Source organism: Rattus rattus, chromosome 3, assembly GCF_011064425.1.
Source record: "Rattus rattus isolate New Zealand chromosome 3, Rrattus_CSIRO_v1, whole genome shotgun sequence".
Classification (NCBI taxonomy): Eukaryota; Metazoa; Chordata; class Mammalia; order Rodentia; family Muridae; genus Rattus; species Rattus rattus.
In genome coordinates this window covers 193,567,441-193,639,529 of record NC_046156.1, presented here as the reverse complement: position 1 = coordinate 193,639,529, position 72,089 = coordinate 193,567,441, and the positions used below count along the sequence as shown (strand labels likewise).

Below are 72,089 nucleotides of genomic sequence, written 5' to 3'. Positions count from 1 at the left end.
TAGACCCACGTAAACAAAACCAGAAGCTGTTTGGGAAGTGGAACTTCAGGAGATTAGGTTGGTGTCCTTATGTCCAATACCCTGTAAACCAGCCAAGGCTCCAGTTAAATCCTAACCCAAACAGATGGAGGGTTCTGCATGTTTTCATAGGTCACGGTCAGAACAACTTCCCTACCTACAGCACTTAACCTACAGCCCTCCTGCCTCCTGATTTGATGCCCTGAATGCCCTCCCCTATAATCCTGACAGGCTGGTTCTGAGCAGGCTGCATGCCCAGCCTCTCTAATGCCTCAGCTCATCTCAAAGACCCTGGAGTCTAGTGTGAGCATCCCAGCTGAGGGACGCACAGTCCGTCTATCAACTGTGTATGTGAGGGGTGTAGTTCGTACACTGTATCCGTAAGGGCTGCAGTATGGCCTGAAGCCTAGACTTAGCAGGTTTGATTAAAGAGGCTTTTTTGGTTTTCTTCTTTTAGTGCAAGAGCTGGGCATGGAAAGAAAACAGGGAAAGAAGTGGGAAAAGGAAAGTCAGTAGGCGAATGTCTAAGGAATCCAACCTCATCTGCCTTTTCACGTTGTGAAGTCCCAACAGCCTATGGGTTATGAGCGGCAAATGGGGGCTGGCGGGGGGAGGGGGAATGTGGGGCCAGCTGGACAGCAAAGCAAGACCCTTCTCCAAAAGCAAAACCAAACAAAAAGAAGAGGTCATTGCATCTGAGCGTGCAAGTGCTGTGGCTGGGGTAAAAAGAGAGGTCATTGCATCGACCATGAAGTGACAGATTCCGACTCCTGGAACTTGCAAATATTCCCTTAGGAGGCACCATTAAATGGAAGACCTTGACATGGGGAGATCATCTCGGCCCCTATGTCCAGGCACAATTGTCCATATAGGGCTGAGCTAGAGGAAGCTGTTTTAACATATGTGTGCAGTGTGCATGCATATGTCCATTCATGTTGGCATGTGTGTGCAGGTACACATGTGTGCATGTGCAATCAGAGGCTGATGTTGGGTGCGTTCCCAGTGTCTTTCCGGGGGCAGGGAGTCTTGCTGGACCCAGTGCTTGCTTATTAAATTCTTCTAGCTCACCACCTTGTCCAGGGGAATGGCTTACCTCTGCCTTCTGCTCCCCACTGTGTGCATGCATTAAAACAGGGATGTATACGCTTGCTCTTATGCACGCACAGCAAGTACATAGGAGCCATCTCCCGGCATCAAAGGGAGATAACACAGAGAAAAGCATTGAGCCAGAGACTGGAATGACACAGCCACAAGCCAGGAAATGCTGAAAGTTCAGGCTGTGACCCCCTCCAGAACCTGTGGTGACCACACCCTGCAGGCTGCTGGGTTTCAGTCCCTGGTCTCAGAACTGTGACAGAATAAAGACGTGCTGTTTAGGCCCCTGAGATTTGAGTGCTTTGAAATGACAGCCACTGGACAGGACTGTTCCAGAGGCAGTCACAGAATTTCCAGGGAGAGAGAGAGAGAGAGAGAGACAGAGACAGACAGACAGAGAGACAGAGACAGAGAGACAGAGACTGAGGAAGGAAAAAGCCATCGAGGAAGAAATGTAAGAAGACTGGAGGGGAGCTGGCTCAGTCAGTAAAATGCTTTCCTTGCAAGCACAAAGACCTGAGTTCAATTCCCAGAACCAACCCACATTAAAACAAAAAAAGCCAGGAGTGGGTAGACACACTTATAATGCCAGTGCCGGGGAGGCTGAGACATATGGGTCCCTAAAGCTTGCTAGTCAGTCAGTCTAACCCAGTAGGTGGGTTCTAGGCCAGTAAGAGGTACTGTCTCAACAAAAATATGGTTGATTCATGAGGAACAACACCCAAGGTAGACCTTTAGCCTCTACACGCATTCTCACCCACAAGCGTGCACACTCTATACAAATACACACACACACACACACACACACACACACACACACACAAAATACACACACACAAAAAATGCAAAGAGTGAGAAGTGAGACTCATGGAATTCAATGCAGTTCTGTTGGTTTTCATTCGCGGTGGAACAGGGTACCAGGCCCACATGCAGACACGTACACACAGGCAAAGTATTCATGCTCATAAAAGAAGAGTAAATAAATTATTTTTAAGTCATTTGACATATATTTATCAAGGTACTATTGTGTCCAGGTATATTCAAATGTCAAATCACAGAAAGTTTAGAGTTTTAGAGAAATAAGATATGTAGCAAAGAGTTTCTTGTCCTACAAGGTGTTTATTAAGTAGCCATAACAAAAATCTTCATAGGAATGCAGCAAACTGTGGCCGGGAGGAGGAATAGCTTTGTTGGCAAAGCGGTTGCCGTGTAAGCACCAGGAGCCAGGTAAAAAGCCAGACATGGTGGTCCATGCCTACAACACCAGCACAGGGAGGCAGAGACACAAGGATGTCTCTCTGGCCAGCCAGCAAGTCCCACTTCCCAGTGTCTCAAAGCCATCTGAGGAACAGTACCTGGGATTGACCTCTGAGTTCCACATGCTTTGCACCTACACACGTGCGCGCACACACATACACTAACATGTACACACACCTACAAACAAACACGAAAATTATAGCGATAGAGTGACAGAAGACGTTGATGTTGACCTGTGGCTACACAGGTAAGTACAGGTGAGCCTTCTGTGCACACATACAGAAAAGGTCACAGCAAACTATAGAGCTGTCCTCAACCTCCCTAATGGTTTGACCCTTTAACACAGTTCCTCAGGGTGTGTTAACGCCCAGTGATAAATATATTTTGTGGCTACATCATAACTGTAATTTTGCTACTGTTACGAATCATAATGTAAATATCTGATATGCAGGATATCTGATATATAACCAATGTGAAGAGGTCATTTGACCCTCCAGAGGGGTTATGACCCACAGATTGAGGGTCTATAGACCATAATGAAGTAGGAATTTAAGCAACATTTCTCAGAAGCAATTTGGCAACGAATACCAATAACCTTTTCAAAAAAGTTCAACATCCAGCCTGAGCCAAGGAAGGAAAAGTGCATGGATGACTCGGTGTAAAGGTCATTACAGCAGCTGTGGGGGTGCACACCTCCAGTCTCAGTGTGTGGGAGGCAGAGCAGAGGCAGGTGGGTTTCTGTGAGTTAGAAGAGCTCTACAGCTTCTGCGAGCTGTCTACAGAGCTAGTTCTAGGACGTCCAGGGCTACACAAGGAAATCCCGTCTAGGAAAACAATAAGCAAAACCAAACAAACAGAGCTACACAGGCCAGACAATTGATTCCCAAGAGAACCGACTTCCAAAAGATTTCCTCAGAGTACAATTGGCATGTGGCATGCAGACACATGAACACACACACACACACACACACTAATAAATAATAATAATAATAATAATAATAATAATAATAATAATAATAATAATAATAATAATAAAGCATAGGAAAGTAACTAAAAAATGGATCAAAGTGTTAACAAGACTGAATCACTCAGTGCACTTCTGTAAGGTAACCAGATAGAGTTTCAGTGCCCTAATTCCTGTAGCAGGGTAACCCAGTGTTTCTGGCCAGCAGACGGCTCCCTCCAACTCTAGGACTAAGAACCAGACTCTCACAGCTGCAGTTCCTCAAATCCCCTAGAGCCTCATTAACAACTGCATCCTTCTAGCAGAAGAGAGGAAAGATCCGCGAAGAAAACGCACCTTTAACTTCAAAGTCTTAGGCTTGAAAGGGAACTGTTCACGCCACCTTTGGTCGTGCCTTGTTGCAGGTATGGGCTGGCAAATATTATTCCCAGACTAATTATGGACAAAAGGAGCAAGATTTTTGGTGGACAGGAAGCCTTCTTTGCCACGGAGAGATTTCATCTTTATTTTATAAATGTTCTGGAGTGAAGAGAGTATGTTTTAATAATCAGGGAAGGGGCAGTTAACAATGTGTGTAGAAAGTGAGTAGCAGTGTGTGAAGTAACACTCTAGAGAAAAAAACAGCGCTCCACTGCATGGATGATGTTCCGGGGCAGACAGTGAAACCGCACAAGGCAGTGAAACGCCACAAGGGGGACATGTAACAATGTAACAATACTCACTCCACTCTGGGACCTAGCTTCCATCAATCACCCACTACTATTTTCAGTAGTTATGCATGAGACAATAACCAAATGGAACGTTTAAATTACCAATTTAGTCTGTCAGATTAGAGCATAGATTTTAATAGGTGATAGACAATTTGATAAAAAGGCAGGAGTATTTTGATCTTAAGGATATATACTCTTGCTTAGGGATGAGCTGTCAGGAAGTTCAAAATGCCTTTGTCCCCACAACTAGATGCTTGTATTTGTACCCAGCTTGAATTTGTACTAAAGCTGGGTACAAATACTAGCGAGCCACTTTTATGTCTCTAAGAAGCTAGGAATGATGGTTGGTCTTTTCCTGGTAAAGAAAAGAATTAGGAACAACACAATTTTGTAGTTTCTGCTTATTGAAGTATATTCCAACACAAGTATGTAATAGAATACAATTCAGTTACTGGGCAAGGCCCCAGGTTCAACCTCCAGAACCAACAAAAGAAAAAAAAAGAATACAGTGTGATCTTTTAGAATGTACTATAGAGTGTAACTCAATGGTATGGAAAATGCACATTTTTTAATGTTTGTATTATAAAAACATGTATAAGTGTTCTGCCTGCATGCATTTCTGTGCACCACATGTGTGCCTATACCCTCGGAGGCCAGAAAAGAGTATTGTAATTCCTGGAAATGGAGTCAGAGATAGTTGTGAGCAACCCTGTAGGTGCTGGAAACCAAACCTGGGGCCTCTGGAAGAGCAGCCAGTGCTCCTAACCGCTGAGCCATCTCTCTAGCCCCATGTGTTAATTTTTTAAAACAAATTCCCAAGCATTATGCACAGTCATTAAAACATACATAATATTAGACGTCAGGAAGAACATACACTAATATCATGGTTATCTCTGGGTGGGGGCGAGGGATACATCTCTTTTTTTTTGTTGTTTGAAAATTGTTCTATTGTTGGAAGATTCTCTTTTATAACAGATCAACAATAAATGTGTAATACTTTGAAATCAGATTTAAAATAATTTACTTACCTCTTAATAATATTTGGGAAATTCTGATAATATAGAAAAACAATCTATGAAACTGTGCATAGATTCCAGATGTGTATGTGTACAGCTGCATGAGCTTTCCCTAGGGAGAGATAAACAAACATCCAGTCACCCCAGACCAAACAGCAATAACAGACCAAAGTGACAGCTCCCCACACGTCTAGCTTCGGAAACAAGTACATTTATTGAACTGTCATAGAGAACATGGATAAGGGGTTAAGGACAGGAGTCCAAAGGTCATTCCAAAAAATCTCACCCCAGCATGGACAAGGACTTCCAGAGCTGCATAGACAGAGTTCCCCTCTTAAGGGAGCTTCTGAAACTGTGTCTAAAAGGGGAGCTATGTGCATGAGGTGACCCTATGGCTTTGCTCTCCCTGCCTTTGAAACTTTGGCCCTGAATGTAGACAACAGTGTGACAGGAGGGTGGGGGGCATAAACACAGCTCCAGCTTTCTGGTGGGAAAGTCCAGAGGTCATCCTTCGGGGAACTAGAAAGACCAAAGGAAATCAATCCAGAAAGCTGCTGAATTCCCGGCCTGCCTCCAGCTGTGGCGCTCACGCCGGCCCTCGCTAGGGTAGCAATGAGTATTGGACTAAACTAAGAGGCAAACCACTGCCCCAGTGTCAGGCTGGACAACAGGGGACCTAACTGAACAGCGCTGCAGTCTCAGAAAGCAATCATTACCGAGACTCCAATGGGCTCTCGCACTCGCAGTATGAACACAGTGCTCAACTACCTTCTCATGAAGAAAATACCAACGTGTGCACAGAGTTAAAGTTTCTCTTAAACGCCTCAACAGCCAAGTGGCCTAGTGAGATGGCTCAGGGGTTAAGAACACTGGCTGCTCTTCCAAAGGTCCTGAGTTCAATTCCCAGCAACCACATGGTGGTTTACAACCATCTATAAAGGAATCTAATGCCCTCTTCTGGTATGCAGGTGTACGTGCAGCCAGAGCACTACTACCTTTAAAAGGGGAGTTGGGGGAGGAGAGGATTGGTGAATAGAGAGACTTAAAACCCGTTTAAAAAGACATTCAAGTTAGGTTTCAAACCTGGAACAAATAGCTGAGGTTCCTATTGAACATATTGAAGTGAACTTGGCCTCCAGCTTCTCCCTGCATCCCTCAGTCCCTACCTGTTACAGGGCCATCCTGGCTAGCATACCCTACCCCCTACCTTGAACTCCCCAGCCCAGGGGTCCCAAGTGCTCTTCCCTATATAATCCAGTCATTTTGGTTACCTTCTCTCTTTGTACCTTTGGACCTCCTGGCTGCTGCCCCTAGTTCCCCTCTCTCCTCCCACCCTTCCCCTTCCCCATTTCCCCACATGTCGCAGGGTCATATCTACTCTGGACTTTCCCAGATGTCCCTGCCTCTGACTATGTGCTCCCAAATATCTCCAATAAACGTTTCCTCCCCACATCTAGGGGCAGTCATCTTTGCTCTCCTCTCCTTTTTTTTCCTTTGTTTCATTCATCTTTTGCTAAAATCGAGTTTGTTCCCTTTTTATTCTTTTCTATTTTTCTCATTCACTTAGCAGTTGAATAAAGGTGACTGTAGCAGAAGCAGGGGGCGGGAGGGACTGGTCTGGAGATGCTGCAATGAGGACATCACATCAGTGCAACACAAGCAGATAACAGACTCGATGCTGGCTGGTTATAAAAGCATATGACCCACCCCAGAATCCACTTCTTCCAGCAGGGTTCTACCTTCCAAAGGTTCCACAACATCACAAAACAGCATCCCAAACAGGAGACCAAGTCCTTTCTGTTTTCTCTTTTGTCTGCTCTGTGTGTGTGTGTGTGTGTGTGTGTGTGTGTTATACATTTTTGCACATTTGTGTGTCATGAACACCTGTGTACATGTATGTGGATGGAGAGCTGAGGTTGATACTGGATGTCTTCCTCAATCACTCTGTCTTAAGGTTTCTATTGCTGCAGTGAAACACCATGAGGAAAAAAATCAAGTTGGGGAGGAAAGGATTTCTTTGACTTACATTTCTATATTGCTGTTTCTCACCAAAGGAAGTCAGGACAGGAACTCAAACAGGAGCTGACAGAGAGGTCTTGGAGGGTGCTGCATACTGACTTGCTTCAGGTGGCTTGCTCAGCCTGCTTTCTTATAGAGCCCAGGATCACCAGCCCAGGGACAGCTTCATTCACAATAGGCTGGGCCCTTCCCCATCAGTCACTAACTAAGAAAATGCCCTATAGCTGGATGTTATAAAGGCTTTTTTTCCCAATTGTTCCCCCCCCTTTCAAATAAGCTTAGTTTATGTGACAAGTTAACATAAGACTAACCAGCACCCACTCTCTGCCTTATTTTTTCAAGACAGGGTTTCTTTAAGGAATCAGAAGGTCATCATTTCAACCAGACTAGGTGACTAGCAAGACCTAGGATCCTTCCCTCTCTTCAGCACTAGAATTACAGATGTGTTCTATTATGTGGAGCTTTTAAGTCTGTGCTGGGATCTGAACTCAGGTCCTCATGATTGTGAAGCAAGCACTTTACCAATTGAGCCACTGTCCCAGTGCAGGTCCAAGTGTTTAAATGTCTATGTCTATGGGGGACAGTCATCTTCAAACTACTCCATATGAGAAAGACATTCGTGCTATTAGTATGAGCTAGAGCAAGGAGAACATTCTTCAAAAAGTCCCATGACCAAAAGGCTTACCTGTAGTCTCTCCTCTGGGACCCAACTTTATCCTTCCTTTCTTACAAACCCACAAAGCCTTCCTACCTGTTTTTATGGTTACCCCCCTCAGCCATTCATTGATAGCTATCGTGATTTTTTTTAATTAAAAGGATAATAATCAGTAACAACAAGAAGAACCATCTAATAAGTATTTTTCTTCTACATATTGTGCTGAGTTCTTTACAAGTATTATCTTAACTCTAACTGAGAAGTAAACAATATTGTCCCCACTTAACAAAAGATGAAAACAATTAAGTGAGCTATAATTATTGTTACATTGCTCTAATTACATTAAATGGATTCAACTGAGTTCCACAAGGTTGTACATACCCCGGAGCATCTTCTAGGTCCAAAGAATCTAAGCTGGAATGACCTTAGCAGTATGCATGTACTAGAATCCTCAATTCTACAACTGATAGACTCTGGCTGGTCGAGATTATTTTGAAATTGAGTTCAGCCCATCAACCTGAGAGAAGCATAGGCCAAACAAAATGTTTGTGAATGCACAGGTCCCGGCCACGGCTCTCAAGCTGCCTCTTGGCTCCCAAATCTCATTCAAGGAAAGACTGAGAGGGTCGAAGGCATTTTGTGCACCTGCAAAGCCAGTCTCGCTCCTCGCTGGGACTGAGATGAAGCAATTTCTGTTTCAGACCATTGCTGCCTTTGACCGACCTTGCTGCTAAACACTGGCTGTGATTTTTGTGCAGCAAAACATTCCAAGTCCAAAGCAAGATGGATATATCTTAGCAACACATGGTGGAGGGAAATCGATTTCTATGATAAATACTGAGGATCCTGTCCTGTCCTAGGGCACTGTTGGCAGCCCCATTGGAGCACAACATATTCATTCCTGAAAGCCAGTGCTCCCTGCACCCAAGTGCCTGGTACCCTGGGATGTTTGAGGCTATCCTGCAATGTGCAGGAAGGCCAGCACAACTATCCACATGGCTACAACATCCCGGGGATAGGAAGAGCACTGTGCTGGGCTGTGAAGGAGAAATGAAGTTGGAGGGAATGGGCATTCTGGGTGTTAATGACATGGAAGGAAAGGGGACAAGTGGGCCAGAGTTTGGAGCACAAGTGACAGGACTAAAGTGGCACAGGGAACAGGGTTGTGTCCTGAAGTGCACATGCCTGTTCTGTGGAGATAAGCACAACATCATTCAAATTCGGTGGGTCAAAGAAAAGGTGCAGAATTCACTTCTCATTCAACTAGACGTCAGGGGATGCTGCGGGCCACCTGCACTTTGCAAGCTTTTGTTAGACATCCCCTTCTTTTCTTTCTTTCCTCCCTGGCCTCCGCTCTGCTGCCTAAGAGGAACTAGCCTCAAGTAGACTTCCTTGTAGGTAACCTGACCAAAGGACTTTTAGGTCAAATGACCGAAGTTCAGGGGATGTTTTCAGTCATGTCCCTAGACATGCCATCTCTTGGGGACTTTGTTCTGCAGGCATAGAAAAGCTATGTGATTTTTATGCATGGTGAGTGGCCTTGGGTTTAGAAAGGCCACTGAGCAAATAAGAGAGAAGCAGATGGGAGAAAGAAGACTTGTCCACACCGCCTGGACCGCAGAAATAGCCCAGAGCAAAGAGAAGTCTGAGAGAATTAGAAGCATTCACCGTCAGCAGGAGGTGGAAAGTGGAGCAGAATGGGACACAGAGTGGTTCTTGTTGGTTTTCATCCACTGCTGTTTGGTGACACCACTCACTGAGGGGTAGGAAGAAATGTTTTCTGAGTCACATCTAAAGTTCTAGCTCTTCACCACAAAAGATGCTGATTCCCCCCTTCTTATTTACCCCATGTCTGCCACTGTGTGATTCTATCTCTCTCACTGATGTGGAAAAACCCACTCAGTGGCAGCTGAGCTCTTGTCGGTCCCAGACTCCAGCTGTCCCTGAGCTCCCGGGAATTGTCCATCCGCTCCTCGCCAGCACATCCTGGTTCCCCGGTGAAAGCTTTCTGGACTCACCAAATAAATCCATCCCCACGCTGCCAGTGCCCTTAACTTCCTTCCTTGGTCCTCAGCTCAGAGCAGTCGATGTCAACCTCCAAAGCATCCAGGCTCTTCCTGTGTGCATGTCTCAGAGGGCAGCCCAGCAGCCTGCTAGTCTGCCCAGGGTATCGGCTGGGAGAGCTTCTGGGTCAGTTGTTCCCTTCCTATGTCTACTTCTGCCTCCACCTCTGCACCATCTCCAGACCCTCCAACCACACTCAGCCTCTCGCCAGCCAAGGTTTGCTGACCCGTCCTGTTAACATCTTGCAGTCTTTTTTCTACATGGAGTATTTCATACCTGCACAGGACTGAATTTCAACCAACCTCAGTTTAGGTCTGTAGACAAATCGAGGAGGAAATAGATGCCATCTTGTGAGGCTGTGTCTTTGGGTTTTGTTTGGTTTGTTGGTTTTGGCTTTTCTGAGACAGGGTTTCTCTGTGTAGCCCTGACTGTCCTGGAACTTGCTGTGTAGACCAGACTGGTCTTAAACTCAGAGATCTCACTGCCTCTGCCTTCCAAGTGCAGAGACCTATGTCACCACTCCCCAGGGAGACTGCATTTATAAGAGTGATGGGGTCCCCCTCAGATAACCCAAGGTCCAAACCTGAGCTAGAGCAAAACTCTCTGCTACTAAAGTAATCTGTTTGGCGTTTCCTGACTTTGGTTCGGTCTTCGATTGCTAGGGGTGCTGGGATGTTGCCAGTGTTTATCGTTATCTCGAGTCTCTCTCTGCTGTTGCACCAGCTTAGAGCAGGAACCCCTACCCCCACCCCACCCCCAGCTCCCTCCCTCCCACCGAGAGTCCGGTTTAGAACACACTATGCTGGACGCTGGGCTCTGTGAGGCCAGAGAGCAGACTCAGCCACTTTCAAATTTGTTATTTTTGAGGCCCAGAGCTCCAGAAATGAATTCAGAAAGAAAATGAAAACTGTAACAAGACAGCTAGCCGTAGCACAGTCGCGGCTAACAAAGGCCGTCAGCTGAAACCAATTTGGACAGCTCACCTCCGTCTCGGCTCATGAACCTCACTTTGCCTTAGAAAAACCTTTCAGCACAGACAGTGTGCACACATGGTGCGTGTGCGTGTGCGTGTGCGTGTGCACATTCAACAGTAAACTGGGTTTCAGGGCTACTCCACATGAAAGCAGCAGAGGAAGCTTGCTTCCTTTTATTGGAATAATGTTATCTGTGGGTTCAACCTGTAACTGATAACACGATCAATAATAAGAACGATGTCTTTCCATAGTCTGCCAAGGCGGCTCAGTGGGGTCCAAGGGGCTTGCTACCAAGCCTGATGACCTGAGTTCAATCCTTGGGTACCATATTGTGGAAGGCGAGGACTGACTCCTCTAATTGTCCTCTGACACAGGTGCTGTGACAAGTCTTCCTCCCATCCCCCCACAAAAATAAATAAATAAATGTAACTTTAAAATGTTAAAGAAATATATCTCCTGGGTCTTTGTCCAGTCTTGTGGCACAGGCTTCTAAGACTTTTGGAATCTCTTGAGTACTGTTCTGGTTTGCTTCTCTCTCTCTCTCTCTCTCTCTCTCTCTCTCTCTCTCTCTCTCTCTCTCTCTCTCTGTCTCTCTCTCTCTCTCTCTCTCTCTCTCTCTCTCTCTCTTCTCTCTTCCTTCCTTCCTTCTTCCTTCTTCCTTCCTTCCTTCCTTCCTATAATAAGTACTATGGCCAAAAACAACTTGGGAAGGAAAGGGTTTTTTTTTTTTTTATCTTACACTTCCAAGTTATATAGCCTATTATGAGGTAAATCAGGGAAGAACCTCAAGCAGGAACTGAAGCAGACGCCATAGAGGTAGTCTGTTTAATAGCTTGCTCGGAGACCCACGCTCAGTTACATTTTGCATACATTTTAGTTTACTTACCTAGGGATGGTACCGCTCAGGGTGGGCTAGGCCTTCCTACATCAATTAGAAATTCAGAAAATGCTCACAAATGTGCCCCCAGTCCAGTGGAACGGATGCATTTCCTCTGTTGAGATTCCCTCTTCCCAGGTGTGTCAAGTTGACAACCAAGATTAGTCATCACAAGTACTTTTGGATGCAGAGAGAGAGGCTAGAGCTCCCCAATAGTACAAGGATGCTCAGGGAAACAACAGTGCAATAAAAAGGTAGGAACTCCCATCCCTTATCCCCCTCAGAGAAAAAAGCCACTGAAGTTGAGTTGATTGTCATCAGTCAACTCGCTGTCACTATGACAACATGTGCCAGATACCTTTATAAGGAGCTTCCTTTCTTTTCACTCACAGTTTCTCAGGCTTCCATCTCTGGTAGCAACCATCGGAGCCTATGTCAAGGCAGTTCAGGCAGCAGAGAGTGCATGGTAAAAGCTCTTTCACCTTATAGGGGCCAAAAAAAAACAAAACAAAACAAAACAAACAAAAAAAACAAAAAAACAGAAACAGAGAAAGGGGTGGGTTCCGTCTTAGTTCGGGTTTTACTGCTGTGAACAGACACCAGGACCAAGGCAACATTTAACTGGGGCTGGCTTACAGGTTCAGAGGTTCAATCCAGTATCATCAGGTCAGGAGCATGGCAGCTTCCTGGCAGGCATAGTGCAGGAGGAACTGAAAGTTCAAAATCTTGTTCCAAAGGCAAACAGAAGACTTGCTTCTTGGCAGCTAGGACAAGGGTCTTAAAGCCCACGCCCAGAGTGACACACCTACTCCAACAAGGCCACACCTCCTAAGAGCCCCACTCCCTGGGCCAAGTCGCCCTAAAATTCTTCCACTTTCCCATATATAAGCAAGCCATTTTGGTGTCCTGACAAGTCACCTTGAAAAGTGACCAAAATTCACCATCTTCATTTCTACCATCTACTGAATATATTGGCAGTGGATTAAGAGGTGTTATGACGCTATTTTGTGTACAGTACTCAAAAATGTCTGGAAGCCATTCATTGTCCCTCAGGTTAAAGCTGGAGCCCTTGGGAGTGATCGGTCTTGAGGGCAGAAGCCTTACAAATGTGATCAGTGCCCTTATGAATGGGGCCTGCGGAAGTGGATTAAGAGGTTTTATGAAGCTGTGTGGAAGTGGGCTCTCAACACACATCAGATCTGCTGGGGCTCTAATCTTGGGCTTCCCAGCTTCTACAACTTCAAGCAACAGATTTCGTTGTTTACAGGTAACCTAACCTAAGGTATTTCGTTACATTGGGTGTACAGAGGTGGCAAGGTTGCATACTGCAATGGGGATCAAGAAATTCTGAGTCCTAGTCACTGTTAACGACTGGGGCCTCATTGGAAACAGAGGCATTGCTGATGTGCCCGTGCAATCAGTTAAGATGTGATCAGTCTACAGTAGCATGGTCCCTGAATCTAGTAAGATTGCTGTCCACAGAAGAAGTAGAGGGACATGCAGGGGTGGAACTAGAAAGACAGTGTTTAATGTCTGCTGAACAAGCATAAGTACCTGGGTTCAGATCCCAGAACTCACAAAAAAGTCATGTGTGCACCCCTGCAATCCCAGCACTGCAAAGTGGAGGCAAGAGGACTCCAGGGACTCGCCAGTCAGTCAGTCAGTCAGTCAGTCAGTCAGTCTAGCCAACTGCCAAGCTCCAGATTCACTCAACGAGGTAGAGTGATAGAGGAAGGCACTGGGAGTTGACTTCTACACATGAATCCACAGGACACTGAACACTCGTACACGGTGCACGTGCACATCTCACAGACAAACTACAAAGAGAAGAGAGGCCAGGAGAAGGCTACCTGGAGGCAAGTGTTGGAGTCCTGCAGTTATGAACCAAGCAATGCTGGAAGTCTACAGAGAGGGCAGGGCCCTCGTGAACCTTGACTTCTGACCCCTAACTTGGGACTAGGGGAAAGGAATTTCTGTTATTCGAAGCCCTCTTTTCCACAGTGCTTCCTTCCCTATTGTCCGCTGCTTGGGTAACAGGAGATGAACGTGTCTCAGGTGAAATCTACCTCTAGGGTTTGTAGTGTCTGAATTGTAGGAGAGCGCAGAGTGCAAGGCAGCAAAGGAGTCAGGGAACGAGAACACAACTAAAGTAGGTCTCAGTCTGTGAAGGCGAAAAAGCCAAGTAAGCCTCCCTGGTTCCATCTGAGCTAGCCTGACCCCAACCCTAGAGCAAACACCAGGCCTACTTGCCCCATCGAGTAATGAAATTGCTCATTAAACTTTTGGTACCTCATTTGGGATTAGGAAAAAAAAAATCACATTTCAGCAATGTCAGAGTGTGTTCTCATTGTTATTTTAGTGACTGTAATGTTTCTAAAACCCAAGTGCTGGTGATGAAGTTACATCAGCCTTTCAGGACATCTTTAAACTGCATTAACTCCGACATCTCCATTGGTTCACCAAGATTAATGGAATTGCCACTACCAGAGGCCCCAGCTTCCTGAGAATAAAGATTGTCTTTTTCCAAATGCTATCAATGAGGATGCTTGCAGGCCCTGTAATGTGGCACCAGAGAATTTACATTTTTATGAGTAATTTTTACATGGGTTTTAAGTTAAGAAGCATCACTTTGAAAGAAAATTCATCTGGATTTTAATTTACTAGAGAGGTGACTAGCGGGTCGTGGATGGAACACAGCCTGGGGTTGAATCTTACTCAGACTCTGCTCCTTAGCTGGGAATGAGACACTGGGCTACACTTCCTCCTAACACTGAGGAACTGCTCATCTGTAAAGTAAGAGTAGGAAGTGAAGAATGAGGGCCATTTCCACGATCCTCTCATACCTTAAAATACTCTGCCCATCCACAGTTCACTCTTATTCCTCTGCAGTACATTTTTATGGTCTCGGTCTCAGTCTCATACTTGGTTTGTTTCCTTTTTGTTTCACTTTGGAATTTTAAGATAGGGTGTCATATAGACTAGGATAGCCTTGATCCCTAATTCTGGGATTACAGCCATGCACTACCATACCCTGTTACCAGACTTTTTGTTACTTTATTGGGTTCTTTTTTTCTACCACCCCCTCCACCCTTCCAATCTCCCAACACTAGGTAGGAGAAAAAGAGGGTTAGAAGGGAATGGGGGCAGGGCATAGGTATGGTTAGACTACTTCCTGCTGACTGGATGTCAAGTTCCTTGGAACAAGTCCAATCAAGATCAAGATATAACCAGCAGCCAACAGCCAGCAGGAGAAGCAGCAGGCAACATTTTGGGGGTTCTGGCATATGTATATTCTCTGAAGAGTTCCCAGAACTCCAAACATAAACTATCTTCGGCTGGCAGAATCACACCCCTTCCAGAGCAGGAGACAAATCATAGTCAGCTGCTGCGGACAACCTGAAGCAGCCCCATATCCCACACCTGGGATTAAAACAAAAACATATTCTCTTAACATTTCTGTGGTTTTTAAAGAAACCAACATTCTCACTACAGTACCAGGCTCTCGGTTCTCATTCCTTTTTGAGGCACTACCTTACTTCCTAGCTCCTCAGAGCCTCTGCATGCTAACCGGGCCAGCTAGAGGCTGGTGCACCCCGAGTGAAGATTCCTGAAGCAGCCCCCTGCTACGGGTGCTTCCCCCATTCCCTTCTAACCCTCTTTCTCTCCTACCTAGTGTTGGGAGGTTGGAAGGGTGGAGAGGGTGGTAGAAAAAAAGAACCCAATAAAGTAACCAAAAGTCTGGTTACAGGGTGTGGTAATGCATGGCTGTAATGCCAGAATTAGGGATCAAGGCCAGCCTCAGGTATAAATACATAACCAATTTGAGGCTATCCTAGGCTATATGACACAGTTCAAGTCTGCACGTTGCACACTGCACAATGCAGAAGACAAGTGAAGTTGTGCTCCAAGCTGAGCTCCACTGGGTGACATGCACCACAGAATCCCAGCGCTGCAAGGCAGTACCACTTCCTGACTGCACAGGATGCCAGAGGGGGTAGCAGAAGGTCCCCGCGTACTGCCCTCAGCCTCAGACTGTGGGAAGCTGCCAGGTTCCTCCTTTGCTCCAAGAAGACTGTAACAGGATATACTTATTTTTGTGGAAAGACAGCGAAAAAACATACTTATTTTTATTGTCCTTAATGCATTACTGCTATTCTTATATTTTTGGTTGTGAGCTGCTATTCTTAAGACCAGATGAACAACTTATAGGCACATGAATTCAGGGAATCTGCGGACCAAACAGACCAGCTATATCAAAACTCTAGTGCACTGCACTGGAGAGATAGCTGAGAGAATAGGAGCAATTGGTACACAAGTATGAGGACCTGAGTTCAAACCCTCAGCACCACAGAGTCCCTACCACGCCAGCCCGGTGGGGCAGGTGGAGGCAATAAGAGAGCTGAGGCTGTTAGAGAGAGACCTTGTCTCAAGGGAATAAGATGGAGAACGGACACTTAGCATCTGCCTTGGAATTCCACTTATGTGAACTGGTGCAATGACACCCCTTACTACATCACACACACACACACACACACACACACACACACACACACACACACACACCACACATCTACTGGGAACTGAATACTTTATCATAGAACTATTCATCATGCTAGCTGGTGTTGTTTGGCCTTTTCCTATCTACTGTAATGGTTAAGTGCAGGCCCCCAAGAACTGGTTGTCCCAGAGACCAGAGAGTTCATACCTACACTGTACACCTTTGCCCCAAGTTATTCCTGATTGGTAAAGATGCCACCAGCCAATAGCTGAGCGGAAGAGACACTAGGTGTGGTTTAGGTTTCCCAGGCTTAGGGGGTCAGAGAGAGACGAGGGAGAAGTGGGTGCAGGACGAGGAAAGAGAAGCCACCACCGGTTAGGAGTCAAGAGAAAGTGGTCCTGAGGGCTGGCCAGTTGGAGTTAGAAACAGCCCAGATGAAACATAGTAATAACTCAGGGTTATCCATATAGGAAAGTAGATTCTTACAGTATAGACAGCTGCCCAGCTTTTGTACTATTTAAAGTTTATTATAAATACAACAGTTGTGTGTGTTTTATCTGGGAACTAACTGGTCTAAGGCAGGGTTAGGATCTAATATTCCTACAAGTTGGAGTTTAGACTGTTCAGCTTGAGCAGTTAGTCCCACGATTTGTTCCATCATCCATTTCTCTATGCGACCCATTTCTCTGCAGTTTCCTACCTGTATCGAGTGCTTACTTCCGTATGCTCCTGAGCCATATGCAATCCAAGTTCCCCACATTGAGATCAACCCTCTGGTTGAGCCCATTCCTGAATCTTTTAGAATGTGAGTTTTTTTGAACTGCCCAAAACCACTCCTTATAAATCCAGCTTCATGAAGCAAAGGCAGAGTTTCTAGAGGCTGGGCCAGAGCATCAATCCCAGGTCTTTCTTGGGACCCTGGGAGGATTGGCACTGTGATGCCTCCTGAAGTCCAAGCCTATCTTCTGATCCTTCCCAAGGGAGTCTGGAAATAGGTCTGCACAGTCCATTTTGTTGCTGTGGTTTTTAGACAGGGTTGTGCCATGAAGCACTGACTGGCCCTCTTCTGCTATATATCATAAGATGGCCTTGATCTCATAGCAATCTTCTGCTTTAACTTCCTGAGTGCTGGAATCACAAATACACCTCCATACCTCCCCACCACCCCCCCTTTTATTGGTAGAATGAGACAGGCTAGGCTGGCCCCATGACAGGCTTCAAATTGGCAGTTCAGGAAACTAGGCCTAAATCTGTTTCCAACCCTGGGCAAGTCCAGGCCTCAGAAGCCACCCTGCCACCTAGCAAGGATAATGGGTGAACAGCAGTTTCCAGGTCCCCCGCTTCCCCCAAGCAATTGTTCTGGATTGTCACTAGAGATAAAGCCAGCAGATTAAGATAGAGGTCACCTACCCCTCCCAGGAATTCCCACAATGTGCCTTAAATTAGGCCTGTGAGCTCACTGGGGTACCCTCATCTTGGAAGATGTTAGACCCCAGCATGCTGGACTTCTGCAGAATAAAATGCTCTTGGCTTTTGCATACTATTTGAGTCCAGGGCACCGTTCTTCAGTGAATCATGGACCCTTACAGTAATTCTTTGAAAAAGAAAAAAAAAAAAAAAAAAAACTATGCACACACGCACCCATATTGGCTCAGAGAACAATGACAGGAATTCAAATCTTCATTACCCACATAAAAAGGCAGAATGGCTGAATGTGCCTGTAACAACCCCGGCATTGAGGAGCAGATCTGAGGGGTAGATCCAGAGAGTTCATTGGTCCCCTAATTTAGTTGAAGCAGTGAGCTTCCGGTTCAGCCAGAGACCCAGTCTTGGAGACAGTAAGACTGACAGCAAGAGGAAGATACCTGCCATCTTGCTCCGGACAGTGCATTCTCCTGAAAAGCTCCTGTACACGAGCACAGTTGCACACCACACATAATATAACCATACACAAGCATATGCATGTATGCACACACAGCATATAGCCTAAAACTATAGACTAAAACTTAGGACAGCAGATCTCTACTTATGGCTAAAATAGAGTAACAAGAATGATTTAGCATTATATTTGTTATAGAAAAAAATATATGTCCAACATATGTACAATTGTGACATGGTAGGTAGGTAGGAAGGTAGTAGATAGGTAGGAAGGTAGTAGATGGGTAGGTAGGAAGGTAGATAGGTAGGTAGGTAGTAGGTAGGTGTTAGGTAGGTAGGTAGTAGATAGGTAGGTAGGTAGGTAGGTAGGATAGGTAGGTAGGTAGGTAGGTAGTAGATAGGTAGGTAAGTAGTAGATAGGTAAGTAGGTAGGTAGGTAGGTAGAAGACAATCAGAAAGTGAACACCAAGCATTGCAGGTCAGTGAGCCTGTTATCAAGAAACAAAGTGGGCACTGCCTGCCCTAGATTATTGTAGAAAGGTTACAGCTAAAGTCAAGGGAGGGTAACCCAGGCCCAACCTAGCGGTCTGCATTGAAGAGATGAAGCTAGGAACCACAAAGGTCAAGGTGGCCAGAGATTACAGAACAGAATGTGGAGGAAGAACCGCACAGAACAGCTCTGATGATCTGCACACCACCACAGGGCCTTTCACCCTGTCAGCTGAAAACAGCCAAGGCCCACAGGGGAGAATGCATAGTCAGTAAGTGTGCAGTACAAGCATCAGGGAGGCCCTGAGACCAAGAAGCCCCAGTGCCTGTGGAATCCCTAGGGCTCTCTGGACAGTCACCTAGCTGAATCAGTGAGAGACCATTCTCACTCATTCTCTGAGTTAGTCTCGGGTTAACCTCTGAGCTCCACACACACGACATACCTGGACACAGTATGAACACACACCTGCTGTAACGCCCAGCCCCAACCAAGTCCCAGACAAAAACCCTCTGAGCAATCAGTCTCCCCAGAGTGAAACAGGGCTGGTAACTGTACTCATGGGAGCAGGGGCGTTGGGAAGGAAAGACAATTCCCTGCACACCAGGGGCTTGGAAGAGCTATCACTTCAATGGTGGAATAAAATGAGCCCTAGAGAAAAGGCTGACCAGGGCGTCCCTAACAAAACTTTCAAAACCAAGTTTCGAAAGGAAGTCCCTGAGGAAACTTAGGGTGTTGGGGGGAACCTCGAGAATATCCACAAGATACAAAAACTCTTATAAATTATATGTTACTGCATTTTACATTTAAGCCTGTAAAAGAGATAAAGGAAACAGAAAATTGAGTTGGAGTTGCAGAAACACAGCATCTGAGCTCTCAGTCTTTAGCTTTAAGATACATTAGATGAGATTAATAGCAAATAAGAAACTATAATCATGGGCTCAGGACATAGTTCTGTGGTACAATGCTTACCCAGCATGCACAGGGTTCAATGATCGATCCCTAGTACTGCAAACAAACAGTAAAAGTCAAAACAAACAAAAACTATATGCATGTGCCACTTCAAGACATTCTGGTGCATGATGGACCACATGTATGTTTCCTGCCTAAGAGTGCTTTGCTTAGTACTGGAGCTACTGAGCACACATCCCTTTGATGTTTACATACCAATAAGAAGAACCACACTTTGATCTGCCACAGAGTATTAGTAAACTCAGAACGAGAACAATGTAACTCTCCAAGAAAGAGAGATTAAGAGCTAAGATTTTTGTGGTTGTTTTTTGAGATAGCCCTGGCTATTCCAGAACTCACTGTAGACTAGGCTGGCCTTGGACTCAGGGATCTACTTGCCTTCTGCCTCCCAAGCGCTACAACTAAAGTGTGCACTGAAGCCAACATCACCAGGCTAAGACCCAACTATGTGCTTCTCATGGACGAATGATTTAAACATTAACATGCTAGAAGTCTGAAGCAAATGGTGGTAAAAAATATGCAAAACGCAAAACACAAAAGGACCTCGCAAAATTTTTTTTTTTTTAATTTTTTTTTTTCGGAGCTGGGGACCGAACCCAGGGCCTTGCGCTTCCTAGGCAAGCACTCTACCACTGAGCCAAATCCCCAACCCCTCGCACAAAATTTTTAAACTGTTAGTATCAGGGAAAGATTTCAAAGCAAAGAACATTACTAGGAATAAAAAAGTCAGTGATATAAGGGTCAAGTTAATGTGAATTATTTAACAGTACTAAATATTTACAAGGCAAATAACAGAACTTCAAATCACATCAAACAAAAATGAAACTAAAGACCTCTCACTGACAGAAAACAAACAAAATTAACAAGAATATAAAAGAACAGAAGTTAAAAGTTACACTTTTTAGCAGGTGCACAAGAACACTTACCAAATGGAATTTATGGGCCATTAAACAAGAATAATTAAGAGGAATAAAATCACAGATGTTTCCTAACTACAAGGAATTAAAATTTAAAGAGGGGGGAGAAAAAGATCTTTGAAAATTTCCAAATATTTAGACACTATATAACATATTTTTATAAATAACTCATGAATTAAAAAAAAAATCCAGGGGAATTATGAAGTATTCTGAATTGAATGACTACAAAACGCATCAGGATCTGTGGGGATGCAGAACATTAAAATGTATAAAAAAAAGTTTCAAGTCAAGGGCTCCGATCGATCGTTTAGGAGGAGAAAATAAAGATTAAAAACAAAACAAAACTTCTAAACCCATAACACAAAATTACAAAAAGAAAATGAAAGCCATCTGAGAACATTTAAAAATGGTAAGACACTACAATAGACCTTATGTTTACAAAAAATATGAACAATTTCACACAAGTTAACCAACTCTGAAAGCTTAGTAAGAACTGATAACAGCTTATTTACAAACACAAGCAACCTAAATCTACTTAACACTGAATAGCGCTCTCCCTCTCCCTCTCCCCCTCTCTCCCTCTTCCCCCCCCCCCCCCCCTCCCCCCCCCTCCCCCCCTCCCCCTCCCCCCTCCCCCCCTCTCCCCCTCTCCCCTCTCCTCTCCCTCCCCAAACGGGCTTCACTAGGGAATTACATCTAACAATACAAATTCCCTCAGAAAGTTAAAGATGATGGAACACCTTTAACTTCCGCAATTTGATGAGCATGGCCCTTTTACCAAATTGAGAACGCCAGATCACTGTAAAGAAGGTTAATTAAGTAGCAGCATGTAAGCCAGGGTCAGACCGAGTGTCTACAGAAATGGACTTCCCTCCAGTATCGTAATTTCCTTTCTGCTGGCGGAATGTATGCCTTGTATCTACAACGATACTGACAAAGGGCAGGTAGAGATATCGGGGTGAGGGGGTTAGATCAGGCCTGATGGTACAACGCTTGGGTAGGTAGCTAAGGCAGAAGATCAGGAGTTCAAATCCAGCCAGGCTAAACAAGACTCAAAACAGTTAACAAGGACCCTTCAGAGGAAACCAGAATCAAGAGTTAGCAAAGGTGAACGAGGGTAGTGTCAAGTCAGAAATTAACGTGTCAGAGAGAACTGGAATGGATGGTGGTGGTGGTGAATTGAAGAGTTAGGGCATACACTTATGATCATAAAATGTAGGAAGGACAGCTTATGACACTAGTAAACTATCTAGTATTATAACTAATATTCAGTGAGTTCTTTGTATCAAGTAGCTGCAGGCTGGAGCTCTGGAAAGGAAGGTAGGGTATGGCTGCCTGCCTGCCTATGTAACTGACCCCACTCACCACCTCCAGTGGACATACTGTTATTGTTAAACACGGACCTACTGTCAGAAGTGTCTGCTCCAACCTGGAATCCCTGTACGGAGGCATGTGAAAGGGCTGCATACTGCAGCCTCTCTAGGCTATCAGCCAGCCAGCTTCCTAGGCAGCCTCTCCAGCCCAGCATACGCAGCACAACTCTTTGGAAAATCAAATTGGCTAGCTTTATCTGAGAGGGAAGCTAAGACAGGGGCCTCAATCATGACAGGGGGCCAGACAAGCCACAAGGTCAGACGAAATCCTAAGTCAACTGCTTGCCTGCACACCACGGTACACAAGATTAGAGAACGACTTTTGCGAGTCAGTTCTCTCCTACCACATAGGTCCTGGTGACCAAACCCAGGTCGCTGGGCTCCTTGGCACATGCCTTCACCTGCTGAACTATCTCACCAGCCTTAGTTAATTTGTTTTTAAGGACCTTGTTTTGGCTAACTGCTTCATCTGACTTCAGTGGCCTCCCTAAATAGACAACACACTGACCTTACAGAGAACTGTACTTCTCAAAAATAAATCAGAGAAAGCATTTCGCTTGATGTTCAGACACGGTGGCAATTATCTATCAGTCACTACACAGAAGTCTCCGGGAGGCTGATGTCATGAACAAAGTGGACTCACAGCAGCTGCCACTTAGAGCGTCACCAAGGGTTGGAAAGCCTCTAACACCCATGATAGAATTGCCCAACACACAAAAGTCTGTCTGGGTGGCCACTTCTGAAGCCTGGAGGAGAAAACCACATTTCAGTTATGGAAACAAACTAGAATATGCAAATATGTCTCAGAGGGTGAAATTACTACTCACTCGACAGTGGAAGGATTTCAAGAGTTTCACTTTATTAAAAATATAGCAACATAATAGCGGTTCCTCTTCACGAACACCACGTAAGAGTTACTCAGACTCACACCAGGCAGTGTCGTTACGCCTGCATTCACGCTCCTTCTGATGATTTACAGTACCGTTCTATCAAGCTACAAAATCGACCTACACAGCCACCTAGTATACTTAATCTTGTATGGAAGTAAGTTCCCTGGGCTCTTCCCCAATAATGTGTTGCCTACTGGGTACCATTTACTTGTAGAATTCTACAACTCTCTCGGTATGAGTTTGATGAATCTGAACTTACATAGACAGGAATGACAAAAAAAATAAATAATAATAATCAAGAAGAGAGACCACTATTCCATTTTGACCCTGGAATTTAAATGTCATCTCTCCCAAACTGGCAATTCTCCAAATTAAAATGTTAGCTGCCCACAAACTTAAACATCAGGCAAGATTAAAAACCTACTTTTAAAATACACTGTTCTGAGTTGGGCTGCAATCCAGTGATAGAGCACTGTCAGGTGTGAAGCCCTGGGTCCCATCCTTAGCAGCAAGGAAAAAGAAAATAAAGGAAATATATAAACAAACCAATTCTAGAAACTATAAGCATGTTTTAGCCTGGAATGTAAACAGCTTTGTTACTAAACTGAACCTGATTATGGACCAGAAGGTGTATGTAAGCAGCGTTAGCCTTTGAGTTATCACTCGGTCTCCAGGTGAAATCATTTAAGAGAAAGTGAAAGACAAAAGGAATTCGAAGGCTGACCTACAAATTAAGGAGGAAATGAGTTTTATTTTACAAGGTCATTCTGTTACATTTTTATTAGATTTCTGCTTCCAGAAGTAGAAATAAAGCCCTTTGAAGAGCATTAAATACGGGAATTTGAAAATAACTTAATTAAGTGCCTTTTAGCAAATAAACATGAGGAAGCCTTCATTTGGGAAGCACACACAGTGAAGAGTCGTGGCTCAGTTTATAGCCCACTCAATCAAGCCCTCTTCTCCAGGGCTCAAAGGCGCCCTGTGATTCAGTGCATCCCCCAAACACTGACTCTAGCTGCTGACTCAACTGACTGAAATTCTACTCTATCTGTGATGCACTGTAACTGAAGCTACGTTAGAGTCTGACGGTGAGCTTCACTGCCCTTCAGTTTAAATAATTCCATAGGTTAAGACGGGTCTAGATAAAAGGTTGGATCTTTTCTGAATTTTAAAATGAAAGCACAAAAAGATGACAATACTAGTATCTTAATTTTTTCTTGACCAAAAAATAAATAAACCATCTTGATTGTAAACTTTTCTTAAAATTTGTAATTGAGTATATCAAAATTTAAGTCTCTGACATAAAGATAAATACATATTAGACACTGAGTTCTAACCATGGAGAAGCTCACAGGCTGGATAGTGTCTTTAGTCCTAGCTAACGATTACGATGGACACAGCAACTACAGCAACAGTCACTGGGAGTTCATTAAAAACCCCCTTCGGTCCTTAGCTGTAAAGCCACCAGGTTTGTGCTGCTCAGTGTGCACACAGAAGCTATCCACAGTGTGACAGAGAGCATCCTCTGTCTAAAGAGGAGACCGACCACACTTGGCTGTCAGTGGGAGAGTTCTGGTCTCACCCCGGTTCTCCTGACAGCATCGACCTCAGGTGAAAAACAGTAAAGGACTCAGAACAGACCAGGTGTGCCTGTGCCTGTGCCTGCCTCCCCGAGGGCCTCACTCCCACGCACCTGCCAGGCCAAAGCCACAGCGTCTGACTTCACTTTCTCTTGTATCCCTGCTCATTCCGAGTTAAAAACCGTTTTCTACATTAATGATTATTTGAACAAAATAAATATCTGAATGAAAGGTATCAGCAGTAGGAATTAAGTGTGAATTTCCACCCCGAAAGCATCTTGCCAGCCGTCCCGAGAGGAAAGGAGAGGGCTGTTTCAGACACACTGCAGAGGCTTGCCGCACAGGCTTTGTCGGCACACTCCACATGGCAAACAAAGCCGGAGCGGAGATAACTGAAGACTCTTTCCGCTAAAATACTCAACTTTATTAGAGAAATGGTACTAAAAAATAACAAAGATTCCAACATTTGCTCTACTCTACTTACATTTCATAAATAAGACAGCGGTTGAAGTGAGACACTCCTTCACAATCTCTCCACAGGTGTCCAAGGTTTTCTGTATCAGAATAAGCTGTTTACCAGCCAACCGTATGTGGCTAAGTGATTAAAATGGCCATCTATACTTTACATAGTAAAGCATTTTCCAAAAGTTTAATGTACACAGTGACAAAAAAAAGCAAACACACACATACACGCTAATTCTGAACACCTGAAGATGATTAAGCAGCTTCATAATCGAACCAGGCTTTATGATTTGCAGAAAGGGCCTTTCTAGTCTTCAGATTATAGTTTCCACACTATTAATGTGAAAAAGACTCAAGTTGAAACCAAGGAACTAAAGTGCTACTTGGCTTTTGAAAGCTGGGAAAGTAACTTCATGAGGTAAGGCAACTGAGTATTTGATTGTATTAGGTTCTGTTAAAATAATTACACTTGATTTTCAAATAACCTTTGCAAATTAAAAGCAGGATTCTGTTGTTCTGGAAATGAGCAATGATGAACAGTGCAGTAACTAGAATGTATAGTTTTGGGGAAAACATTAACACAGATGTCGTTTTACTATTTGCACACCTTCTCAAAAAGGTGGGCCTCAGACTGACGGATGGCCTCGTCTCTCACACTCAGCATATCATTAAACACAGAGTTACCTCTCCATAGGCTCCTAGTCCTTTCTTTAAGTACAATTTCTGCATCATTAGAGAAAATGACTGCAAGGTAATTAAGGCTATCATCCAATGAAATCAACTCACAGGTTTCCTCTGGTCATGTAAGAGCATGTCTCCTGTTTAATCATCACAGTATAGAACTGGTGGTCCCCAAACTCCATTGTTGTTTGAACTTGCACACATCTTGTAAACAGGGCTTCCTTTTCTTATCTGAATTAAGAAGTGCTTCTGACACAGCACTTGCACCCTTCCCAATGGGTATGACTAGAATACAGCCATCTAGATTCCATATGGATTAAGAATGACTAGCACATATAAAACCCTAGAAAACAGCAGAGCGCACACCGCAGAAGGCACTAGAGCTTCAGCTTGTGCTCCCATCGCCCATCTCTGAAAGCTGTTTCCTTTTGATAAGGGCATTTTGCCGCCTACAGCTGACAAGACACGCTGCAGTATTACTCATGAGCTTGGAAATGTTAAGGAAGTTAAGAAGAAATGTTTCTTTTATGGCAGACGATGATTCTAAACACTGAATACGTCGTTAGTATTCGACACAGCTGCTCTTCTGAAGAACAGTAGCATGCATTGTCAGTGGTTTTTATCACTTACTTAAGCAATGTTAACCTGTAAAACCGTTTTAAAGAAAAACTGATATCCAAAACAGTGAGCAAAAGAAAACCCAATGGTGAGGATTTACCACAATCACTGTAACCCCTGTGAAGTAAATGTTAAAACGTCTTACATACTTTGCACTTTACAAGAGTGTATGTATATTTGCACAAATTTCAAGCACATCATCAAACTGTATATATTGAAATTTTTTTTTTAAAAAAAAGTAAAACAATACAAAATTGAGTAACTAGCATTATTTTTAAGAGCCTCCACTGCTCATCTCCGTGGAGAACTTCCCTCTGGATCTCTGCTTTTCTGGCAAACACTGATGCACCCACCACATGACAAGCGTGGCCGCCACCATGGAAATGGAGACTTCAGAAGATGGTCAGTTTGGGTAGCATCTGGTATTTCATGATGTCCATGCTCAGTACAAGATGTCCGCAATGTCACCTCAAAGCTGGGAAAGCTTTGGCTACCATACATGGGTAGCGTTCCTTCTCCGTTTACACCTTGTTTGGAACTGAAAGCTCTGGGTCAAGCCCGCCGTGGAGGAGACAGAGCGGGCGGCCTACACAGCGTCGGCCGTGCTGCACAGGCGCTCTTCGTGGGGCTGGCAATTCCCATTGTGCTGTGCTTTACTTTCCTCCTCAGTCCTGGCAGCGTCCTTCTCATCCGCATCGGTGCTCACAGTTGAATCTGCCTCTTTACTGTGTTCCTTCTCCTGCACAAACCATCAAGTACACGTTTACGATTCGCATGCAAAAGATGCAAGGTTGGGGGTTTAGCTCAGAGGCAGAGCGCTTGCCTAGCAAGCCCAAGGCCCTGGGTCCCCAGCTCCAGAAAAAAAAAAGACGCAAGCACACGTATCACCCCCTCCTTTGTGTGTTAGTCCCCACAAAAGATGAGCAACTCATGGTAACGAAATCGAAATACAACAGGTAAACAGAAATCCTAGCTCTTCAAAATCAGCCTTGGAAAATAAAACAAAACAAAAAAACAAAGAAAAAAAAAAAGCCGGGCAGCCTCCCAATGCACTACAAGAGGTAAGTGAACGTGAGGTACAAACACAATTCACTCTCCCCCTAGAAACGCCTGGAAAAGCAGCCAAATTCTGCCCTCAAGCCAAGGCAGGATCAGAGGAGGACAGAGAATGGCTAAGACAGAATTCATGCTCAATAAATACTGCCATGATGTCACTGATGAGAACAAACCCCATCAGTATCAAAGTTCCAGCATCTGATTCCCAAAGAGAATTACACATGACAAGACAGCAAAGAGTAAACTGGCATAATTCCCAAGTACTTCAAGAAAAAGCTTAATTAGGGACTTTAGTTCTCAATTCTGTATCAGGAAATTTGGCTTCAATTATTATTATACATCAAACCCAATTTAGGTATACACTTCAAAACCAATGACAACAAAGCCTCACCAGTTTCGCTCAAACGTATGCTGAGAATATCAAATACATTTGCCCCCAGAGGTTTTCTACAATTTTCTCCTTGAATGTAATTTACTGATTCTCCAGAACAAGGAATGAAGCTGCTTAGTTTTCATTGGTTCTCCTCTCTTCAAAAGGCCGTACGTAAGGACAGCAATAGTGCACGGGGAGGGGGTCGGGAGCTGCACTGGTGGCTCCTCTCTCCCACAGGCCTGACTGAGTGGCTTACCTTAACTGGTGTGTTAGTCTTCTCCACCTTCTCCTTCCCGTCTCGGTCACTAGAACTCTTTTTTGTGGAGGTGGAACGCTCTCTTTCTCTCCTGTCACTGATGTGGTCCCGTTCTTTCTCTCTCTTTTTCTCTTTCTTATTCCGGCTATATTGAAAATGAAAGCATTATCGTTCAGAATGTGAAGACCTCCTCTCTCTACTCTTGACAGAAATCCTATGTAAAGCACACAATGCAAATAAGCGTGCTAGTGAACTTGACTGGAAGGTAACAGCCAGGTCCTCCAGTCCACCCTTGGCTTCATTCAGGGTTAAGGGATTCTAGCAGCAGCCACTACATGTTCCTTTAAGATACAACTTGGTACTGTCAGTCACTCCCTTTAAATGCTCAAGACAGACTTACGTACTGAGAGAAGGACGAGATAAAACCAACTGCAGTCAGCCTAAATCATGTTAGCTCCTTATACACAGATTTGCCCAACCACATAGCAAAAAGTATGAAGGAAAATGCTGCACCTAAACAGACATTTTGTTTTCTAGTAACGGAAACTCTTCCACTGAATCCCTAACTCCTACAGACTTTTTTCTTCTCATAATTCTTTGAATATACCATGTACTATTGTATGTTTCCATAAGCACCTACTCAACTTAGCGTATGAACATTTGAGAGGGAATAAGGAGACGGTAAGATGGCGTAGTTGACATCAACCAGAATGACGCGAGTGATCTCTGAGACTTACATGACTGTTAACAGAGAATAAAAGAGAACAAAGAAAACCAAACAGAATCAGAAGCAGGAGAACAGCTACAGTAAGCGCTGGAACTTCAAGTAACTTATTACACCCCGTGCCCGCCCCATCTACTGTTAGAAACAGGAACCAACAAGTCAAAGCCAAACCTAAAACACAAGAAATACACTACTGAAAAATAAATAAATAAACAAACAAATAAATAAAAAGTCGCAAACCCCTAAGATTGTAGGAGAAATCGTGCGTATCATTTGAAAATCATAACTGCTCCTGATCCGGCCAAGATGGCTCTAACAGGGAAATGTGAGCAGTTCCCTCTTATGAGCAGCTTTAAAAGTAGATCCAAGATTAATGGAAATAATGAGGACAACTATGAAGCAGACCCCAAAACAAATGAAAACTTGTTGCATCAAGGTACTATTTCAGGTCCCTGGGGGAAATGGTGTCTTCTAAGAAGTCTGGGAACAGCCGTCTAATCACTTGGCGAGGTGACAAAACAGGACGCACACACCATTCTAAACAACAGAGACCAACCAGATCGGCTCAGAGACCCAAGCTATTGTCAAATGAAATTACTTCAGACTAGAAGTAAGTATGGGTGACTTCTAGGTCAAAAAGTTTCTAGCCACACCTACAACTCTAAATATATAAAACAAAACAAAAAATTGTAAATTTGTTTGCAAGAAACTTTACAACACAAAGCAAAACAAACAAGAAACCAAAAACCCTCTCAAGTGCCTCAAAACAAAGCTATATGTCTGTATATATGGCTTAAAATCAAAGGAGTGATACAAAGGAGGTCACAGAGAGTAGACTACGAGGACCGGGGAGGAGCTCAGCAGTGAGCGCCTAGAAGACTGAAGTTCAGCTCCCAGTACCACATCAGGCAGGCCACAACTGTCTACAATTCCCCTGCCTCTTCCGGCCTCTGCAGGCATTATGCTCACATGCACAAACCCGCACACAAACATAAAATTACAAATAAAATAACATTTTAAACAAAATACAATCAATTTAACTAAAGGTAACAAAAACAGACCACCAATCCATAAACTAACTGGTCCAGCCCAGCAATGAACGCTCGGACAGAAGGCACACTCGGCAAGACTGAAGGCCGGAAAGAATGCCAGCCACAGCACACACAGACTCAATGCAATCCCTACAACACCATTAACACCGGCAGCAGATACACGGAAAGATGTCCTAAAACCTGTACAACACCGTCTAGGCTCTCCACATAGCGGAGGCTGGAGATGGTACAGCTGTTAAGAGCACTCAATGCACTTCCAGAAGATTCTGGTCTGCTTTCCAGTGCCACAGCAGCTCAAAAACCTCCAGTTGCAGGGAATCTGACACCTTCTCCTCACCTCCACAGGCTCCTGTATACACACTGTGAACATACATACATTCAGGTGCACACACAATAAATAAATATATAAATATTCTTAAAAGTAAAAGAAAAAAACTTGGTTAAGTGACTCACAATTTCTGATTTCAAAATGACTACCAACAACAACAACTGAAAACATGGTATTGTCTCAGGACAAACATGTAGGCCTGTGGAACAGCCTAGAATAAACTCTTGCATACCAGGTCAAATGACTTCCAAGGTAGGTATCAAGATGATCATTCAGTGATAAAATGGCTATTTTCAACAGTGGTGCTGAGAAAACTTAAAAATCCAAATGCCAATTAATGAAGTTGGAATCCTACCTCTAAGCTGATACAAAAATGACCTCAAAATACATGAAAGGGTTGACTAATGGCTCAGAGAAACAGCATGTACCATGTGACCTGAACCAGAAGTTCGATTTCTGGATCCCACATGAAAGTAGGAGAGAACTAATTTCAAAAAGACAGCCTTTAACCTCCACACACATGCTGGAGAGCGTACACACCCCTCCATGCCCATCCACACACATACACACAATAATAATAAATTTAAAGAACAAAAATAGATGAACAGACATAATAGTTTATCACCACAGGGGTAGTCTGGTCTCCTGCTGTAAACACTGATGAGACCTGGGCAGTCACTGACCACACAGATACGTAATTTTATAAAAAGGAGCAGACAAAAGCTGGCATAAACAGTGCATGGGAAGAAGGCAGAAGGAAACAGCACTGTCACAAAACCAAAGTCCCAGCGGCATAAAAGGGAATGGATTCCCTCAGCACTGCAGACACACTTCTTCACTTCTTAGAGTCAAGAATGGCAAAAGGCAGGACCCCCACCTGTTTCATTCTACTTTTTAATCCAAGGAAACAATTATACACTTCCATTTGTGACTACACAAAGGGGGAGGAGGGAGCGGGGCGGGTGCAATGCTCAGTTCCTATATGGACGCGGAGTGGATGAGCACACAGGTGGAAGCTGATGGTTTAAAAATTAATCTGTATTCTGAAGAATACCCATATATCTGCCTTTAAAAATAGGTTGAAGAATAAACTCTTACTTTCCGCTCCCTCTTTACGTTTACTAGGTGCATCCACTTACCCCCTGGGAGACGGAGACCTAGAAGACTTTCTTTTTATGGTCTTTGATGTTCTTGGCGATCTAGAAGAACTCCTGCTTCTCCTCCTCCGCCTTTCCCTAAAAGACAAACAAAATCACTTTCTAAAACCAGCAACTGAAATTAAGGGCAATCCAAACTGTAAAGTTTGATTGTCTGGAGACTGTAGGCTTGTACTACCAGCCTAGCTTATTTTTATTTTTATTTTTATTTTTATTGGGAGAGGGTTAAAGGGGTCCTGGAGATCAAATCCAGGCCCTCCCACAGGACAGACAGTGCTTTGCCCCTGAGCCACTCCCTTACTCCCTTAAGGGCCCATTAAACTCTTTTTAAAAGCATGTTTTATTACCTGATTTAGTGTAGATCAAATTATGAACCATACATTTATCGCTGACAAACCATCATCTAAAGTTTCAGGAGAAAATAGAGGACAACCTCCTTTTCATTTGACATACTTTAAATTCTTTTTAATTCTTCAAGTTAGTATACAAAGTGATGGGTTTCACTAGAACAACTTTTCAAATGGAGAAAATATCAAGGCTGGTTCAGACTCAAGTATCTTCTACCTTAGAAAAAAAATTTTCCCACCATTGTACTTCTGGTGCCTCTTGCATCACTGCAAAGATTTTCTAACAAAGTAACAAAGTCTGGCAAAATTGTAGGATAAGTAAGTTATCTTGCTAAGGCTTAGATGTGTCAGAATAATGAAAAGCATTTAAGTAACTTATTAAGAAACTTCTTTCCCCTCTAGCTTGCTATCATTACCGTTGTTCCAGTCATTTAAAATTAATGCACAAATGTATACAAGTAGTTAAAATCTGAAATTTAGATAAAGAAATAATTAGTAAAAAGAAAAAACTGACATTAATGGATGATACATATTCTAAACTACATGATATTTAAGAGTGACTTAGAATCAATGAATTCATCACATCCACAACTCAAGGGATAAGGTATGAAGTCCTATTTCTCAAATGATAAGTATAGCCAGTCTTACACAAGAAGCTCTGATAATGGCTGGGAGCGACTGCTCAGTGGATAAAGGACCTGCTGCCCACATAGCCATGGAAATGGCCGGGCAGTGGCACACACCTGAAGTCCTGCACCAGGAGGCAGGAACAAGAGAACCTGGGAGCCTTGCTAGCCAGCCTGTGCAGTCAATGAGTTTCAGGTTCAGTGAGACCTTGTCTCCTAACACTCAGGTGGAGAATGACAGGAAGACAGAGACTGACCTCTAGTCGCAGTCCATACAAACACACATGCACACACTGCACATACAAGAGGGGCAGCAGCTCCCAGGACCACTGACCACACAACCCAAATATTAATCTGCTAAAATTCAAGTTCTCCTTACTATTGCTTTTTGTTTTACTTCATAAAACAAAGAAAACCCAAAGCCACTAACTCCAGCCTTCCTGGCTTGTGTTGGGGCTAGAGGCTAACACCAGTAACGAACATGCCAGGAACAGGGCCTGGCACCCAGCAGGTGCTCAATGGGTAAGGACTCTATTTCCTTGTGGGGAGCAGAAACAGGCTATTGGAGAAATCAAACTCTACTCATGCATGGTAGAACAGCACTGAGTAACGCGCTCTGCCTTTCCTTCCCTTTCGTAACAGTAATTTTTTAAGCATTAGACATTTTTTTAAGTATCAAATCTTTCTTTGAAAATTCAGATTAGGAGACAATGTTGAAAATAAAAGCATAAAGTAGATTTTATTTGAGCAGTTAGAATGCTTCCCACTCAACGAGCAAATCAGAACACTAGAAAGGAGGGACCTACTACAGCATAACAAACTGTAGCTGCTGCTCAACACTGGTGTTACTCCTGACAGAACTCTCAATCAAGGCACACACAGTCACTCACTAACTAACTCTTCCCAGCTCATCTGATCTCTAGGTCCCAGAGTTTAAGAATATTTCAGGATTGAATTTGAACCTTTTAATTCCCTCAAACATAAAAGGAGCCAGGCATTGTGGTGCACACCTTTAATCCAAGCATTTAGGAGAGTCACATGATCGTTCTAAGTTTGAGACCAGCTAGGTCTACATATTGAGAGCTACATAAAAACCCTGTGCTCATGAGAGCACGAGCAGAGCAAGAGACGGTAAACGAGCAGGCAAGCCAGCAATTTTGAGAAAGGGGGTGGGGTAGAGAGCTTGAGAGAGAGAGAGAGAGAGAGAGAGAGAGAGAGAGAGAGAGAGAGAGAGAGAGAGCGAGCGCAACCATGAGCGCACAATGGAAGAAAGCCAACATTTCAGTCACTGGAAAAATAAGCTTATGTTACTAATGAAAAATAATTCAAATAAGTCATCTGATGCTGTGAAGCAGAGTGTCTGGATGGCACGATAACATGACGGTACCCACAACATGACCAACAGAATCATTTGCAATTAGGTGCGGTCACAAGTTAGGCTGATACCCACGGCAAAGGTGTTTAAGTGTTTCAGTGTTTCTGTGTTGAGCCTGTTGTGACCAGTGTTCCTGTTTTCAACTTCATGGTTCTGAGCCAGTTTTAGCTACCACAGTCTAGCAGTCTCACAACCTTGCTGGAAGGAGTAAATGAGGTGAGGGATTCGAGTCAACTTGAAGTAGGTTTGGCCTGTTAAAGCAGCACTCAATGAGCACTGCAATGAGCTTTTATTATCTTTTAATAGGCCAATGTGAAAACAAGCTGTAAAGTCAATTTTCAAACTTTTTCAAACTTTGAAGTATCTCATTTATCAACTCGTATGCAATGAAAAACCAACTTTAAAATTTATTGAAACATTTATTTTTAAATGTTTTTTAAAAGACTAGGCTTAACTCATTATCATAGTATCATCTGGAATAGGGAATAAAGGGTTTAAACAACCTTGAGAAAGATTCTGATTTTTTTTTTGTAGCTGTTACTATAGCAACATGCTGCCACCTGGTGGCAGTGTGTTAGTAAGTGGAAAAATAGTCCTAAGAGGAAAAGGTCTAATATTTCAACCTAACACAGGAGAATACTACTTAAACATCATACATAAAGCATAATGCAAGTTAAAGTTAACTTAGTTGACAGACAAGAATCACACTATGACTTTGGAAATCATGTAACATGCTAGGATTTACCACACCACTTCAGAGAGACAACAAAGTCTCAGAAGTCAACTATCACACAAGAATTTTTACATAGGTGTTTTAAAAACATTTTCCCCATCATATGCCTTTCTCTAAGAAAAATAGTAAGTAATAATTAACCAGATTTAAATACTGCATTATGAAAGACAGCTAAGTGTCCAACTATTCCGTCCGGAAGTCAATGATGAAGTAACCCCTCTGCTGGAGAAAAGCTCACTTGGAAATTCAGGGTAAATGTTACTAACCACTATGCTTGCATAGAGTAGTCTCTCCTCCTCAGTTCAAAATGCACATCAGTCACTCTTGGCTAAAGTCTAAGCAAGGTGCAGTGATAGCTCAGCCAGTAAAGTGTTTGCCATGCAAGCATGAGGCCCGAGTTCTGCCTCCAGAACCCATGTGGAAAAGCACAACACATGATTAACGGAAACAGACTTGGTAGCATGCATCTTTAATGCCAGTACTGGAGAGGCATAGACAAGCAGATCCCCAGGGCTAACTGGCCAATCAGCCTAGCCTATTGTGCCTTGGCCAATGAACCACATCCAACGTCACTCTATGACCACACACTAGCACCCACAAGCATGTGCACCTGCACGCACACACAGAAGTTATGTATCACCAAACCTGCTGGCACTGCGGGATCGTCTTGAGGAATTGTAGCTTCGGGGCGGTGTTCTAGACTTCTTCTCCTTCTTCCGTTTTTCATCTGCCTCTTTGGATCTGTCTTTTTCCCGTTCCTTGTCTTTATCTTGTTCCTTCTCCTTTTCTTTGTCTCGCTCCTTTTCATGGTCCTTTTCCTTCTCGCGGTCTTTATCTTTGTTTTTACCCCGTTCCTTGTCTTTTTCACGCTCCTTTTCCCTTTCCTTTTCCTTTTCCCTTTCTCTCTCCTTCACTCTTTCCTTCACCTTTTCCCGGGTATCTTTTCTCTTGTCCCTTAAAACAAACAAACAAATATTTGGCTAAAATAATTCTCTCTCAAAAAGAAAAGACCTCTCTTTCTGCACAATTACCAAAAAAAAAAAATCCTCTGCACTGTCTACAGACATGAGAGGTTGGTGTGACTCGGGTGTGTGGCTGACGGAGGTGCTAAGGGGAGCAATTGGGCTGAGCTGAACCACACTGGTCATGTTTGCGTCAGGGGCAATTCACCGTAGAGGGTAAGGCAGCAGAAAGCTCTAGTTCTAATAAACCTGAACCACAAGCTCACGAGTGAAAACAGTGATAAAGTTTAAACTCTCTGTGACTGCTCCAGAACTCACCGTGACCGCGACCGGCTCCTTGACTTCCGCCTCTCCCTAGACTTAGAGCGTTTCTTATGTGGGCTCTTGGATCTACGTCTATCTTTCTGTCTTGAACGTGACCTGTTATGGGATCTACTCCTAAAGAAAAATAAATCATAAAGATATCAAAACTTATTCTTAGAATTTCAACCCCAAAATCTAAGAATTCTTAAAATCAAATAAGATCATTTAGAAAACCATCCTATTTATTAATATTTTAAATGAACCTTCTCTAATGTTTTCATTATAATAGCAAAATTAAATTACTGGAAAATTTACCAGCTACATTATAGTGTGTAGAAAACAAAACAAAAATAATTAATAGTTATTTTCTCTGTCTTTCTGGGATAGTATTGTCAGCGATAGCTTTCCTTTTCGTCAGAACATCACATGCCTCAAGCCTGTAGACTTTTCCCTTGGCCCAGGTTTTCACATCACAGATTGTCTCTAATTCCTGGCTTCCATGTAAGCTAGCTGTGATTCATCCTGAGGGGAGCAGGTACATACTTCAACAAATTCTGTAAGTGTCCATGCACTGTTTGTTGCAACAAATATGAGAAAGAAAGTAATAAAGCTGTCAAAGATCACATTCATAAGAACTTTAATAGAGTATCTGTGGAAGGATGGATAGCACTGATGACAGTGACAGTACAACAGATGACGCATGAGGTATCTGGGATTTGAATGTCTAATGTGCTATCTTCATCTTATACGTCTAACTTTAATCAACCATTAAAAGAAACCTTTAATACTCTATTATCCCCCCAGAAAAACATAACATGTTACTTCAATTCTGAGGAGGCCCCACTGAAATAACTGGGTATATTTTTAGTGTTATTTTTTTCATAATAAAATATCCTAGGCACGATTTACTAAAATGTAAAACAGGGCTGTCAGTATAGTTCAATGGAAGTCTGTAGAAGATACAATGCCCTGGATCTGACCCCAACACTACAGTAAAACAAAAGGACCAATTTTCTTTAAAGTATAGCAGAACGCATGTACATGACTCAAATACGGAAGCGGTGAGTTTGACAGTGTGGATCCAAAAGGCACCTTTGCCACAGTGACTGAGTTCTGGCTAAGTCTCTGTTTTGTACTAGACATCAATATTCCTCTGCAGTCTGAATCCCACCTACAGTTCCCAAGGTTATCATGAGGACTCAAGCAGATGATGTTTGCAAAGTGCCTTATGGTCCCTGGCACAGCGTAAATATTTAAATTAGCGTACAGGTAAACTTTCATCTTTCTTCCAAAGAAGCCAGGGACAGGTAAGCTTTCCATTTTTAGTATATGTGCTGCCGAAGCGAGCACTAAGCTTTCCATTTTTATTTTTACTTTTTAAAGATTTATTTATTATATACACTGTAGCTGTCTTCAGACACCAGAAGAGGGCATCAGATCTCATTACAGATGGCTGTGAGCCACCACGTGGTTGTTAGGATTTAAACTCAGGACCTCTGGAAGAGCAGTCAGTGCTCTTAACTACTGAGCCATCTCTCCAGCCCCCCAGTATATTTTATATACACAAAATTCGAAGTTATGGTTGTGGTTTTGGTTTAATTATATTACTTATTTAGTGAGTGCAATGTGAGTGCCAAGCACATGTGAAGGTCTGACAACAACTTGTAGGGTGGGTTTTTCCTTCTAGCCCGTGGGTCCCAAGGATTGGATATAAGTTCCAGGCTTGGTGGAAATAATCTTTACCTGCTGAGCTACCTCACCAGCCCCACTGATAGTCATGGTTTAATAAAATAAATTAGAACAAATCCTACAAAAAAAAAAAAAGATTTTAAAAACAAGTCTGAGGTGGGCTTTGAGGCCAGATGCCTAATTGCATCTTACTAGTAAGTGCATTTTCACTTATCCAAAATTTGTTCATGTATAGCTCATTTTAAACTGTCTAAAAATTATTTTCAAATTAAATAACAAATAGCAACTTACTGTCACACTGTATCACAGCTCAATTATACATCGTTTCCATTCACCATTTTACACAGTTCCTAATCCGAACTAGCAACTTACTGTCACACTGTATCACTGCTTAATTATACATTGTTTCCATTCACCATTTCATACAGTTCCTAATCTGAACTAGCAAGTGTATGTAACCTAAAATACAATAATCACAGAACTGCCCTTCTTTCCCAACACTAACGCTATAAATAAAACAAACCGCACAATCTGGGCAAAGCAGAAATACGCTCCTCAAATCATAGCCAAGGACAGTCACTCCTTTCTCCCTGTTCCCAGCAAAGGAGATGGGAAAGTAGGAAGAGGGATGGTGGACACATCACCATTCCCTTTTTAATGAACACACATAGCAAGTGTATCTACTTATGGGGTACAGTGTGATTGATAACTGCACACATGTACACACAGTGTAGTGGTCAAAGTCAGTGTGACCCAACACCCTTCTCCTTAAGCATGTGATATTTCTTTATTAACAGCAGATTTTGAACTCCTTCTAGTTCTCATATGATAAATTGCTACAAACTATAAGCATCCTATGTGTTGTAGCAGGTGAGAACTTTTCTGTTTACTATATGGATTTTGGCACCCATTATCCAATGTCTTCTGCTCCCTCAGAATTGACTGGAACTCAACTTTTAGAACAACGATTTTTTTAAACTTTCATGGGAATAGTTTTCTGCCTAGGAACAGGTGACATTATAATCTACACTGCCCTAAGTCAGCTGGGGACAGGGGAAAATGTAAAAACTTCTTTCAGGTCAAAACCCTCAAGTCTCATGTCTTCAGTGAAAACTGTCCATGCCTCTATTTCAGTGAGAACTCATTTTCTCATTGCTAGCTTACGTGTATTTCAATATGCATGTGTAAAGCATTCTGACCATGTATACTTGTGTGTACATGCAGCCAAGAGCCAATAATTTCTAATTTTAGCTCAGAGACATCTATATGAAAATACTAAAAGTACGAACTGACAAACTTCATTTAAACCTCTTAGAGGACAACTAAACTCTTAGAGGAAGAAAACTACATAAACTCAAAGCCTTTAAAGTGGACAGTAAAGCAGATAACTCAGTTATTGCCCTAATTTTTAAAGGCATGCAAAGTTTCACATATTATCAAAGAAACCAATGTTAGTGGATAAGTTTTAGTTTTTCTCAACTAAGAGCTTAGCTGTCCTCAAACCAAGATTCAAGAAACCAGTCTTTATCACTCTTGGGCACTCTCCTACTTCTCTGATCTTCATTATCCTGTCAACGTGTGGCAATCAATCCACCCACCCATCACCCACCCACCCACCCATCACCCACCCTACCCACCCATCACCCACCCACCCACCCATCACCCACCCACCTACCCATCACCCACCCACCTACCCACCCACCCATCCACCCACCCATCGCCCATCTCCAAACTGCTCTATCTGTTCTACTTTCTGCTCTAACTTTGGTTCCTACTGCACTTACCTTCTGGGTGATTTTGAGACAATGTTTTGCTATGTAGGTCTGGCTGATTTGGTATTTACTATGTATACCATACTGGCTTAAACTTGAGGAACCTGATTTTGAGCTTGCCAAACTAAGAGCTTAGAGACACCAAAGTTCCCAAAAAAGATTTTGTAAACCTTGTATGGACCACACCATTAAATGGGGCTAGAAGTACAATTTACAAAAGTCAAAGAAAACTTCTCTATTTCCCTATCTCATCTTAGAATCTTCTTGATCAGCACAGAAAAAGTAGACTGATGGTTCATGTGGGCTTCCCTTGAGGCCTCCTCCTTTAGACGACCCCCCCCCCAAACATGCATGCACGTTATCTGTGCCATTCTCTCAAGACATCATAAGTCAGCATGCAACAAGGACTCACTACACTTCAGGCATGATTTCTCAAGGAACTTGCAATGAAATCAGGACATGCTGCAATTTACACTCTGAAGTATCCTTTGCACCAAACACAAAGCAATTACATAGAAAAGAAAAAATTAAAATGCTGAAATTATGATAAAAATAAGACAAAAACAACTTGAAGACAGCACTGGTGCTTGGGCCAGAGGGCGGCCCAAGGAGACGTGCAGCCTAAGGACCGTCAGCTTCCCTCGGGACAGAATCAAACACTCTGTTACTTATGTGGAAAAGGCTAGTTTGGAAAAAAATTCAAGTATAAAAAACGCATGCAAATAGAAAACCTTTCTAAAACTAAAGATTATGAAGAATATTAAAAATTAACAATTAGAAAAAATGCTTTCTTCTGAGCACACAGAGAGCAAGCATCAGGCTGGGCAGCACTGGTGTGGCCCTTAGCTATGATGTTTCCATCAGAGCTGCAGTTGTTAACAATCACCAGGTAAGCACACACTACTGACATTTCTGAGTTGTGACACTCTGACACCTTAACTATGTGAAATACAGAACTGAGAGAGCATTGAGCAGACAGCAGAGTCTCACCTGTGCTTTGACTGCGATCTCTTCCTTCTAGAATGGGATTTTGAGCTAGACCTGGACTTTGAGCGAGTGTGGGAACGAGATCGACCGCCTTTCCTTTCATTGCTCTTTCCAGACTCTGGGAGGAAAAAACCACTTTGCAGCGTAAGCTCAGAACAATTAAAGATCCCAGTTAATAATTAGGCACAAGTGGAATATACCACATATAGTGCAAGGGGCCTACTCTCTGTACATCCTCCTCCTGTGCAATTATCCTTCAGAAACATCCAAGAAAGTCATTGCATAAACTCGTTGAGTGCAGCCACCCTGCAGCAGTACATATAAACCAGATGATTATAAACAGCTGTTCGTAGTATTCTGTTGCTGCCATAACGTAAGATTAAAACATGTCTGCAATTCCTAGGACAGTGAGGCTAAGACCTTCCTGCATTTATTTTGTTAGAACCGAACCTAAATTTCAAGTATTAATTTAGGAAATCTAATGAAAGATAAATCACATAGACAATTCAGAGTGGAGTTTAAAGTATTTAGCAACACAAAAATTTGAGTACGTTTTCCTTTAGTCTAGCAAAACTGAATATCTGGTTTTTCTAAATTAGATGCCCTTTCTCTTGTCTTAAAATTAAAACTTTGAGGGAAAGGCAACCTGCTTACATTTAACATTTTAAACATTTATTCTGTCCTTCTTAGCCTCACAGAAACATTCAGACTGCGTTCAGCAAACCAACCTCAGCACTGACTTGTTTCCATAGAGGACGCTCGCTGACTGAGGCTAACGTGCGTCTGCTCAGTAGCAGGGCAAAGATAGTTCGTGCTGAGTTGTTCTGAGTAAGCCACTTACTATGTCTTGAGTTTCAGTCTTCTGATTTGTACAAAGAAGGAACTGAGCAGTGTAATCCTAAAATTCCTTGCACTTCTTAGAACCTATGGTCTTTAGACTATGTCCTATACAACAACACTGTGGCCTTACCTGGTTCAATGGCTGCTGAGATAAATGACTGAGCCTCCCGCACTCGCTTCATTACTTCTTCTAACTCCTTAGCTGCAGCCTGAGGTGTCATCTCAGGAGGTTTTACTATTGCATTGTTGGAGTGATTTATTCTAAATTAAAAATATTAGTATATCACAAACACACACCATAGTTTATAAAACATGAAACAATTAAATGTTAGTATGATATACATGTTTATAAATCTGAGGATATCTCAACAGCACATAGGAAAATAAAAATAGCTAAATACAGAATAGCCAAAAGTAACCTTAGAAAGTGATGATCAATCTTTTACCTCTACCTACTACAATTTTTTGCTAAACAAATAAAAAGCAAGAAAAACTGGTCTAGCTTACTTCTTCAACAACTCAACAGACTGCTACAAGTTGACAAGTGCCTTTGCACACACCTTAGGAAAAACGACAGTGATGGTAATCAGGATTAAAGTGGACACTTCTACTCTTAACTAGATTATGCTAATATCCTGCATACCCGAGCAGGATGAGGAGGACGCAGACCACATGGCCATTTTTTCAGCACTGTCCCATGTCTGAGTCAGCAGTGAAGTACATCTGGTAAACCTCCCTCCCTTATTAGGCAAAGTAGCTTCTGCAACACAGACACACCTGCTGTGTCTATCTTACATTCCACAGAGAAGACTGAGCACCCAATAACAATAGTGACTGATCATTTAAGAGTAAAATCCAAAACTGTTAATTAAGAGATCCACATACGAAACTCATTCGCCTTAATAATCTGCATAAATTACGATTTCTGGACTTGAGTATCTGAAGTGTGCAATAAATTTTTTGCAAACAAGGATGGCTATGAGCAGATAAATTCACAATGTCTGATTAAAACACTTCTAAATACTTAACTCTATTTTCTTCCTAGGATTTGGAATTTACCCAAGTTCTTATTATAAAGAATTCTGCAGTTCAATCACAAGTTAAGCTGCCCTTATCTGCAACCATCACAAAACAAGCCTGACTTATAGAACTACACAGAAACTACAAGCCTAAAGCCACTATGTATCATATGCAAACAATTAACAGTCAACTACATAGTAAAAAAAGGAAGAGGAGGTCTTAAGGTTACAGTATACTTCACTTATACTTAGCACAGTCTTCCTTTCCACAAACTGCCAAGTACTATTTGTTTAAAAGTCTTAATTAAATCAAACATTTTACAACTTTTTCTAAGTCATTAGAGTTTCTTTGTTGAAGATTTCTTACTTCAGCGGCCTGTCTCCAAACATAACTCCATTAAAAGCAAGGGCCCTTGGTACAGAATTTTGGTCTGCAAATTCCACAAAAGCAAACCGAGTTGGCTGAGTCTCATCACCCGCCATCCGAACAAACTTCACTTCTCCAACTTGTTTAAAAAATTCAAGTAGTTGGTCAGCTGTCGTTGTCTGAGGAAGCAGAGTGACATTTTAATATAGTATTTTCCCTTTTTAAGTCAGGTAAGTAAAGCAGTTATGCTTGCAGGGGGGAAGGAGGTGCATTTTCTTTAATGATGAGGTAACTGGCAAGGTCCCCATGCTCCTGTCAATAACTCATGCCTATGCTCCTGATATCCAGTCCCCATTAAACTTCCCAAGAAAGACATGAAAGGCGAAGAGGGCTAGCTGCGGGGAGAACAGGGAATACAGGAAGGGGAGGGGCCACAGGGAGCAAGAGGGGGAAATGAATATAATTAAAATACATGTGAGAACATGAAACCCATTATATAAGATGTGCTAATAATAATAAAATTTATAAACAAGTAAATAATATTTTATCAACAGAATTTTAAAGAAAAAGCAGCTACTACCACCCAGCTTCTTCTTAGTTACCTGTGAATTCAAATTTCCAACATAAACTGTTCTCCTAATCTCGTCAATTTTGGAAGGATCCACATTTCCCATAAGTGGTGGCTGTGGTATCTCTCCAAGTGCTGTGATGTTTGGGTCCAGTGCTGCTGCCGGTATGGCTCCCAAACTGCTAAGTGAAACGCCAAGCTACAAAAACAAAAGTGGACTTTAATGAGGAAGTTTTCATCGGTGTCCAAAGCGCTGCTCTCTAATCTTGTCACCAGTAGATCAATTCAACATGAAAGGAGGGAGAAAGGGGCCTTCTGCTCTAAGCTACATGTATCTGAGCATTAGGTTTTAAGATAACATTTTTTAATTGCCTGGGTATTTAACAAATACTAAAAATGAACAGCACTTTTCCATGTTCAGTGTAGTTATATTCTGTGATTACCATAAACAGCATTATTAAACACTGGGCCAATGCCTTGGAAAGAAGTAAGGTTAGGTTCCTGGGAGCCCATCATTACAATATGTCCAGCAAGCACTCAGTACAGAACTTCCTTATGTCTCTTTCCGTGTGATGGTCCCTCGGGTAATATATGTTGATTCATCAACGCTGAATACATGGCCAACGAAACAACCAATGAAACTTTTCTACATTTTCAAATTAATTAAGTTTTAAGAAAAAGAAAAAGCATTGTGTGTAGGGAATTACCTAAAGAGCAAATTACACACAAAAACAGAATTCCAAAGAATATGGCACTAAACAGACTACACTCACACTTGTCTGCAAAATGAGTACTGAAACAGGGCAGAAGACACTTGGCTTCACCTGGAAATACGCACATCATGGGACGCAGGCTCACTGTTGCTCTAGAGTGTCCGCTGCAGACAGTGATCTGGGGGTTTCAAAACCTTCTACTAAATGAACAAATTCACACAGAATCTGCAAGTGTCACCTGTATTTTGGTCATTCCAAAACACCATCTGGGCGAGTTTGTAATCATTACTACAGCATTTAAGTTCACTAAATTATTAACTTAATCCATGTTATCAGCACTAAGAGAGTATGGTATTAGATTCCAATTTTTAAAAATTTTAAAAATTTAAGGCAGAAATGGTGATATACAACTGTGATCTCCACATGTCACAGGAAGGTGGACCAAGAAGAGTTCAAGGTTATGTTCTCAGCTACAGGGCTGAAAGGAAGCCTAGGCTACATGAGACCCTGATTAAAGAAAAGTCCAAGTGGGACAGAAGGATCTCAGTGAAATTAAATGATGTGTTCAAAGTCACCAAGTGGTAAATGCAAGGCATCAACATGAACAAAATAAAACTGAAATTCAAAAGTTCAAGAAAAATCTGGAATGGTAGGTAGGCCATTTTTATGTGACAGTGGAAGGAAAAAAAAAACCAAAGAATCATCTATCTTTTCTTACAATTTAAAATTTTATGTTTATGTGTACACCACAAAGACCCAAGTGCCTGTGGAGACTGAAAGAGGTTATGGGGTACCCTAGAAGTGGAGTTCCAGACGACTGTAGCCACCTCACAAAGGTGCTGAGACCCAAACCCACGTCCTACACAAGAGTACTAAATACTCTTGACTGCTGAGCCGTTTCTCTGGGCTCCATTGGATAAACTTTCCAGAACATTAGTAAAGTCAGTGTTAGAACACATATCAGGAAGAGACATGTTCATTTTAAAGTATACTTAAAGAGACAGACGTTCTCAGAATTTTAAAACATGTTCTGCATTTGGCAGAAGTAACAACAAAAAAAGGTTTTTTTTTTTTTTAAAGAAAAAAATAAAACCATTTTCATTTCTACTTGTGCTACTCCATAAAACTGATCACTGGCAATATGTGCAAATACACTGTAAACAACTAAGATTAACAATTAAATAGCAGCGGTTTCTAAAGATGAGAAAACAATCGGTCCCCAGCTCCGGAAAAAAAGAAAAAGAAAAAAAAAAAAAGATGAGAAAACAAGTTTACAAAACCAGTCACTTACTGTTGTCACAGACGCCAATCCAACCTTTCCGAAAACATGTGAGGTTATGTAGCTTCTAATCAACTTAGAAATAAAATTCAAATACCTTTCTATGATCTAAAAACACTTCCGAGTCAGTGTCCTATCCAATCTTAAACACCCAGTTCTCTCCCTTCACCCTGTTCCAGCCAAGCATACAAGTTCATTAAAAGTCATCTTGTCCCATGGTCCCCCATGTTGTACAAGACTCAAAGTTTCAGAAGCCACTTCTATAATCAGGAAAAATTGATCAACAGATTTTGCACACACCCTATGGAACACTAGCAAATTAAGTCACTGTCCTTATCTGACGAATGGCCCTCCTTTAAACAGTATGACCAGAATCTTTCTCACACAAAAACCAAAAGCCCAGTAATGGGTATATCTTTCTTTTACTAAGAAATCAAAAGATATTAATTACTGTTTAATTCTTCACAGCAAAAATGTAAGGATTCTGTCGTATTTTCACCTTGTTCCACCTTCTCAGTCATCTCTGAAATGCTTTTTCTATTACCAAAGTTCATCTCCCTTAAAATGGACTTAGTCCTTCTGATCCTCAAACTGGGAAGTGATCTGCGGCCTCCAAGTCTGTGTTATCTAAAGTACCAAGTTTCCTATTTGAATTTTCAAATGTGAACAAGGCTCCAATTATTTCGGAGTAATTCCCAAAGCAACATCAACTGAGGTGACGTGGGGTACATTTTAAGTATGGACTTTGAATGCTGCCAGCAAACACAACAAAGTAAAAATAATTTCTTACTCCTTACTCAACCTACTGCACAGGTCAGTGCTCACACCATCAAGAGGACTTACACTACTCACTGCCGTCAGCGGACTGGAGGTTGGTATGGGAAGCAGCCCTGCGCCAGGCACCAGGCTTGTCATGGTTGGAGCAGGAGCCAGTAAAGAAAGGGCTTTGGCTTCTTCTGGGATTTTACCTGCAGAGGCAAGTTCCAAATATTATGGAAAGCAGAAACACCACACCAACTTTACACTATGATTTTACAATTACCCTTGCACTTAAAAAATAATAATAATAAATGAATCTATCTAGCAGATCCGTACAAACAAACAAATAAGAACATAAGGCTTTCCTTTTATCCTGCTCTATTAGGAAAAATAAAAGTGAGCAAAACTTCAAAGACTAACAATCTCATTAATGGAACATTATTTTAAAAACTGAATAATGTAGACAATTATTTAACACTTTGAGCTATGGGTCACCTGTACTGGAAACTTAATGTTCATGAACCAAACGATATCAAGCATGGACGCTTTCCCAGGACGCTGTTTTCGCGGTGATCGAAAGTTGTGTTACACATGACAACCGTTCGTGTTGGCTGCGTCACTAATAGCACACAGAACATCAGATACAGAAAAGAAGAACATTTTTTAAAGTTTAATCCCCAGAAATGGCAAATAACCAAATTAGTCAAAAAAAAAAAAAAAAAAGAAAAAAGAAAAAAAAAAAACAAATATATGCGAATTGAAACTTGCTCCATAAGCGCTCTCTACCCTGTTACTGGGGCTACCGACTTGAGAAGCAAACAATGCTGATAACCCTCCAAAGGACTCCACTCGATCTCAAATAAACAGAAGAAAACAGAAAACTTGAACACATAATCAGCTTGACTTTAAAAAGGTCCATACCCATCATCAATAAGGTACCTCACCAACTAATACCTAGCGAGAATCCAATCCCGAAGATGCCTTAGGCAATTGATAAAAAGAGTTAGGGACTGAACCAACGAAAATTTTCCTGTCTCAGGGAACTTCTTACAATGCTAACTTTTGATGCAATTTATGTCTATTTATCTGAGAACAGTAACGGGTGCTTACAAAAGCTTTTCTCATTAAGTCTGTCATTTTCTAACAGGAGTAATAGTAAAATCACTTTTTAGTAATAGTAAAAACATTTAAGAAAAAATGCCTGCAACTTAAAAAACAATTTATTTTGAAGTTCATGATCTGCCATATTTAATTTCTGAATTTAAAACAATTTGATAAACACTAAAACTTTTACATTTTTCCTATCTTCTTAGCAAAATAAGGGAGGTGGGGTATATTTCTCAAACTTGATCACATATATAAATTACCATTTCTATTAATTAAGAGCATCTTAAAACTGCATTTTCAAACATCACAAGCTGAAATCTATGTGGTAAATTTTCAAAAGTGTTATGCCTTATTTTAGTGGTAAATCCTATTTACACAGCCAGATGCACAGAGATAAATATCTAAACACTCTCTCCCGGAAGACCTCAAAGCACAATGGAATTCAAGTTGTAATTTTAAACTTTAGATAGTGGTTTTAGGTTATCTATAGAAAAAATAAGAATTACAGTTTAGTGGCTTTGGCAAATGCATACTTTCTAATTTTACAGCATCTAAATTTAACTAATTTTAAAAAAAAGAGGTTATTACTTTAAATTCTGGAAAACCAATTTCTTAACATGCAGAATGAAGATATAAAATAACAATGACTACACTACCACTTATCTGTATATGCCCGTATGTATACTAACTACCACTTATCTATATGTGCCCATATGTATACTATACTATTTGTTAGTTACCACTTATCTGTATATGTCCATATGTACACTATACTGTTTATGTTACTTATCACATTCGCTTTATCTGTTAGACAGACAGTTACTTCTGAAGGTTTAAAACCTGAACACCTTTGGTGAGTGACTGCTACACTGAGGTGTGCTCTCTCTGCTTCAGTACCCTAATTTATTCACCTGAATTGCAACCTAGTAATGTGCCAAATTTAATACTCTTTGTCAATCACCAAACCCAGCTATCCACACAGTATAAAGACTACACAGACAATAAGGTATCCATATGAACCAAGCTCATTACTTAGTACATGAGGCCTCAGTTCTTTTAATTATTAGTGGACTATCAGACTTTCCCTACCTCATGACAATACGCTGTTAAAAATAAGTAACTTTATTATTTCTGTCTTATTCTATTAGAGATACTCTTAAGAAAAATTCCTTTGTTCTATTTCCAAACTATAATTCTGTAAAATGTGTCCTTTAAAGCTCCCCTAGAGCATATAGAAGTATAAAACAAGCATTTAGCATTTTCCCCAAACTACACTTCAAAGAAAACTGAGGCAGAAATCTCTCTCGTACTACTGTGAGTCCTCACTACAGAATCCACTTCAAAAGCTAGTAACCTCTGAGAGTTTTCAACAAAAAAATTCAAGCAAACAAACAAAAAAAAATGCATGCAAATAAATAATGAACAGTTTTCTCCAGTTTCCCCAGAAGTAACAAACGGCTTCCTAAGACCAAGGTAATAAAAGACAGAGACCTCCCCCTACCTTAGATGGTTTTATATGCCTACAGTTCTAGGGGAGGACAAACATTATAAGCCATCAGTTGGTTTTTATGAGAGATGTAGACTTGGGGAAAAAATAAGCACTGAGCCCATCAGAAAATGTTCCTAAGATTCTCATAAGTGTTTTAATGTCTGAAGATCAAAATGTACCTCAGCAACCCACAAAGAAGGCCTGAGCATCTTCACAGCACTGCACTCTAACTTCCTGCAGGAGAGTTTGCTTCATCTCAAGGTTGAGCTCTGTTAATCATTCCCCATAAATTTGCAACATATTACAATCTCTTAATGGAATACCATTCACAAAGAACTGGAAAACCAGCTCACAAGTTAAAAGTGAAAGATTTAACAAAACAAAAACAAAACAAAATAAAAAAAAAAGGGGGGGGACAAAAGAAAAAAGAAATGAAATTAAAGCAAAACAATAAAAACAGAGACAGGGCGTCCATCTTCTGCGGTTCAGACTCCGATCTCATTTCCCCAATGAAGGTTTCACTTGGCGGCAGGTTTAGTGGCATGGCAAACAATGCCTAACTCAGGCAAGTGTACAGGTCTGCCTTGGCCAGTCTAGTCATCTAATAATGCACAAATATCACATAGAGAAAACATACAAAACCAAATTAATAGTCAAAATCCATCTCCCAGAAAATGTGGACATAAAGTTATGACTGATGATTAGGCTCACACCTGTTACGTTGATCTTACTTTTCTAAATGTTAACATTTATAAAAAGAAATCTGAAATGCACGTAACAACAAGAAGGTCATATTTAGACAAGTATAATGAAAGTATATTTTATTCAAAACGGCACATTTCCTTAACAGTAGTTCCTGCTCGATGGGTATCAATAGCTCTTCTCCACCCTCTCCTCACATTACTGTCTAAACTAAAAACCAGCAAACTGAAAAAAACGGAAAAACCTGGTAAAGTGTTTTATATGGCCTTCTCGGTTACACCACGGTGTAAAGCATGCAGGGAGTCACGTGTTCAGGGCATACCCAGCCCCGTGCACCTCCGCTGAAAGCCTCCTCCACTACAGACTGCCTTCATCTGCTTTCCTCACTCTGCTCTCTCTTTTTATACAACAATGTAGTACTTCTTTGCTGGAAGTGCGTAATCAGATTTAACAGCTAGAAAAGTCATCAGCTATATTTAAAAGGCCTAATTAAAAAATGTGTATCGGTTTCTTCCTGATATCTTATTAAGGTACCTTAAGATACTTTATTAAGGTACAGATAAAATGCTGTAAATTTTTAGATTTGCATGTCCAAAAATGGTAAAGTTTTCTTGCAAAATGTTATCATTAAAAATGCTTAAAGTTATAGCTGACTGTTTTATTCGACCAAGTAAAACAAACCAAAATGAGACTCCCATATTCTATAACCTTGAACGTTTCTTACAAACCAATGTCTTTAATTGTATGGGATTACAGCAAGGTTCCAACAACGATTTAAAATTCCTCCTTCAAATTCAGTAATGAGAAAGTCTATGCTATATACTTCTCTGCTATTTCCAGTTTAAGATTTCTTTCCTGTGCAGTTTCATAGCGTGGAACCTTATAGAATTCAAACTTCTTCCTCTCTCATCTTACCCCAGACTCAGGGCTCCCTGTGCTCTTAAAGACCATCAGAGAAGAATATGTTTGGCAAATAATTTACTCTTAACCACATTTATCTTCTCTATCTACTCTAATCCCTTAAATATGAGAACTATGCTTTCAAATTTATCTGGGGGTAAAAAAGAAACCAGAACTTCCTGTTCTGGGATTTCAAAACTACCATTCTGGGAGGAGTTGTATCTTATAATGCTCTCAACATTCCAAAACAGGCATTCTGAAACAAGCATAAAACTCTCAAAGTGCAGCAAACTCCAGATGAACTAATGATTTTATTGTAAATCTAGTAACTACAACAAGTTTTTAAAATTACATATAAAAAGCCCATTAAATTGTTTCTAGCATATTTTTATGCTATAAAATAGTTACTACCATCTAGCAAAAATAAATAAATAAAATGTATGTATAAGCCAGTCAGTACTCTAAGTTAGTTGTACATTGAAATTTTCAAAATCAACAGCTAATCATATATGAATGACTCTGGAAAAACATACCATTTTTGATAATAATTAGCTACTAAAGCAATGCAGGAATGTAAACCTTAACAAGTAACTGAAGACTTTGGGCCTTGCTCCCATCTCTGGCACCACTCCCTGATGGAGGCTTTAAAAACTGCATTCTAGTTACCCTCCCCAATAAAAGCCAATAAAAGAAAAAGTTCCGGGTATATAACAAAAATTACACAGAATATAAAACAATAGTCCCGTAACAACTGAGAGAAACTACCTTAAGAGGATATTTGAAAGAATAAACTGAGTATTTTTCAAATAAATATAAAATATCAAAACCCCAATTTGACTGAATATACATTATGCTTTACTTGGAAAATTCTTAACTCTGTCCTTATAAGTATACACTTACATATACATTTAAAATATTTCTTATACCAACTTAAGTTTTTAAATTCTAAAAAGCTCTGTTTTACAATCTGCGAATTGGCTACAGAAAAGCCAAAGCCAACTATAAAAGGCCAACATTTAATAAATTTTATAAATGTTCAGTTGTAAAATTTCAAATATCCATAAGTAATAAACTAACCACTTCAGTATAATTTTCTTCTTCAAATGTCATTTTTGTTTTTCACACACACAAATGTGAGTGTGCACAGACTGACTCACACATAGAGTACTGGCCAATTCCCAGGAAAGCTAAAGGCTATAGTAACAGATGGAACAGATATTAAAACAGTAAGAAAAACCATAAGATACCAACCTTCTGCACAAGGAACTACTATCAGAGCTCTGTCAATAAAAACCGTGTTAGTTAGATGCTGGGCCACACCAACACTTGATGGCTCACGAAACTTAATATAACATACTTTGGAGGAAAAAGCAAGAGGTGTATTGCTGCAAGATAAAAAGAAAACAAATAGATTAATAAGTATTTGCACAGTTTTATAATTTTCATTTGAAATTTCTTTCTTATAACAGACTTAGGTCATTTGTTGCTAAAAATGACTAACGTGAAATAACAAATTTTAGTCATTTAACACTGACTTGTCTGACAAAAACAGAGGTCACTCTAAGGATCCCTACAAATCAGTCAGCCTTTGAATGAAATTCAAAACAGCTAACATGTTATCAGTCAAAATCCCTTTACAGACGTTCCCATCCTCATGACTTCAAACTGTAGTCTCTCCCACCCCTAACCGATTCCCCAACATTTATATTACTAAAGCTATGGTAAAGCCATAGCTAGTGTAACACGGGAGGCCCTGGGTTCAATGCCGCCAATCCAAAAAAAAAAAAAAAAAAAAATTCACCGAAACCTTCACAGTAATCATACAATTCGGTAATATGGAACCAAACAAGGAGTTTTGCATGGCTTCAGGCTACAGAATAAGACGCTTTTTAGGACAAAAACAAAAAGGTTTTACAAACAAAATATTATGTAATTCATTTTGCAAAACAGTAGACACTCTAGTTTGTGTGAATGCTAGTGACCAATAAGTCCAGAAAAAGATCTCAGATCCCCTGGAACCGGAGTTACGAGAAGTGAGTTGCCTAAGGTGGGTGCTGGGAACCTAACAGTAGTGCCTACACTCTAACCACTGAGCAACCTTTCCAGCCCCTCCAGTCCCTTTTTTCACTAAATTTGTTCTCTGTGATTCACCACATACAGCAACAAATCCACCCTTACAACAACATAGAATAACACTAAATGGTTAAAGTTACAGCTACACTGTCAACCTGTGATGGTTAGTATTGCTAGTCAAATGGACTAGATCCATGATTACCAAAGAGACAACTGAAGTGGGAAGACCCACACTGAATATGGTTGCTACTAGTCCCTGGACTAAATAAAAAAGAGAAAGCTGTGAACACCATATTGAGGACTCTGCTCCCAAGTGACCCATGAAAGGGTCGTCTGACCCCAAAAGGGGTTGCAACCCGCAGGTTGAGGACAACTGATACAGTACTCCACAGTGTTCAGCAATTTTCATTTTATGGTACACTTGTACATGCTAGGCACTGAGCTACATGTACCCTCAGTCCTTAAGCCATTTTCTTAATCTTCATCTTCCACCAGTCTTCCTGAAATAAAGCCCAACTTCACAATTATTTTGTAAACATGTAAATGCTTATTTGAGAAGAGTTATATTGAACATTACAGATTTCATATAGATGCTAACTGACAAATGAAATTTCTTTATTATTATTATTATTATTGTTATTATTATTATTATTATATTATTTTCAATACAGGGCTTCCCTGTATAGCCCTGGCTGTCCTGGAACACAAAGACCTGCCTCCTGAGTACTGAGATTACAGCATGTGTCACCACTGCCAAGTATCAACACTATATTATTTATAAATCAGTAATGTTTATAAATCATATGCTTAGGGGTTGGGGATTTAGCTCAGTGGTAGAGTGCTTGCCTAGGAAGCGCAAGGCCCTGGGTTCGGTCCCTAGCTCCGAAAAAAAGAACCAAAATAAATAAATAAATAAATCATATGCTTAGTCTTTCTAGTATATCTAAACTATCTAATAGAACTATTTTTCTTTATCACCACTTTGATTATTTTGTGATATTAGGGACTACACTCAGGGCCTCAAACATGCCAGACAAGTTCTCTCTTTTTTTTTTTTTTTTGAGCTGGGGACCCGAACCTAGGGCCTTTGAGCTTTGCTAGGCAAGCCCTCTACCTCTGAGCTAAATCCCCAACCCCCAGACAAGTTCTCTTAACTATGAAACACACCTCTAGCCCCTATCACTTTAAAATCTAATTTTGATCTCCGGGATTCGCTATGTTGCCCAGGCTCACTTTGAATTTCAAATCCGCCTCTCTCGGGCTTACTGGGAGCTGGGAATACACATGTACCACCAAATCTCATGACCACAGTCTTACTTTTCAAAAAGTTACGCACTCTGTTTTGTTTAAAAGTAAACTTCTGTAGAAAACAGCTGTCTGCCCAGCAGCTGACAAAGCACACCTTACATCCCAGCCTTTGAAAGACAAAGGCAGCTCTGGTCTACAAAGCTAGAGAAATCCTGTCTCAATAAACCAAATTTTTTTTTTAAAAAGGCGCTGTCTAAAAGTAGTAGATTTTGACCTCATTTGTTGAATCACGTTTTAGGGTTTTTTTAGAATATAAAACTTCTGGGTTTTAAGTGGAGAGATTTAAAAACAAAACAAAACTCACTTCTAGGGACAGGTTAAATTTCTGTGGTCCTAACTGGGTTTTTTTTTTTTTTTTTCATGAAACATGGTAGTTACTTTACAGTGTTTCTCAAAATGCCAATGTAGTTAGCATGTGTCTAACATTTTATTAGTACATCTACATATATCTAAAGATGTAAAGTGGCTCTCACCCCTTCCTGACCCTTCAACCCTTTGACACAGTCCCTCATGTTGTAGTGACCTTCAACCATAAAATTATTTTTGTTGCTACTTAGAAACTATAATTTGGCTGTTTGAATCCTAATGTAAACATCTGTGTTTTCCAAAGGTCTTAGGTGACCCCTGTGAAAGGGTCATTTGATCCCCAAAGGGGTTGCGACCCACAGCTGAGAACACCTGTTTTAGAAGATCTATCAAAATTACATAGTCCAAAACATGGACAAATAGTTTTATGCATGCAATTACTGGCCAACATAGCATTTACCTAAGGACTCCAAAAGTACTTTGGATGGCACAGATCTCCAAGCCTTTCTTACAAAGCGCTGACACTGCCTGCAGACCTACCAATCCCTGCTGATGATCAACATTTCCAAACCCATCCAAACTCATTCATTTGTAATTAAAAATTTTAAAGATAACCAACATATGACAGAATTTCAAAAACACTCAACACAGCACATGTCTAAATATTACTTTAAAGCACAGCAATATGAAAAGTGCTTATTACAGATAAAGTAAAAAACGTTTATAATCACAGTGTATGACTCCTTTGATTACACTGTATTGTAATAAATAGGCGCATATAGAGGATCAGAAGGAAAAACATGCCAATGAAAGGAGCTTGGTGGAGTGATGCTAAGATCATACTTTCTTGTTCTGCATTCTACATAGAATGGCTGCTCTGGTTAGGTTACAGAAGAAGGCCCCGTGGCTACTACTGTTCCTGAGTTTATCCAGCTGAAGGCACTAGAAGGAGGTGGGGCAGGCTACAGCACGAGTGTGTCCCTTGGAGGAGGTTTGATCTTGTTCCTGGCTCCTTCCTGGGGTCTGTCTCTTTCCTAACCACCTTATTTCTGCTTGGCCATAGGCTGAACCATCAGAGCCAGCCAACACACTATGAAGCCTCTAAAATCCTGAGCTGGAGTACTCCATTTGATGACCTTAGGTGTTTTGCCATGACAACAAAGTAGAACAGACAGACACAGCATATGTAATGTTTTAAAGTTAACTAGGTTACTTTAAGTAACTAAGTTACTTAAGTAAATAGACTTTTACTTTGGTTCTTGGAACTTTGAAAACCAGAATAGTAGGACCCCAGAGCAAGCAAGAAAAACTGCACAGGTAAAAATCTCCCCGGTGGTGGAAACCAAAACAGAATTACCCTTGAGGAGGTTAGTCAACTGAAGGAAGGGACAAGGGAACTTGTACCATACAGATACTCCCCAACTGTGTGGTTGCTACACTATGTTTAAATCTGTAAAAACTCATTCATCTCCACACCATGATGTCTGTTCATTTTTCTGTATAAATATTAATTATAATGATAAATTTACTGAAAAAAGTCATTTGTATAAATAGGTGTTCAGGAACTATGAAATCCAATTACTGTGCAAAAAGTTGGACAGTAATCCTGGATATTTAATTATCTGGCCACAAGAAAAAAAATCAAATAATTCTTAGTATTTTCAATGAATGTCTACATAAATCCTCTTTTAATACTGTGTATTATCTGTGCAAGTGTACGCACAGGTAGGTGCACCTGTGGAGGGAGGGAAGACGACTTTCACAGCTGAATTCTCCTCTTTCACACTGGGTTCCCGTCTAGAGACTGAACCCATGTTATCAGCCTTGACCCATATTATTGGCCTGTTTAAATGAAAGTTTAATGTTTAAAATTAAAATGAAACTGCCCCCCCCCGCCCCCAATCGGTAGGATCCTGGCATTCACATAAAAGCCGGGTGTGGTGGTGTGTGGCCGAGGCACTAGCTCTCTAAAGTAGATCCCCAGAGTGAGCCAGCCAAGCCAGTCTGTCAGAGCTTCAGGTCAGAGAAAGAAAATTTTTCAAAAAATAAAGTGGAGAGCAAAAAAGGAAGACACCTGATGTGACCTATTTTCACATTTCACTAAAGAAATTTATCTCCAATTTTCAATCAAACAACTGCTCGACTTCTAAATAGTAATCACAAAACAATGTTTACGTGATAATCAGAACCACTATCATTATCTTTGACAAAAGTACTACTGACTGAATTTTTATACACTTCAGGCCCAAAATACAAGTATATCCTTAAGGACCAGCTAGCATAACTGTATTATGGAGAGGAAAACCTAATCAAGTTTATCAGTATTCGCTACAAAACCAAAATGAAGCTCTACTCCTAAACTTATAAAAACTAGGTAAGAGTTTTTGTCAGGCAACAACATTGCCAAAGGAATTATTGTGACATACTGACTCCATTAATACAAACAGCAGACCATTTTACCCCCTTTGATCTTTAAACCCCAGTTAATAACTTTTTTTCATGCAGGAAGAAAACTGGATTTACTCAAGACCAGTCCTGAAGAAGACAAGGTGGACTCTTTAAGATGCATCTTCCCCAATGCCAGTTAATACCTGGCAGTGTTTTACCATCATACAAATGGCATTTCATTGGGAATGAAGAACATTCTGTAATATATTTCTTCAGACCCTCTACTGTCCCAAGGCTGGTTTACAAGAGTTCATGGGCATTGTATTTTACTGACTGGCTTCCAGGATACAGCTCTCCTACGAACACTCTTTAATTACTAAATGTTGAGCATGGAAGATAGCTGAAAGCATCTTTAAATGTTAAGAGATACTACAAATGTTAGTGCCACAGTTACATCAAACCTTATGCTCATGCACTTATGCAGGATTCTTTTTTTTTTTTTTTTTTTTTTTTTTAGAGCTGGGGACCGAACCCAGGGCCTTGCGATTCCTAGGCAAGCGCTCTACCACTGAGCTAAATCCCCAAACCCTTATGCAGGATTCTTGTCAAAAATATACTGCTTGAATCTCAGCCTATACTCAGACTATATGTCATTCTACTAACCTACATAACAAAATGTCAACTTCATTAAAGATTTTTTTTTTTTTAAGTGAGGAAGGGGCTGACCTGTTCTACACTGGAGACAACTATATATCATGGTATTCTCTGAAAATATACTAGATAAAAGGGGGAGGGGCACTACTAAAACATCGAATTTTCTTTTTTTCTTATTTTTGTTTTGTTTTTTTCTGGACATATACTAGATAAAAGGGGGAGGGGCACTACTAAAACATTGAATTTTCTTTCTTTTTTCTTATATTTGTTTTGTTTTTTGAGACAGTTTCTCTTCACCCACAGAGCACTGGCTATCTGAACTTGACCAGGGTGGGTTTGAACTCAGGGGATCCTGGTCTCTGCCTTCTAGAGTAAGGCTTCTGGGATTAAAAGCATGTGACACCACGCCCAGCTAGAATAATTGAGAATTTAATAGTCAACCGCACCAAGAGAAAAGAATACTAATGGGCATTCACTGTTTTATTTCAACTTTTCTGAAAGCATGAAATATTTCCAAGAATAAAGGAATTAACATTAAATATCCACATTCGTAAGAAATCCAGTGGTTCTGTTACTTACAGAGAGTAGAGAGATATATTGTTCTGTGTGCATGACTATGAAATGAGCCAAAATCTTTTCCCAAAAATCATGAGCAACTTTTCCTTCAAATAATTTTAGCATAAAGAAAATACTGTGAACCTTAGTATTTTCTTAAAGTTTATAAGCGCGAAAATGTTAAGAACAGTAAAACCACGATGAGTTTTCTGATTAGTTAATATTGCACAGGGGAAATTTACCACTTCAAGTACATTGCCTAGGAAGCGATATCGACATATAAATGCCAATGAAGCGCTGGATTTTAAACCCATGTTCACAGTAGTGATAATTCTGCACTGACTTATACTTTTTGAAACGTCTGAGCCAGTGTGACCTTTTCGGAGGAAAATTCAGGCTGTTGCCAAAAGGAAAGATTGACGTGGTCCTTAAGATCGTGAATATAGGCTCGGTTAGAAAAACCGAAAAGATGGTAAATGTCTAAGATCACCCCGGAGAACAAAAATAGTCCGGATTCCATGTTGTCATCCGCAGTCTGTCTCATCAGCACTTGCTAACAGCCTGACACTAAGAACTAAAGGTCCGGGCGTTGGCGTTGCTGGCGTTCTCCACGATTCTCCCAGTGCAAAAACGTTATAGGCTTTTGCCATGAGGACTCCCGCCGGCCCACCTGCGGCCATCTTAAGTTCGGGGGAAACCAAAGGCCTGGGGCACCCAATTCGAAGACCGGGCATCAATCACAGTCCTGGGGGCTCGACAGGGTAAGGTACTCCTGAGTCTTTTGCAGGAACCCCGCGAGGAGCTTAATCAACAACACCCCAATGCGAAGAACCCCGCAGCCCGCCCGGTGCCCACATCAAACATGGCCGCCTAGGTAAGCGCGCGGTCACGTGACGCCCGCGCTTCCCCCGTGCCTCGGCGCCGGAGGTCTCGATGGCGGCGCGCCCCTCCCCCCGCCGGGCTCCAGCACTCACTCTGGGGGATAGAGTCGTAGCTCCTCGATTTCTCCTAGGAAGGAAAAGAGCGTCCGCATCTGCTCGCTGGTCACCGCCGACGAGAGGTTCGTCACCTGAATCACCGTCGTAGGGAAAAGGCCGAAGCCTAAGCCCAAACCGAAGCCGCCGCCGCTGTTCATCCCGGCCCTGCTGCCGCTGCCTTCCCGCTCCCCAACGTCCACGACGCGTCAGCGACGGAGCCTGGGAAGCGAAGGCGCGCGGCCGTGAGCGCGCTCCCGCGTGCTAATTCGCGGCGCCCGGCAGGTCTAGCCGCCCATCGCGCAACTCTTCTGCTCCGGGGGCTGCGCGCGCCGGCCGGAAGCGTTGCCCTGGCAACGCGGCGGCTCCCTGCGGGGTCCCGGCCGCTCCAGCTCTGGGGCCAGGTCGCTGGGATTGTTGCTAGGCTTCTCCCAGGTCTTCAGAGAGGTTACCAGCTGCTGTAGCGAGGGTTGCTGCAGGGGTTGTGCCTACAAACCCCATCACGTCTCTATGCTTCTGTCATTTAAGAAGCCCGGCTCTTTCTCCAAATCAGGCGGAGGAACCTAGAGGCCTGGGCTGCAGTGGGGAAGGGACAATGACATCTGGACATTATAAAATAAATACCTGACCAAACTATAGCTTCATTATTAAATGGCTGCAACCCCACTTAACCTATTTTCAAAATTGGCAGGCACCCTGATTATGAGAATGCTTGGGAATTTTCACGCCAAGGATGGAGGTTAGGGTAAGTGAGTGAATGAACGATTTTGGTGTCAATTTATAACGTGCATTTTATTCACTAGTGGGCCTTAATATCTATGCTATTAAGCAAAGGCAGATAAAGGACACAGACAGTCTACATACAACTTGCACCTTAAGTCCTGGAGTTGCCCCACAAACCACACGAACACTAAACTCAGAGGGATAGTTTATTGAACTCACACCTCAAGACTGATCAACCAGAGCAACAGCTCAAAGCTGAGCGCTGGACATTTCTTATGGCCATCTTAAAAAAGGTTAAAACCACAAAAACAACAATGAACTCGTAGGCAGGTGCTGGAAATGCTGCCTGGTGGGCGGACCTCAAGATATTTTAGACATCGTGACCTTTAATTTGATGGGTCCTACATGAAACTAATGGTTGTGGAATTTCTTAAGATTAACAAACCTCATACAGAACACAACAGGGTATTTGATCAGCATGACCTGCTCTGAGTCAAGTTATTTTTGTGTCAATGATTGGCAGGCACATTACAGCAACAATATGAAATAACCTGGCAGGCATTGAACAAAATGGCTACAGCTCCGCGGGGGGAGGGGCCTCAAAACATGCACTATTATTAAGACTTTGTTTCCCTTTTTGAATTTGTTCTGGTGGTCTTAAAGCAACAGTAGAGCCGAGGGTGTAGTTACATTGGTAAATGTTCGCCTTGTGTACTTGAAAGCCCAGTGTTGACACCATAAACCTGAAATTGGCATAAACCTGTAATCTTGGTGCTGGAGAAATGGATGGATGGATAGATGGATGGGTGGATATAATGGTAGGTTAAAGAGCTGACACCTGATTGGGAAGCAGGGCAATGTTTCTAAACTCTGAGTTAGTGCATATTCTTCACCTGTATCCACTCATACTACATTAAATGTACTTCTTGTAAAGGACTACAACATTAAATGTACAGTGTGTGTGTGTGTGTGTGTGTGTGTGTGTGTGTGTGTGTGTGTATCTCTAGTTCCAGGGGATTACATCCCATCTTCTGACCTCCTCAGACTCCTGCACACATGAGGCACACGAAACTATGCACATACACATGCATGTAAAAATAACTCCCTAACATTTAAATTACCATTGTGCATTGTGTGCATGTACACACATGTAAGTCCGTGCATATATATGCATTGTCATGCTGTGCGTGGAGCTCAGAGGACAACTTTGTGGTCATTTCTCTCCTACTCCACCTTTTTTTTTTTTTCCATCTTTATTAACTTGAGTATTTCTTATTTACATTTCGACTGTTATTCCCCTTCCCAGTTTCTGGGCCAACATGCCCTTAACCCCACACTGCTCTTTCAGAGGACCTGAGTTAGACACCCATCACCAGTGTCAGTCTGCTCAGGACCTCCTTGGAACTCCAGCCCCAGGGCGATCCAACTCCTCTGGTATTTGTGCACCTTGTTCTCATAGGCACACATCTATGTAAACTTAAAAATAATGAAAACAAGTCTTTAAAAGTTTTAACTCAGGGCTGGAGAGATGGCTTAACGGTTAAGAGTACTGACTGCTCTCCCAGAGGTCCTGAGTTCAATTCCCAGCAACCACATGGTGGCTCACAGCCATCTGTAATGGGATCCGATGCCCTCTTCTGGTGTGTCTGAAGCAGCTATGGTGTACTTATATATAATAAATAAATGAATCTTTTTTTTAAAAAAAAGTTTTAACTTTTGAACATGTTAACTTGCTTCTTGGATTTGTCCTTCTGCCTGCACAGTCTAGTAGTGAAACGGATTGAGAAAAATCTAACACAACTCAAGCCAGTCAGGCATGCAAATCAGTCACTGGTACGGCTATGTGAGACACTGAGAATTTAAGCAGTGTCATGTCTGCCCCAGGGGTAACTCTTAAAAGAGATTTGTTTTTATTTGTTTATTCCCCACACACATGCCCTGTTGTCCAGAGGCCAGAGTTGCATTCAATTCCCAGCATGACAACAACAAAATGGGGGAAAATGTTTCAAAATAAAACATAAGCCAAATGAGGAGTGTTTTGCTTTTCTCACTGCTGTGATAAATACTCTTGACAAATAAACCTGAAGGAAGGACTTATTTTGGTTCATGGTCCCAAGTCACACGGTTGTGGGGAAGACACAGCAGCAGGCATCAGAGAAGCTGGTCTCCTTACATCTGCCATCCAGCAGCAGAGAGAGGGCGAGTTCCGGGCTCAGCTCGCATTCTCTTCTTATACAGTTCAGGACCCAAGCCCAGGGAATGCAGCCACCCACAGTAGGCAGGTCTTCTCACACCAGTTAACTTAACCAAGGGAGTCCCCCACAGGCATGCCCTGAGGCCTCTGTCTAGGGTCATTCCCTATCTCATTAAACAGAAATTAACCATCACACAAAAAAATACCTAGTTTTAAGACATTGCAGTTTAATTCAGGTATATTGTGTTTATTCAAAAGGAAAAGGAGCAACCCTTCCCGAATACTGGGAGTCCCCCTTCCTGGGTGCTTGGATTGAACTCAGAGCCTTTCTCATGTCTTAAGGCTCTATCACTAAATTGCACCCCTAAACTTATGTTTAATTTACAAGAAGAACTTTATGACATAATTTCCTTAAAAACCACAGTGTTTCTGCTGGCAGAGAGAAAAAGAGTAAGTTTTCTTCAGTAGAGTGAGACTGGTTATATCAGCCACATTCCAAGACAGTACACAGCCCAGAATTAGTTAGCCACCAGTAAAAGGATTCTGTATTTTTGTGTGCTTTTTTGCATTATTGTTTTGTTTTTTACTTCAGAGGAAAAACACATGAAGATGGGACAATAGAGAGGCGGGGCAGATTTGGGAAAAGTTGGAGAGGAAACAGAATATAATCAGAATATATTGTATAAAAATTAATAAAAATATAAAAGGCAAACATCATACATTGATTTATGCAAAACACATGCTGGCTTCAGTGAGGTGGGCATTCTAGAACTTTGTGTGAATTTGTTTTGTATTTTTTAAACATATATATATATATATATATATATATATATATATATATATATAGTTGCTGTCTTCAGACACACCAGAAGAGGACATCAGATCTCATTACAGATGGTTGTGAGCCACCATGTGGTTGCTGGGAATTGAACTCCAGACCTCAGGAAGAGCAGTCAATGCTCTTAACCGCTGAGCCATCTCTCCAGCCCTGTTTTGTATTTTTTTTAAAGGCTTTATATTATTATTTTATGTATGCCGGTGTCTTACCTGCATATATGTTTGTGTAGAACCTGTGTGCCCCATGTTTCTTCCCTGGATGGAAATAGTGGAGAAGAGGACATTAAATGGAGTTATAGATGATTTCAAGCCATCCTGAGAGTTCTGGGAACTGAACACCACTCCTTTGCAGCCAGTGCCCTTAAAAACAGAGGCATCTCTCTAGTCTGTTTTGCTTTTTGAAAGTGGGAGCTTGCCATCTAGCACAGATTGGTCTCTATCTGGAAATCCTCTCCTTCGACCTACCAGGTTCTGGGACTCCAGGAAGCGCCCACCATGCCTACCTAGTAACCTAGTTTTATAGAATATAGTTTTAAAGTAATCTGCAAACAATTTTCATGTGTTCTTTTCCCTTTGTAATATGAAGAAATAGAAAATATTTGATAAGTCAGAACTAAGTTTCTCTGCATGTAGAGGTAAGAATGTACTTGAAGGAACCCCGACATTGTTGGCATATTGTTTTACTGTTTTGGGAGGGTTCTTATATTTCTACATCCCTTCCAACTCTTATTCCTCTCTTATCTCTTCCAACTCCCAACAGTAGGTAAAGGGAAAGAGGAATGTAGATCTCCTTCAATCAACAAAATAAACTACTTCCTATTAAGGGCATTGAGTTCCTTGGGGCAAGTCCAATCTTCACAATCTAACTTCTCATCTTTTTGCTCTCAAACACTTGACAAACCACAATGGCAGCAGCCAAGAGCAGCAGTGTTCTTGGAGCACCCTCTCGGGGTTCTCCCATTTATACCCTCTCCAGAGTCCCCAGAACTAAACTATCTGTAGAGGACAAAGATCACGCCCCTGCTAGAGCATGAGGCAAATCATAATCACCTGCTGTGAAGCCACCTCTTATCCCACACCACACCTAGGATTAAAACAAAAACACATTCTCATAACATAACTGGGTTTTAAAGAAACCAACTCCTAACTACAAGGGGTGGCAGTGCAAGCCTTCAATCCCAGCACTCAAGAGGCACAGGCAGATGGATCTCTGAGTTCCAGGCCAGCCTGGTCTACAAAGTGAGTTCCAGAACAGTCGGGTCTGTTGTACACAGAGAAACCCTGTCTTAATAAATAAAACAACAAAAGAGATCCTTAGAATTCAGAAAGTGATCAGAACCATAAAGCAGTTCATTTACTGCCGTTCAGAAGACCATTAACAGCATGGTATGCATAAACACATACACTTCATATAAATATTTGCATATTTTCCCAAAATGACACTGTGCTGATCCTCTAGCTTGGGTTTTGTTTCTTGAACTCTGTTTTTCTGGCTTTTCCCTCACTTTGCTAAAGTATATCCTTTTTAAAAAATGTTTTATTATACATTTCTTTACTTACATTTCAAACGTTATTCCCGGGTTGGGGATTTGGCTCAGTGGTAGAGAGCTTGCAAAGGGCGGGTTATCCCCAACCCTTTACATTTCAAACGTTATTCCCTTCCTGGTTTCCTGTCCATAAGTCACCATCCCCTCCTCCCCCTCCCCCATATGGGTATTCCCCCTATACATCTCCCTTATTGCCCCCCCATATTCCCCTGCACTGGGGGTCCAACCTTGGCAAGACCAAGGGCTTCCCCTTCCACTGGTGCTCTTACTAGGCTATTCTCTGCTACATACACAGCTGGAGCCCTGAGTCAGTCCATGTATAGTCTTTGGATGGTGGCTTAGTCCCTGGAAGCTCTGGTTGGTTGGCATTGTTGTTTTTATGGGGTTGCAAGCCCCTTCAGCTCTTTCAATATTTCCTCTAATTCCCCCCATGGGGGTCATGTTCTCAGTTCAGTGATTTGCTCCTAGCACTGACCTCTGTGTTGGACAAACTCTGGATGTGTCTCTCAGGAGATCTATATCCAGTTCCTTTCAGCATGCATTTTCTAGCTTCATCCATCTTATCTAGTTTTGGTGGCTGTATATATATGGGCCACATGTGGGTCAGGCTCTGAATGGCTGCTAAAGTGTATCCTTAAATGTCTTCCTAAAAGGATGTGTCACTAAGAGATCTGTGTCTGTATGTCTCGGCATGCTCACCTGGATGGCAATAGGAGACATAGAAAGGGTTTTGCTCTCTAGTGTTCACATTACTGACAGTTTAAATCTTCAGTGGACTGGAGAGCCTCGGCTGGTGAAATACCCGCTGTGCCAGCATGAGATCCAAGTTCATATCCCCAGTGCCTATGTAAAAAGCCAGGCATGGGGCCCGTGAGATGGCTTAGAAGTCAAAATGCTCTCGCTGGTGAACTGTTCAGTCCCCAGAGCCCACAATAAAGGCAGTGAGCTCCAGGGCCAGTGAGAAACCCTGTCTGTCTCAAAACATGAGGTGAAGAGCAAGCAGAAAAACACCTTGACCTCTGACCTCCACACAGGCGTATGTACATATATAAGTATATACTCATGTACGCTTTCATGCAGATAAGATGAAAATATCAGCTATACATCCATAATATCAGTGATCAATCTTCTTCTCTACAAGCCTTTAGAATTCACTAGAAAAGCCACCTAGCATTCCTCTTGAAAGGTAAAAGTTTTAAAGTTGCCCCCCTAGACACAAAGTTTAGAGCAGAAGAAAGAAACCGGTTAGGCCCTAGAATTGTATGTTCCAGGAAGCCCCTCCTAGGGCTATAGAATAGGTAATTACATCTGCTGGTTCAAGCAGCTTCTCCCAGGAACTAGCAGACCATAAAGTTGAACAATCTTGAGAAGCAGGAAGCAGCTTCTCTCAGGAATTAGCAGACCATAAAGTTAAACAATCTTGAGAAACAGAGTTTCTCCTTGTGATTTTTTACTGTTATTCTTCACACTTTCCAATGACGCCATCCCTGCCCCCTTGGGTTGTGGTTTCTCCCTTTAAATACCCTTTCTCCCAGTCTCTCGGGGTTGAACTCCACTGCCCCTTCGTGGGATACGAGTCTCAACCCCAGTGCACTGGTTAATAAACCTTGTGTGATTACAGCAAGGACGGTCTCATGTGAGTTCTTGGGGGGTTGTGTCATCCCGAGACTTGAGCGAGGGTCTCCCCGCTCCAGGGGTGGTCTTTCACTCTCTTTCTCCCTCCCTCCCTCTTCTTCTTCTACTTCCTCCTCCTCCTCCTCCTCCGCCTCCTCCTCCTCCTCTTCTTCTTCTTCTTCTTCTTCTTCTCTCTCTCTCTCTCTCTCTCTCTCGCTCTCTCGAAAGAAAAGATTTTTAAGTACAATTTGGTTGATATTTATTTTTCACGGAGGATTTCAGGTTTCATATTTCTTCCTGAGCAAATATAGCTAAGTTGGGGCAGAGGGGCTGCTCAGGAAATGGCCAAAGAGTAAAGCATGTGCTCTGCAAACATGAGGTCCTGATTTTAAATCAGCAGAACCCATGTCTTAACAAAGCTAGGCATGGTCATGTGCATCTTTATAGCCACAGGGTTATGCAGGTTTGGAGATAAGGTGGTCTCGTTGGCTGCCATTCCAGCTCCAGGTTCAGGAAGAACTCTTATCTTAAAGGAATAACATGGAAAGTGACAGAGCAGTGTGTTGGTATTATGGTAGATTGAATGAAAATGGCCCCATAGGCTTAGACCCTAGTTAGCGGAACCGTTTAGGAAGGATTAGGAGGTGTGGTCTTGTTGGAGATTTGTCATTGTGGGTGGACTTTGAGGTTTCAAAAGCCCATACCATTCTCAATTAGTGTTCTCCCCCCCCTCTCTCCCCCTCTCTCCCTCCCTCCCTCTCTCCCTTTCGCCCTCTCTCCCTCTCTCTCTCTCTCATGCTTGTGTATAAAGATGAGGACTCTCAGCTACTGTTCTAGCGCCATGCCTGTCTGCTCTTCTCACCATTTGTGCTAACACTCTGTGTTAAATTAAATGCTTTCCTTTTTTAGGTTTCCTTAATATTTTATAACAGCAATAAAAAATATCTAAGACAGAAATGCATGCATTTGTGCATGTATGTTCATGTTTCAAGAATTTGAATACGCTTATATATTTTTTAAATTAAAATATTTTTGAGATGGTCTCTCTCAGCCCTGGCTGTCCTGGAGTTGGAACGCCTTCCCCATCTTTCCATTTCTTGCTTCAGATCACCTGTAATTCCCTTCCCATGGCCATCCCCATGCTCCCTTTACATTTCCTGGCTTCTGCGGTTACTCCAAGTTCTATACTCACGCCTGAAGATTTGGAGCTAGGAATCACAGGTGACAGAAAACATGTGACATTGGGTTACATCCCTCACTATAGTCTTCTCTGGGTTCAACCGTGTGCTAGCAAACTTCGTGATTTCACGTTTTCGCTGCAGCTGAATGGTACCCCAGCACGTATGCGCCATGTTCTCAGTACTCATTCATCTGCTGGAGGGCATTTAGGTTGCTTCCACTCCCTGGCTCTTGTGAATAGAGCAGCAATAAACACCACTGAGCGAGTGTCTGTGGAGTGGGACGTGGGGTGCTTCAGGCAGATGCCAAGGAGTACGGAGTTGGGCCATAAGGCAGATTGATTTTTAGGTTTTTGAGAATTCTCCATACTCATTTCCAGAAGGGCCGCACCACACTTACTCTCTCCCCAACAGTGAATGATGGGTCCCCTTTCCCTAGAATCCTCACAACATTTGTTGTCAGCTGTTTTGTTAGTCGTAGCCATCCTGACTAGGTTAAGATGAGATCTCAAGGCTTTAGTTTGCATTTCCCCAATTTACTAAGGATGAACACTTTTTGAGCTATTTCTTAGCCATTCTTATTTCTTCTATTGAGAGCTCTGTTTAGATCTCTAGTCTATTTTTAATTGGGTCATTTGTTTCCTTGACTTCTTTATTTTTTTCTTTCTTTCTTTATTTTTAGTTCTTTGTATATTCTGGATTTTAATCCTCTGCCAGATGTATAGCTGGCAAAGATTTTCTTCCTTCTTGGGTTTCTTACCCATTAGATTGATTGTTTCCTTAAATGTACAAAAGCCTCTTAGTTTTAAGAAGTCCCATTTGTCAGCTGCCTTTGCCTTAATTCTTGGGTAATTGGTCCTATTCAGAAAAGCCTTTTTTCTTTTCTTTCTTTTTTTTTCTTTTTTTTTTTTTTTGTTTTTTTTTTTTTTTTTATTTTTTTTTAAAATTTTTTTTTTTTTTTTTGTTCTTTTTTATTTTTTTTTTTTTTTTTTTTGGTTTTTTGAGTTTTACTCTTTTTTTTTTTTTTTTTTCTTTATTAACTTGGGTATTTCTTATTTACATTTCAATTGTTATTCCCTTTCCTGGTTTCTGGGCCAACATCCCCCTAACCCCTCCCCGTCCCCTTCTATATGGGTGTTCCCCTCCCCATCCTACCCCCATTACCACCCTCCTACCAACAATCACGTTCACTGGGGGTTCAGTCTTAGCAGGACCAAGGGCTTCCCCTTCCACTGGTGCTCTTTCTAGGATATTCACTGCTACCTATGAGGTTGGAGCCCAGGGTCAGTCCATGTATAGTCTTTGGGTACTGGCTTAGTCCCTGGAAGCTCTGGTTGCTTGGCATTGTTGTTCATATGGGGTCTCGAGCCCCTTCAAGCTCTTCCAGTCCTTTCTAAGATTCCTTCAACGGAGGTCCCATTCTCAGTTCAGTGGTTTAATGCTGGCATTCGCCTATGTATTTGCTGTATTCTGGCTGTGTCTCTCAGGAGAGATCTACATCCGATTCCTGTTGGCCTGCACTTCCTTGCTTCATCCAACTTATCTAGTTTGGTGGCTGTATATGTATGGGCCACATGTGGGGCAGGCTCTGAATGGGTGTTCCTTCTGCCTCTGTTTTAATCTTTGCCTCCCGATTCCCTGCCAAGGGTATTCTTGTTCCCCTTTTAAAGAAGGAGTGAAGCATTCACATTTTGATCATCCGTCTTGAGTTTCATGTGTTCTGTGCATCTAGGGCAATTCAAGCATTTGGGCTATTGGCCATTTATCAATGAGTGCATACCATGTGTGTTTTTCTGTGATTGGGTTTACCTCACTCAGGATGATATTTTCCAGTTCCTCCATTTGCCTATGAATTTCATAAAGTCATTGTTTTGAGAGCTGAGTAATATTCCATTGTGTAGATGTACCACATTTTCTGTATCCATTCCTCTGTTGAAGGGCATCTGGGTTCTTTCCAGCTTCTGGCTATTATAAATAAGGCTTCTATGAACATTGTGGAGCATGTGTCTTTGTTATATGTTGGGACATCTTTTGGGTATATGCTCAACAGAGGTATAGCTGGGTCTTCAGGTAGTTCAATGTCCAATTTTCTGAGGAACCTCCAGACTGATTTCCAGAATGGTTGTACCAGTCTGCAATCCCACCAACAATAGAGGAGTGTTCCTCTTTCTCCACATCCTTGCCAGCATTTGCTGTCACCTGAGTTTTTGATCTTAGCCACAGAAAGCCTTTTCTTACGTGCTGGAGAGGTGGCTTAGTTGTTAAGAGCACTGCCTGCTCTTCCAGAGTCCTGAGTTCAGTTCCCAGCAACTGTGTGGTGACTTATATACATAAATAAATAAATCTAAAAAAAACCCGGAAAGTCCTTTCTCATAACTGTATCTCGTAGGGTTAGTGCCTATGTTTTCTGGTAGCACTTTTAGCATTTTATGTTTCAAATTGAGGTCTTTGATCCACTTGGAGCTAACTTTTGTTCAAGGTGATACACACAGATATGGTCTCGTTCTTGTGTATATGGACGTGTAGTTTTCACAGCACCATTTATTGAAGATGCATTTTTTCCTCTTGTGCATTTTTCTCTTTTGTCAAATATCAGAAGATAAAACATAATATAGAGAACTGGAGGAACATACCTCAGCATATGGGCAGAGCTCTCTCTCTCTCTCTCTCTCTCTCTCTCTCTCTCTCTCTCTCTCTCTCTCTCTCACACACACACACACACACACACACACACAAACCCAAAGCAATTCCACTAAAATTGGGAATCAGCCAGGGCTGCACCCCTCCCCCCTTCTCTTCTAAAGTGCTGGAGGCACCAGCTAGAGCAATAAGGAAGAGAAGGAAAGTAAAGGACACAAATAGGAAAAAAGTCAAACCATGCTATTTGCAGATGATATGCTATCATACATATGCGATGCCAAAGAGCCCATCAGAAAACTTGAAACAAAAAAAAATCAACGATTTTACGAAAGTGGCAGTGCACAAAATAAACTTATAAAAATCAGTAGCCTTTCTATGCACTGCCAGCAAACACGCTAGGAAAGAGATCGTGGGCGGGCTGCCATCTACAATAGCATCTAAGACAGTAAAATGTCTCGGAATAAACTGGCAGGGAAATGAAAGACATCTGTAATGAAAACTTCCAATCTCTGAAGAAAGAAATTGAGAGAGACACAAGAAAACACAAATATATTTGTGTTCATGGTTTGGTAGAATACATGCTGTGAAAAATGACTGTTTTACCTAAAACAGTTTAGAGATTCAATGCCACCTTAAGGGGAGCGTCTAAAATTCATAGGAAACCTGAAAAGAGCAAAGATAGCCAAAGCCATCAAGCAAAAAGAGCGATACTGGTAGTATTGCTGTTCCAGTGCCAAGCTCTACTAAAGAACTACAGGAATAAAGCCAGCGTCTTACGGGCACAAAAGCAGACACGAGGACCAACGGAAGAAAGCAGAAGACCTAAACATGCGTATTTGAGTACGCTTTCCCTTTCCTTTCTTTCTTTTCTTTCTTTTTCTTTTCCTTTTTTATAGTGGCGGGGAAAGTTTATTGTAGGTATGTGGGCGAGCACAGACAGAGAGGCAGGACATCTGGGAGAGTCCAAGTGGACAAGACCAGACTAAGCTGGGCCATGTGAGGGGCGGCGGGGAGGCAGGTGCAGTAGTCAAGAGGGCAAAGGTACAAAAAGGACGAGCAATTCTTTTTCTTTTGAGACAGTTTCCCTGCATATCCTTGGCTGGCTATTCGGAAACTCTCTCTGAGGACCAGGCTGGCCTCGATCTCACAGAGAGATGCTTCTTTCTGTCTCCTGCGTGCTAGGACTAAAGGCGTGCGCCGCCATGCCCAGCTCATTTTCCTTTCTTGGGCTTTGGAGATAGTATATCCGTGTTAACCCAGTGGGCCTCAAACTTGCAAGGATTTCCGGGATTACCGTGACCAAGCTCAGATTTGTATGATTTTTCTGTTTGAAAGAACTGTAATGGCGTCTCGTCCTTCACTTCTAATTATTCCTTCTTTCTTTGCTCCAGTTTCACAAAGACTGTCAGCAATCTCATTCATTTTTCAAACGTACTTTTTTCCTGCTTTGTGGTTGTCTTTTCCTCCCTCCCCCCCCCAGACTCCCCCCATCCCTTTTGTTTTTTTGAGACATGGTTTCTCTTTATAGCCCCGGCTCCCCAGGAACTCTCTCTCTGCCTGCCTCTGCCTCCTGAGCGCTGGGATTAAAAGCATGTACCAACATGCCTGGCTTGTGGCTTTTCTAATTTGGATTTTCTTTACTTTTCTTGGGTTCTAACATGCTTTTCTTTTTCTATTATTTTTTTTAAAAACAAAGTCCTATGTACCTGATCTTTAGCTAGCTATATTTTGAGTGACTTTCTTGTAACACCCTTCTAGAACAACAGATGCAAAATAGTCAGTGCCCAAGGCTACCTCGTATCCATTATATAGTAACTCCTCCTCGAAGGAGGGTTGTTTTACTTTCCTTTTTTTTTAATTTTAATTTTTTTATGATACACCAGAAGTGGACATCGGATCCCATTACAGGTGGCTGTGAGCCACCACGGGATTTGAACTCAGGACCTCTGGAAGAGCATCCAGTGCTCTTAACCACTGAGCCATCTCTCCAGCCCCCAGGAGGTCTTTTTTTTTTTTTTTTAAGATTTATTTCATTACTTATTTGTGTATATGTCTGTGTGCACTTGGATGCAGACACATGTGGAAACCAGCAGAGGATGTTGGGTCCCCTAGAACTGAAGTTATAGGCGGCTGTTGAACAGCCTACCATGGGTGCCAGGAAATAAATTCCATTTCTCTGCAAGAGCAGCAGCACTTGCTCTTAGCCATCGAGCCATCCCTTCAGCCTCCAGTGATCATCATTTTTATATGTCACCATTTTAAATATTCACGTAAATGAGGTCCCACTCTTACACACATATACAGAGGGGCAGGGAGATGGCCATGGGCAAAGACACGTGCTCTTCCGTACTGACAGCCTGAGTCTGACCTCTGGAGCCACACAAAGGTGGAAGGACAAAGTGATCTTATAAAGCTGCTCTCTTACTTCCACACATGCACCACGGCACACATGTGCCCCTCCCCCAACATCTCCCACACGACACACTCGTGCACACACACACACACACACACACACACATACATACACACACCACTAATGACAAGTCAGCAACTTGTTAAAAACTAAAACTTTGGTTGTACTGTATAATTTCCAGTCTCAATATTTAAGCACACTGATGTCAGGATGTCATATGCGCACATGTTTTTATTTGGCTAAGTTCCTAGCAGCAGAGTTCCTGAGTCATGTGACTAATTAAAGATCGTTATAGCTAGGGATATAGATCAGTGGTAGAATAGTCGGCTGGTATGTAACAGGCCTGTGCTTCAAATCCCAATACTGAAAAAACAGAAGAGAGAGAGAGAAGAGGACCGGGAGAAGGAACCCTGTGAGATGTGGAAGGTGGTGGTGATGACGCCCGTTTCTGTACCTTTCCATTGCTGCTCTTAGCAGCACTGCAGAGCCGAGGCACTGTTTGCGTATGCAGAACCGTCTTAAGCACTAGGCTTCCAGATTGCTAGGAAATGGGGCACCCATTGTTATTAGCGTCAATGTGACAGATGCAAGTTGACTCCCAAATATTCTGCAGCAGATTCTGACCCCTAGTTATAACTGCAGCATACATATACATACACATAAGCACATATATGACTGCATGTGTATAGAAGCATATGCGTATGCAAATAACTGGTTTGTAGCAGTGCTCATGGCAGATCCCATACTGACTCACAGATAAGGCAACATATTTCCAGAACCAAAACCTATACCAGCAATTTCTAAATCTAAGAGCTCACAACCAATTAGGACAGAAGTAAGATTTCTTCAAATAGGCTAGTTTTTAAAAGTAGTGTTTTGAGAGCCATGCCAATAAATGTACCTTGGTACATGATACTATCTGCTCTTATACTGATTTTTGAGTGTTTTTTAATGTTTTATTTTCCACGTAGGGCTCTTTTGCTTGCATGTATGTCTGTGTACTAGATGCATACTTGGAACTCGCAGAAGCCAGAAGAGGGGGTCAGATTCCCTGAGACAGGAATTACAGATAGTCACAAGCTGTCACGTGGGTGCTGGGACTTGAACCTGGGTCCTTTGGAGAACGAGTCAGTGCTCTTAACCATTAAGCCATCTCTCCAATGCTTTCACATTGATTTTATGAGCACCAGTGTTGCA

The 72,089-nt window shown here is 41.9% G+C and overlaps 1 protein-coding gene across 4 annotated transcripts; it reads right to left on the bottom strand.

Moving 5' to 3' along the window:
• Positions 1-22,608: 22,608 nt before the first annotated feature.
• Positions 22,609-58,047, bottom strand: Srek1 (splicing regulatory glutamic acid and lysine rich protein 1). 4 transcript variants are annotated; one of them, XM_032898962.1, is made up of 12 exons: positions 57,747-58,044; positions 50,740-50,873; positions 45,384-45,499; positions 42,574-42,738; positions 41,972-42,150; positions 40,716-40,846; positions 39,749-39,863; positions 35,313-35,432; positions 34,678-34,986; positions 30,934-31,029; positions 27,691-27,835; positions 22,609-26,744 (listed from the first exon to the last, which is right to left on the bottom strand). In XM_032898962.1, the coding sequence occupies exons 1-12, from the start codon at positions 57,905-57,907 to the stop codon at positions 26,592-26,594; spliced, it is 1,824 nt and encodes a 607-aa protein (XP_032754853.1). In that variant the 5' UTR covers positions 57,908-58,044; the 3' UTR covers positions 22,609-26,591. The 4 variants fall into 4 exon arrangements, with proteins under 4 accessions (XP_032754853.1, XP_032754852.1, XP_032754855.1 ...); XM_032898961.1 differs by having other exon boundaries at positions 45,375-45,499; positions 57,747-58,043; XM_032898964.1 differs by lacking the exons at positions 50,740-50,873; positions 57,747-58,044 and adding an exon at positions 45,786-46,010 and having other exon boundaries at positions 45,375-45,499.
• Between the last annotated feature and the right edge of the window lie 14,042 nt (positions 58,048-72,089).

Coding starts and splice junctions, on each gene's coding strand:
- Srek1 (XM_032898961.1), bottom strand. CDS start 57,907: ATGAACAGCGGCGGCGGCTTCGGTTTGGGCTTAGGCTTCGGCCTTTTC. Junction 45,500..50,739: donor AGTAGTTCCTTGTGCAGAAG/GTTGGTATCTTA, acceptor TTGCCTCTGCAG/GTAAAATCCCAGAAGAAGCC. Junction 39,864..40,715: donor CTCAGCAGCCATTGAACCAG/GTAAGGCCACAG, acceptor TTTTCCTCCCAG/AGTCTGGAAAGAGCAATGAA.